This window comes from Mixophyes fleayi, chromosome 3 (genome assembly GCF_038048845.1).
Source record: "Mixophyes fleayi isolate aMixFle1 chromosome 3, aMixFle1.hap1, whole genome shotgun sequence".
In the NCBI taxonomy this organism is placed as follows: Eukaryota; Metazoa; Chordata; class Amphibia; order Anura; family Limnodynastidae; genus Mixophyes; species Mixophyes fleayi.
The window spans coordinates 188,983,784-189,055,872 of NC_134404.1; the positions used below are offsets into that span (position 1 = coordinate 188,983,784).

The 72,089-nt window shown below is 41.2% G+C and overlaps 1 protein-coding gene across 1 annotated transcript; it reads right to left on the reverse strand.

The window, feature by feature from the left end:
- Positions 1-1,594: 1,594 nt before the first annotated feature.
- SLC22A16 (solute carrier family 22 member 16) lies at positions 1,595-57,483 on the reverse strand. The gene is made up of 8 exons (XM_075202921.1): positions 57,140-57,483; positions 41,077-41,553; positions 10,547-10,664; positions 6,813-7,350; positions 5,714-5,841; positions 4,026-4,135; positions 3,732-3,831; positions 1,595-2,910 (listed from the first exon to the last, which is right to left on the reverse strand). The coding sequence occupies exons 1-8, from the start codon at positions 57,175-57,177 to the stop codon at positions 2,710-2,712; spliced, it is 1,710 nt and encodes a 569-aa protein (XP_075059022.1). The 5' UTR covers positions 57,178-57,483; the 3' UTR covers positions 1,595-2,709.
- Positions 57,484-72,089: the final 14,606 nt, after the last annotated feature.

Sequence of the window (72,089 nt, forward strand, 5' to 3'; positions counted from 1 at the left end):
TAGGGTTGTTGTCATGTTGGAAAGTGACCCACCTGCCCATTTTCAGCTGTCTAGCAGAGGGCTGAGGGTTTTCCTCAAGAATTCAGGTGTACTTGGTAGAATCCATATTCCCTTAATTCCTGACCAATCGCCTAGTCCTTGCTGAAGAGAAACACCCCCACTACATAATGTTTCCACCATCATGTTTCACAGTAGGTATGGTGTGTTTTGGGTGATGTGCTGTGTTTGGTTTGTGCCAAACATAACACTTGGAGTTCTGTCCATAAAGTTCTATCTTGGTCTCATTTAACCATACAATCTTTTGACACATGGTATCAAAATCTTTCAAGTGTTATTTTTGCAAAGTGCAAACAAGATTGAGTTTGGTACTTTTTCAAAATAGGCTTTTGTCTTGCCATACAGGGCAGTGTTATGTAAAGTTTTTGACATGCACAGACCAACCAATCTCAGCCATAAAGACTTGTAAGTCCTTCAAAGTTGCCATTGGCCTCTTGGTAGCTTCCCTGATTAATATCCTCCTGGCACTGTCACCCAGTTGGGAGGGAAGGCCTGATATATGCAAGGTGTTGTTGGTGCCATACGCTTTTCACTTCTAAATAATGCTTTGTACGGTACTCAAAGAAAGAGTAAACACCTTTGAAATCCTTTTTTATCATTCTCCTAACTTGTACCTTTCCGTAACTGTATCCCAGAACCCTTTTGAAAGCACCTTGCCAACCATGGTGAATTCTTTGCCTTACCATGTGCACCACTAGTAGTGGAATCATCAAGGAAATGCCGGTTTTGGTCTGAAGAAATCAAAACCACTATAACTGATGTCAGGTGGTGGTCAATTAGCCTGTTGAGTGGTCTGGAAGGTCAATTGTTGTACCTGTGCAAGTTTATAATGGTTACTCTAAGGGTATGATCACCTATCAAAACCAGGTCATTTAATAATTACATTATATAATAATTGTTAGGAATTTTTGTAAATGTTATTTTTACTTTGATATTGAGGGTTACAATGTGTAAATACAGCTAGAAAAGTTTGATTCAATTTAATTCAAATGCCATGGTGTAATGTGACAAAAGGTAATGATTTTGACAGGGTATGATGATTTTCTATAGGCACTGTATATTGCTAATTAATACAATACAAACAGGATCTGTTAGAAAATATATTAGCAGTTCATATTAGATGTATTTCAGCATGAACCTAATGCTTTGCCTAGGATAGCTGATTAAGCTATCCCATGTAAGATGCCAGAAAGAAGACCCCCTGTATTGTATAAACAGCGTTTAGCTTTGTACGCTGTTTGTACAGATCACAGAGTCACTGAACTAATAAGTTCCTAGACCCATCAATGTACCAGCCAGCTGTCACTGACAGGCAAGGATGACAGGTGTGCATCTGTGGTGTGCCAGGTGTGATATTTACAAATGTTACATTGCCTAATTCTGTGGCTGCCTCTCACCATTAATATAATGTAACTAATAATATTAGCGTATAAAGGCTGAAGAAATGTCTGCAGAATAGCTGATACGTAGTGGAAGGTGTCGGAGAACTGAATCTGCAATAAATGCAATGTACTGTAGGGACAGACACACTCCAAGATGATTTGCTCATAACAGTTTATTAATGACAGTTTGACAGTAATACAGTATTACAGGCAATGTTTGATAGTTGTACTAAATTACTTGACATTCAACTGATCTACACTGTTGTGCCAACTGTGATATTTTCAGAAAAATGTTATAAAATAAATGTATGAACAGGTATTTAGTTAGTCGGCAGAGTTAATTTTTCCCCAGTATTGATAGGTAATATTAGATGTAGATCAGGGAGATTTTTTAAGAAAGTCTTTGTAGTTATCTTCACTTTATTGTGTTCTATGGAATTTTGTGAAGAGGATTTGACGGGTGGTATGAGAGGAACTAATACTACAGATTTCACTCTGAATTAGTTCACTCTTCAAATAAGTGGACTAAAGATGCAAATATTGTTATTAATTATTCTGCCTTGTGCTTCAAAAAAACCATATAGTTGGCACATAAATTCATCAACTTCTCTGCAACTCTAATGATTAAATGGTTCTAGTGTATATCAATGGTCATTCTGATGGCTGCTTGCCACAATATAATCAATAAATATAATCAAGCTCAAAAATAATATAAAACTAAATATATCCTTCTTTAAAGCAGCAGTTTTCTTTTTGGTGCCAGTTAGGTAAAAAAAAAAAAAGTTTATATGTAAAAAAAACAGGTGGATGTAAATGTATGATCCCAGTATTGAGTGAATGCAGTATTGTGTAGAAACACTAGTTACTCGGTGGCATATGAAGTAAATATGTTTTCTCATGGCAGTGGCTGTGTGTGGGTGACACTGGATGCTGTGAATATTACAGGTGAGAGCAGGTGACCTTTTCTATCTACACAAACAAAGGGAGAGATAAAAGTCCAAAAACGTTAGCTTTTGTTTATTTTGGCAAGTTTTCATGTCATTAATTAGAGTTACCATCAAAATTTGTGATTTTGACTCAATGTCATAAAGAAGCAGGTTTCAATCTAACCTTGAATGTCTTTGAACTCCATATTTGCACACATTAACTGACTGGCTTTGCAGAAATTTGTGACATGCACAAGAGGTTTCTAGATAAATTATGGCTTATGTGATGTTAGTGAAATCGTTCCCTGTGATTATTTATATCACACAGTGAGTAGCTTGGAAGTCTATGCATCAGGGTTGTCTGCACTTAAGGCTTGTAGCTTTTCCATTAGAATACCATTAGCTTTTGTAAGTTTCCTTGTACGTTCCGTCATTTTTTGGTTTTCTGCTGCCTCCTCCATGGTGTTCGCGAGTGGCATTCCTAGTGTTTCAGGGAGCAGGAGGGTTAAAATTCCAGAAATGAAGGCCATGATCCCAACTAGTAGCTAAAAGTTAGAAGACAAAACAAATGTATTACTTTATAAATGCAGATTAATTCCCTTTCTACTGCCGGTTTACATGGTACAGACTAAGGGGTCTATTTACTAATAGAAGAAAAAACCCTAGATTGTGGATTTAGCGATTTTTCCTAATTATCATAGACCTGTGGCCGATGAATACTATCGCTGGCAGTAGCCTTTTCTTGTGGCCTCCAGTGAAGCTTCCCCGTGCAAGCTGGGTGACAGAGCAAGAAAAAAAAGCTTTATCGTTAAAATAAAGAAAATTTTCTTTTTCTTTTTTAAATAACTCTATTGATTTTATTTTTTTTACATGCGGAGATTGGCAAGTGGTACAACTCCTCTTACCTCTGCCGGCCGGTGAGGCCGGGGAGATGAGCATCACTGTTAAAAAGACCCCTTAAAGTGGTGTTAAAATGCAGATATATTATGGATATATTATATATATTTCAATTATGATAAGAAAATATACATTGTGATAAATAAGGTTGGCAATATAAAGTGGGGTGGTAAAAAAGTGATTGCTGTATTACCTATATATGAGAATACTGTCCTACCAACACAAATGCACAGTCATATATATGAAAAGTCATTGTTACAAAAGGGCTGACTTCAAACCATAGAAATATACTGAAATAGATTATAAATAAGTATTACATCTGAATTACATAGGAAAGAAGATTGAGAATATTGTGAATAAAAAATGTTAGAGGGAAAAAGTTCCCACTATGAAATCACCAACATACGGATTTTTATCTGATGCTCAAGAATAAAGAGTTAAGTGGTGTTATGTGATGTGAAAATATTACCTGTGGCATAAATATCCACACATCTGTCAGGTAAACACAGAACGGAGCGACCACACTACCAATCCGACACATCATGCTCCCACTGCCAACAGCCAATGACCTAGAATTACAAGGAAATAGGTTAGTACTAGATTAGAAAACTACTCAAATGTGTCCCCTGGGATATAAGGAAGCAAATTCCAAAACATATTTTTCCCCAACTTAAGCATAATTGATTATTTTAAAATAAATGTATACAGTGTTACATAGTACTTTAGATTTTGCAAATTAGATCAATTTTTCAGATCAGCTTACCGTACAACTGTTGGATATAGTTCAGCTGTGTATAGGTAAATAAGTCCAAATGCAATACCTATTGAAAACTTTCCTGCCATACTCATGACGATGGTTATGGTGCTGAAGTCCTGTAATACACAAGTAGGTAACTTAAGTCTGTTATCCTAGAATATCTTGATGGGGATAATGCTATAAATGTGGATTACGGCATAAACATTCTAAATTATGTCCACAGTAAAGTTGCTCTTCAAATAACACCAGTGTTGCATAATGTTGAACTCCGACAGATCTAGTTTTATCAATTGAGTGCTCACTGTACATAACCTACAGTACATTTTCACCAAGCAAATTTTGGCACTATGCTTATACTTCACCATACACGCAAAACAATGAAGAAGAGTATGAAGAAAATTAAGAGGAGCTGTTAAAGGCAAATTTTGGCAAATGCATAAACTCATTCCAATCCGATTGATCTGAAATGTAGCACATCAAAAATATTTCAGACTGAAAATTGTTGTAGACATAGATGTACAGCCAGTTCCAAGTCCTGTAAATATTTTTGGACAGACAAAGGCTGCTTGGTGCATACACAATCCCTTCCATCCGAACATTTTCAATTTGAACAGAAAAGACTCATCTAGGGTTGCAACTATTAACTGTTATAAAAGAAAAGGGAAGGTTTTCAATGAATAACGGTGTTCATGCATTAAACTTAGTCCATGTTCTATAAGTATTAATAACATTTAACTTGGAGAGAAAAAAAGGACCACTTTATGTGGGTAGAGACCTTTATTATGCCCTGGTAGTTTCTAATTCACCATTTGAGGTAGAACCCAGTGGAGCCATTACTCCATGATGTGATGTAAGAAAATGATTGCCATTGAGGCTGTTCTACTACAAGCATGGCCACCCACTGATCGGAAACAAGAAGCAGAAGATGATAACATTAGTAAGTAATGCTGGCCATATTACCACATACGCTTGCTTGTATATTATATGGCATTGGTGGTATTTTATTGGGTATCACACCTTCTAGTAGCAAATTAATGGCCATTACTGTAACTTCTGGTATATTATTGGGCAATAATACTGCTGGCATTTAAGTGGGCATTACTATTACTAGTGACATTAATAGACATTACTGTTACTACTGGTTCATTATTGCTACTGCTGCCATTTTATTGGCCAATACTATCACTATTGGCAATCAAAGCCATTACTGTTACTACTAAATGAAGATATACCAAGCACTAAGAAATTGGCATGTGAACATATAACAGATAACACTGCTGCCCAAATATCAAGATTTTCCAGCCCTCTTACAAAAACAAACACTAGCATAGGCAGGGGAGGGCTGGCAAATTTTAGCCCAAGGGGCAAGACTCAACTCAGCAGCCTATTTTAAAGGAAAAACAATGCAGGTGGCCCAGTGACCCAGCCCAAGATAGCCCACTATGGGACCGGCCCAGGGGGCAGATGCCCCCCCATCTCCCAGCCCCTGAGCATAGGACAGTATAATTTTGAAGTATTACTTAAGTTCTTATGGATTTTGTTCCCCATTGTGCAGCAGACACAAGCACATGCCATGGGGCTATTGGAGTTATATGTCTGTTACTGTACAGCTATACTGCATATTCTTAACATTGGTAACAAATACAGATACTACAGAATCATTCACATTTGTAAGAGACGGTAATAAGAGATACCTCAGGAATGAGCATAATCACGCCACAAATGACTGTGCTGAGTAAAAGGAATGGAGCCAATGTATTCCTTCTTCCAAGTTTGTCCATACAGAGACAGCAAACAATATAAGATGGAATCTCTACAGCACCTGCAAAATGAGTTTCCAAATGATTTGCTTTCCCATTGGAATGTATCTACATTGAAATGCATTGTACAAAATTAAAATCGGTTTCATTTTCAGTTATGCAAGGTTTAGCAGAGGCATACTAGTCAATACAATTATAAAATAGGTAATAGCATGTTAGTTGCAAATGACAATTATGGGGCCCCCTCCTAAATGTCATGGGGTAAGGACCCCAGCAATAGGAGGAGTTAACAGACACAGGAATAAGGACATGTAACTGCTATCCGGCTTGGAAGGATAGGGTTCTGAGGACACAGAAGCCTCCTGATGAGAGCCTTTAGAATTTGTGTGAAAGTAGTAAAGATATAATTAGTAGGTAACCATTCCGGGCATGGTATTGGGGTGTTGCTCATTGGATTGATGTAACTTTAGTGGTGGAGCAAAGCTAGGATGGACCAGGTAGTGACAATTTTGTTATAGGGCTCAGTAATTTCAAGCTTGATAGTGATTGAAGAGGGTGAGATAAAGAATAAGTACACAATGGGGCCCAGCAATCATTACATATAAAGATTTGTCAATTCACCAGTTGAATGTTTCAGTATAAAAAAATATATAATTCCTGACAGTATAAACTCTTGGTGAAACACATAGTTTTACATTTAAATTAAGTAATCACAGAATAAAATGGAATTAAACATATTGTCAATTCTAAAACAAAAAAAAAATGTTCCAGACAGGGGAGGGCTGGCAAATTTCAGCCCGGGGGGCAACACTCGACTTAGCAGCCTATTTTAAAGGAAAAAAAATGTAGATGGCCCAGTGACCCAGCTCAGGGTAGCCCACTATAGGACTGGCCCGGGGAGCAGATGCCCCCCTGCCCAGCCTGTCCATGGTTCCAGACCACTCCCAATATTTCATAGTATTGTGAATGCACTATGTATTGGTATATCAGTGTGTTTGTCTGAATCAGTGTCATAAGTTTATTATGTTAATACCTGTAAGAAAAAGGTTTACATATTCATTTCCTCCTAAGTTGACAGAATTTAAGGCAAATACGTAGTATCCCAGACTTCCAGTAAACCAGATGAGCCACACAGAAATGGTCCTTCTTGCAAAAGTGCAGTTGTGAAATAGATCAAACACATTGTGCTGTTTGGCGTGCCGAACATCATTTCCACTACCAGTACTGGCTTCGTCCACAGGACACAGTTCTGAGAGTTTGCAAGGAGCGCTCACTCTGTTCCACTTTTCCATTGTACTAATTACATTTTCTACCTCTTTGTATTTCCCCTGGGAGTGCAGCCAGAAAGGAGTCTCAGGAAGCAACCAGCAACACAGAACAAACGGTAGGGTGATGACGGAAAGAATTATTTGGTATATCCACCAGGTGCGCACCAAAAAACCAACCAAAGCCACAACCATAACTCCTACAGCAAAAAACGCATGAATGTGTATAGAGGCCCAGGTACGAGCTTTGATCCCTACATATTCCGTCACGTAAACAAAAACCACCACTAGGTAACCACTGGAAACCTGAAACAAAAGAGAAATGCCTATTATTTTCAAAGTAACTAATTATGAAGCACCAATGTGCCTGTAAACTGTAATAAAACAAAGGACATTGCAAATACTGTTTAGTATATGTTACTTATTAGATTTACATTTATAGGACAAACAGAAACCTTAACATGCAACATCAACATGTTTCTTTCAATTGTTTAGAGAACTGTATTTTGAAGGTTTCCTAGCAAGTATAAAATAAACCTTTGACATATTAATTTTACCATGATCCTCTGAGTTTTTTAATCGTTAACTTGGTATCTAGTATTCTGGTATATCTGTGTAAAAAGGCTTTGTTGAAACTGAGCTGAGCTGATGTATCCACAGAGGTAACACACAATACTATCTATGTAGACCTTGGAGCACTACAATCCATGTCATGTTTACTCAGTGTGAAAATAGTGTCCTTTCTACACTTTAAATACTCCATTACAACAAACAATGGAACATAAAAGCCTACAAGGAAAGAATTTCTTATTGCATACAGAAAAATAGAATTTTTACTGTGCCGTTATAAAAAATAGAAACTTTTTCCAGAGCAGATATTTTAAAAATAAAAGTAATGTCCATGGAAATTAGATTCCTGTCAAAAAGATGGGTGATCATTTTTTTGTCTTTTGGCATATAACAATTACTTATATAATATTATTTTTCTGGATAGTAAAAAGCTAAATTAATATGGATTATGTTAGACAATGTAACAAAATATTTCTGCAGTATCAACAGGTAATGTCTTTTAATAGTAGCCCTGAGCCCACTTCATCCCCTTATTCTCAGACTAGGAAATAAATGTACTGGATCAGTGGCACTGCAGCATCGGTCAGAGCGGTAACAATTTCTACTGGGCTAAAAGAAACAGCACATGTGCCGGAACCTCACTTGTTACTATAAACATTGCCTGGAAGGTGCACAAAAGTGTGGCCATGCATCATATTTTGTGGTCAGCAGCGGTGAAAGGCGCACTTACTGGTATCCCTACTGTAGCTGCTTGGCTGTAGCTGGCTCATTCAGTACTATGAACACTTTGCACTCAGAGCACTGAACAAGATGCTGGTCCTCCCAGCATCTCTGTTACATACTTGCTATATACTATTAGATGAGTCTCCTCTTGACTACAACCACTTCTCTGCATTTGGAGAAGCGTTCTTACTACATTTACCATGAACTTTCTGACAGCCCATGAAGTGGAACTACTTCAAGCAAGGCAGTTGACACAGGGGAGAGCTGGCAAATTTCAGTCCGGGGGGCAAGACTCAGTTCATCAGGCTATTTGAAAGGAAAAATATGCAGGTGGCCCAGTGACCCAGCCCAAGGTAGCCCAATATGGGAGTGGCCTGGGGGGTCCCCCTAACTCCCAGCCCAGCCTGCCCCTGAGTTGACATGATACAGGCAGTGGGGATAGGAGGACAAGCAAAGTGGCATTTCTTTATAACATATGACTGGCACTAGGATGGTATTTCTGTTTGGAGAATGGCTGGCAATCAGTGATGAGGGGGGGAGGTTACTTCTGTGTAGAGTATGGCTGGCAATGGGATGTTATGTCTGCTTAGAGTATGGCTGGCACTGGGGGATATCTCTGTGTACTATATGGCTGGCACTGAGGGTGTCTCTATGGAACATATGGCTGGCACTGGGGGATATATCTGTGTATAATATGGCTGGCACTGGGGGTATCTCTGTGGGAAGTATGGCTGGTACTGGGGGATATATCTGTGTATAATATGGCTGGCACTGGGGGTATCTCTGTGGGAAGTATGGCTGGCACTGGGGGATATATCTGTGTATAATATGGCTGGCACGGGGGGTATCTCTGTGTAAAGTATAACTGGCACTGGGGGGTATCTCTGTGTAAAGTATAACTGGCACTGGGGGGTATCTCTGTGTAAAGTATAACTGGCACTGGGGGTATCTCTGTGTAAAGTATAACTGGCACTGGGGGTATCTCTGTGTAAAGTATAACCGGCACTGGGGGGTATCTCTGTGTAAAGTATAACTGGCACTGGGGGGTATCTCTGTGTAAAGTATAACTGGCACTGGGGGGTATCTCTGTGTAAAGTATAACTGGCAGTGGGGGGTATCTCTGTGTAAAGTATAACTGGCACTGGGGGGTATCTCTGTGTAAAGTATAACTGGCACTGGGGGATATATATGGGTACAAAATGGCTGGCACTGGGGTTATCTCTGTGGAAAGTATGGCTGGCACTGGGGGATATATCTGTGTATAATATGGCTGGCACTGGGGGTATCTCTGTGGGAAGTATGGCTGGCACTGGGGGGATATATATTGGTACAAAATGGCTGACACTGAGAGTATCTCTGTGGGAAGTATGGCTGGCACTGGGGGATATATCTGTGTATAATATGGCTGGCACGGGGGGTATCTCTGTGTAAAGTATAACTGGCACTGGGGGTATCTCTGTGTAAAGTATAACTGGCACTGGGGGTATCTCTGGAAAGTATTTACAATTGGATGGTTCAGCACTTCATCTCATTTTTTGTAATTTAAAACCCCACATTTTAGCAACTATGGTAGTGTGTCTTATCAAATAAGGGGCATGATTTGGGCAGATCTGGGCATAGTTGGTGTAGATGGGTGGCTCCATTTGCACTGCAATACAGAATCTTTTGCAAAGTGTAAAATGTTTGTTCTGGATAACTGGTGACTTAGTGGATTTTGCATGTATGTTGATCTACTCACAATTGACCTCCACAATAAGTGCAAAAATACAATTTCGTTTGATTGACAGAAGAGCTACAACAAGTGATGGACATAGCTCAAACTTAAAAGGTACAGCACTTTGTATGGTGGTCAATGACTTTTTTAGAAGAGGCACTGATTAAAACCCCAGTTTGAAGGTGGCATTAAATTCTAGCTTTAGTCCATTTGCACATTTATCATGTTTTCATGATAAACTGGAGGCAGTGTTCTGTACAAATAATCCAACCAGTACAAAAAGAGCTTTGACCTAACTGCACATCCCTCCCTACAGCATCCACAGGGAAAGCACAACACAAAAGGTGTAATGGTGTGGAAAATCTTCTGAGCAAACAGACAGTTTGTTTATGTTACTGAATCATTTACTAGCAAAACATTTAAAAATGCTCAGGCTCCATTTTGTTTACTAACAGAATTAGGTATACTGTAACATATAGTAAAATATAAACACACCGTAGCCAGGAAAAAACGAACAATGACAAAGCTGTAGTAGTCGAAGGTAAATGCCACAGCAACACCGAATAAAAACTGGCATGAGCTTGTGATCCACATTATTGGTCGTCTTCCCACTCTGGAGATGAGGAGAAAAATAACAAGTAATTTATCATTAAAAAAACCAAAAGATAACAGGCAGTCACACCATCCCATCAAGAGCCAGATATGTGTGTGTGTGTGTGTGTGTGTGTGTGTGTGTGTGTGTGTGTGTGTGTGTGTGTGTGTGTGTGTGTGTGTGTGTGTGTGTGCTGTTCATACAGTCCAGTTTTGTGTTAGAAAACATATATATGATATGCTGCAGTTGTTAAAAAAATGTTTTAAGTGGCTTTCAGTGACTGCTTCAATTTCTTCATAAATAACAATAGCACCACTGGCACCAGCAGTGCATACATCTGTACTAAGAACATAAAGGGTAAGCTGTAGCATAAAAATAGTAAAAAAAAGGGTAAGAATTGTGATTGAAGATTTAGAGCTATATTCCAATTACCCCCACATACTCTTGACAGTTATACTTTATGTAAGCTGTAATCTTTTTTATTTTTTTGCTGTTTGAAAGAGTACATTACGTAAATCCAGCTAGAAGATGCAATTTTGTGTGCTATATGCAAAAGCAGACAATATTTACCCTGCATGCAAAAAAATTAATTTGCTCAGTTTAGTTAATATAAATGAGGCCCACAGTACCCAGTGTAGTATATCATCCTTTGTCACAGTCAAACATCAGAATCAGGATAGACAACGTCATTTGTCAGAATCAATCAAGTGTGTCTGTCTGTATTGTTCAGTACTGTTTAATTACAGTGTTTATTCCCAATTGTAAAGCGCTACGGACTTTGCTATCATTTCTTTAGTACATTCTGCAAAATGATAGCTTGAATCTGATAGGTTGCTATAGGCAACATCTCCACTTTTCAAACTTGCTGGAAAACTCTCAGCTTAATACATTTACCCTGTCTTGTCCTATTTTCACATAGTCTAAGCACTGCCAGCTGCTTCTTAACAAAGCTAGATTGGGAGCTGTAACCTGTGGCATGTGTTTGTGCACATCATAGCAGCACAGGCTAATTTTACACATTATTTGAAATGCAAACTAACACGGACATAACTGTTATATGGGCACTTAATCTGCAATACAAGTTAGTTTATTTAGATAAATATATATTTGTGAATATTATTAGCAGAAGTGTGTCTGGTGTGTACCAGACCAGAAGGTATTTGGAATAGTTGTGATAGTAGGGAAAATGCTATTCATAGACATGTCAAATTTCCTGTCAATAATCTGACTGATGGACTCTGCAGTCATCCTCATTTTCTCTGAAATGACAGATAACAATAGCTTATACCAGTGGTTCCCAAACTTTTGCAGTTCGCGGCACCCTTAGAGTCTCCAAAATTTTTCAAGGCACCCCTCCAAAATAATTACTGAACAGTCCCGTTTTAGAGGTAGTTGGGTCAAAAAGTTGTAATAAGTATTTAGGTCACAACAGAAATACTTATTTAGTTGTATGCAAAACTGCCCCTCTGCATCCAGGCACACTGCCCCCTCTGCATCCAGGCACACTGCCCCCTCTGCAACCAGGCACACTGCCCCCTCTGCATCCAGGCACACTGCCCTCTCACGTTGCCCCCTCTGCCCTCTGTCACGCTGGCCCCCTCTTCTGCCCTCTGTCACGCTGGCCCCCTCCTCTGCCCTCTGTCACGCTGGCCCCCTCCTCTGCCCACTGTCACGCTGGCCCCCTCCTCTGCCCTCTGTCACAATGTCCCCCTCCTCTGCCCTCTGTCCCCCTCCCCCCCTCCACTGTCCTCCTGATCTGCCCTCTGTCCTCCTCCTCTGCCCTCTGTCTTCCTCCTCTGCCCTCTGTCCTCCTGGTCTGCTCTCTGTCCTCCTGGTCTGCCATCTATCTCCCTCCTCCTCTGCCCTCTGTCCCCCTCCTCCTCTACCCTCGGTCTGCAATCTGTCCCCCTCCTCCTCTGCCCTCTGTCCCCCTCCTCCTCTGCCTGCCATCTGTCCCCCTCCTCCTCTGCCCTCTACTCTGCCCTCTGTCCCCCTCCACTGTCCTCCTGATCTGCCCTCCTGGTCTGCCCTCTGTCCTCCTCCTCTGCCCTCTGTCCTCCTGGTCTGCCCTCTTTCCTCCTCCTCTGCTCTCGTCCTCCTGGTCTGCCATCTGTCTCCCTCCTCCTCTGCCTTCTGTCCTCCTCCTCCTCTGCCCTCTGTCCCCCTCCTCCTCTGCCCTCTGTCTGCCATCTGTCCCCCTCCTCCTCTGCCCTCTGTCCCCCTCCTCCTCTGCCCTTGGTCTGCCATCTGTCCCCCTCCTCCTGTGCCCTCGGTCTGCCATCTGTCCCCCTCCTCCACTGCCCACGGTCTGCCATCTGTCCCCCTCCTCCTCTGCCCTTGGTCTGCCATCTGTCCCCCTCCTCCTCTGCCATCTGTCCCCCTCCTCCTCTGCCCTCGGTCTGCCATCTGTCCCCCTCCTCCTCTGCCCTCTGTCCCCCTCTGCCCTCTGTCCCCCTCCTCCTCTGCCACCCTCTGCCCTCGGTCTGCCATCTGTCCCCCTCCTCCTCTGCCACCCTCTGCCCTCGGTCTGCCATCTGTCCCCCTCCTCCTCTGCCACCCTCTGCCCTCGGTCTGCCATCTGTCCCCCTCCTCCTCTGCCACCCTCTGCCCTCGGTCTGCCATCTGTCCCCCTCCTCCTCTGCCACCCTCTGCCCTCGGTCTGCCATCTGTCCCCCTCCTCCTCTGCCACCCTCTGCCCTCGGTCTGCCATCTGTCCCACTCCTCCTCTGCCCCGCGCCAGGCAAAAAAGAAAAAAGAAAGAAAACAGAAACTTACCAATCCGCACGGTGCCGGGACCCAGCAGCCTCCTCTCTCCTGCAGCTGTCACTGAATGACGTCAGTGACAGCTGCGGGAGAGAGGAGTCTCCTGGGTCCCAGCGCCGCGCAGATTGGTAAGTTTTTGTTTTCTTTCTTTTTTTTTGGGCTGGCCCGCGGCACCCCAGTGACAGCGCCGCTGCACCTCTGGGAGCCGCGGCGCACACTTTGGGAACCGCCGGCTTATACTGTGCTGCATAGAAAATGTAAATTCAATGTGAAATATTGCAAGTTCTGTCAAGGTATGATCATTTTACTCATAGATTAGTAGCTCTTTTATATAAAGAACTTGTATTGTTAGAGATTGTGATCTTTTGCAATTAGATTCCTCTTTAAATCCACTACCTGATGTGATTACCTCACTCTGACAGGAGTGGATCACAAGCAGAATTTTATTTTCTAGAGGTCCTCAACTAGTTAACATGGTCTTCACATCTTAAATGTCTAAAGCTTATTTTCAGCAACATATTCTTGCCTGTTTCAAGTGTATACAGAAAACCAAAACATGTGTAAAATAAAATAATGCTTTCAATATACTACAATTTAATATTCCTATTCACAATATTTGAGAGCTTATAGAAGGTGCAATTTAATCACTTTCTGGCTGTTCATTGCATTTCTACATTGTCACTGTGCAGCTACTGCTCTAAGATGATCAGGTCCTGATTATCCAATAGGCTGACTAGGCTACAGCCTAGGGCGCTGGGCTTTAGGGGGTCCAAAACATTTTTGGGTGGAAAATTGTAACAGGGATAGGTATAAACTGAAAATCCTTTTAAAGACCTAATACAAGATTCTGCATCCAGTAAAGTGAGAAGATGGTCAACTAATCTGTTAAAGAATCATTAGAGATTTATTTTACGTGGTAGAAATAGCAGCGAGTAGCTCCCTTTGTTGGCCTGTGTGCTTCTATGTAAAAATACATGAATAGAACATGATGTGGTAAGGTTCCATCACACACATCTCCTTATTCTCACTGATGTCTTGGGATTTCTCATACTCACAACTTCAAAGCACAAAACTACATTACATCATAGTCTTTTATTGTTACATGAGAGATCCTTTTTTGGTTGATGTGTTAGTTGTGTGCAGCTGTTATCATTTGTTAAAGAGAGAGATCATATTAAAATGATGGCTGGCATCCATGTTGGAGAGAAACCAAGACATTCATCAGGCAGCCCCAATGCCGCATTATGGAAAATGTTATCAAGATGAGAGGACATGTTATACAAGTTAGGCTAAAACCATCTGCTCAGTTCCCTCACGCTACCATCATCATCATCATCATCATCAGTTATTTATATAGCGCCAACATATTCCGTAGCGCTTTACAATTGGGGACAAACGTAATAAACTAATAAACAAACTGGGTAAAACAGACAAAGAGGTGAGAAGGCCCTGCTCGCAAGCTTACAATCTATGGGACAATGGGAGATTGACACATGAGGTTAAGTATACATTTTGCATCTTGGCCCAGCCAGACTGCAAAGGTAGGGTGACTCATAAGCTAAATGATCCTGTCACACAATAATGTTGGTCCGGGGGTAGTTGTCTTGTGTGAAATTGTGTAACAGGCTAAAGGTAGTGAGGTTAAGATGGTGGTTGAGGAATATTATACGCTTGTCTGAATAGGTAGGTTTTCAGAGAACGCTTGAAAGTTTGTAGAACAGAGGAGAGTCTTATTGTGCGAGGGAGAGAGTTCCATAGAGTGGGTGCAGCCCGAAAAAAGTCCTGTAACCGGGAATGGGAGGATGTAATGAGGGTGGATGAGAGACGCAGATCTTTTGCAGAACGGAGTTGCCGAGTTGGGAGATATTTTGAGACAAGAGAGGAGATGTATGTTGGTGCAGCTTTGTTGATGGCCTTGTAGGTTAGTAAAAGTATTTTATATTGGATTCGGTAGAAGACAGGCAGCCAGTGTAGAGACATACAGAGTGATTCAACAGAGGAATAGCTATTTGCAAGGAAAATCAGTCTTGCCGAAGCATGCAAAATAGATTTTAGGGGTTTGAGTCTGTTTTTGGGAAGACCAGTAAGGAGGGAATTGCAATAGTCAATGCGGGAGATGATTAGTGCATGAATTAAGGTTTTAGCAGTGTCTTGTGTGAGATATGTGCGGATTCTGGAAATGTTCTTTAGATGTATGTAACATGATTTAGATATAGAGTCAATGTGGGGAACAAAGGATAGGCGTGAATCAAGGATTACACCTAGGCAGCGAGCTTGTGGGGTGGGATTTATGGTCATGTTATCAACAGAGATAGAAATGTCAGGTATGCTCTTGTTGGCGGGTGGGAATATTATTAACTCTGTTTTAGAAAGATTAAGTTTGAGTTGACGAGAGGACATCCAAGATGAAATGGCAGAAAGACAGTCAGTTACACGGGACAACACAGATGTCGAGATATCAGGAGAGGATAGATAGATTTGGGTATCATCCGCATAGAGATGATACTGAAAGCCAAAGGAACTTATTAGATTTCCAAGAGAAGTGGTATAGATAGAGAACAGCAGAGGACCTAGCACCGAGCCTTGTGGTACTCCAACTGATAGGGGAAGCGGAGCAGATGTGGCTCCAGAGAAATTAACAGTGAAAGAGCGATTAGAGAGGTAAGATGAGAACCAGGATAGAACTGTGTCTTGAAGACCTAGGGATTGCAGCGTTTGTATGAGAAGAGAGTGGTCAACTGTGTCAAATGCAGCCGAGAGATCAAGGAGAATTAGGAGAGAGTAATGGCGTTCAGTCTTAGCAGTGATCAGATCATTAACAACCTTGGTCAGCGCAGTCTCTGTGGAGTGTTGAGAACGAAAGCCTGACTGAAGAGGATCCAACAGGTTGTTTGCGGAAAGAAAGCGTGTGAGGCGAGTGTAGGCAAGTCTCTCTAGAAGCTTGGAGGGGCAAGGGAGCTGAGAGATGGGACGGTAATTTGAGAGAGAGTTTGGGTCGGAGTTTTGTTTTTTTAGAATAGGAGTAATCACTGCATGCTTGTATAGTGATGGAAAGATGCCAGTAGAGAGTGAGAGATTACAGATTTGAGTTAGAGGTGAAATGAGCACAGAAGACAGGGATCTACCAATTTGCGAGGGAATAGGATCAAGAGGACAGGAGGTAGAGTAGGAAGATAAGAAGAGCGTAGAAATTTCCTCTTCATTTGTGGGGTCAAATGAAGAGAGGGTGTCAGAGGGTAGTGGGAAGGAAATGAGCTGATGGCTTGTTGAGGAAGAGGATACCATTTCTAGTCTGATCTTATCAATCTTGTCCTTGAAGTAGGTAGCAAGATCCTGAGCACTGATAGTAGATGGAGGGTTCGGGGTGGGAGGATTGAGAAGATGATTAAATGTATTGAAAAGGCGTTTGGGGTTAGAAGCCTGAGCATAGATAAGAGATTGAAAGTATGTTTGTTTTGCAGTGTCCAGAGCATTTCGATAGGAGTGGTAGACAGAAGTATATGTGAAGAAGTCATTAGAGCTTCGAGATTTACGCCAGTGACGTTCTGCTTTACGGGACAGTTTTTGAAGATTTCGTGTTGCTTTGGTGTGCCACGGTTGACATCGAAGTCGACGTGTAGTATGAAGTGTCGCTGGAGCCACTTGATCAAGGGCCGTTGCTAAGGTTAGGTGAAAATGAGGTACTGCCATCTCAGGGGATGAGAATGTAGAGATAGGGGAGAGAAGGTGTTGGAGAGAGGTGGAAAATTGTTGAAGATTAATAGAATTCAGATTTCTACGAGTATGAGGAGGCTTGGTTGAGTTAGACAGTAGAGAGGTTAGAGCAGTGGGGGTGAGAGTGTAGCTGATAAGGTGATGATCCGAGAGGGGGAAGGGTGTATTAATAAAGTTAGAAACTGAGCATAGTCTAGAGAAAACAAGATCAAGGCAGTGGCCATCCTTATGAGTAGATGATTCAATCCACTGGGAGAGGTCAAGTGAGGATGTTAGAGAGAGTAGTTTGGAAGCAGCTTTGGAAGGTGGGTTATCAATGGGGATGTTGAAGTCACCCATGATGATGGTGGGGATGTCTGAAGATAAGAAGTGAGGGAGCCATGCAGAGAAATCCTCAATAAATTGTTGGTGTGCTCCAGGGGGACGATAGATCACCGCAACACGTAGGGAGAATGGATTAAAAATGCGAATAGCATGTACTTCAAAAGATGTGAACGTGAGTGATGGGACATTTGGTAGAACTGTGTATGTGCACTGTGGGGAGAGAAGTAGTCCAAACCCACCTCCTTGTCTGCCTTCAGGTCTGGAGGTGTGGGTGAGATGGAGGCCACCATGTGAAAGTGCTGCAGGTGAGGCAGTGTCTGATTGCATGAGCCATGTTTCTGTTATTGCCAGAAGGTTGAGGTTTTTTGAGAGGAAGAGATCATGAACGGAGGTAAGTTTGTTACAAACAGATCGTGCATTCCAAAGGGCACATTTAAAGGACTTGGGAAGAGAGGGTAGACAGGTGATGTGTTTGAGGTTTGCTATAGAACGGTAGTGTTCTGATGTATGTGTGTGTGAGGAGTGTGGGGGACCTGGATTAGGTGATATATCACCAGCTAATAGAAGCAGAGTGAGAGAAAGATAGGCAAGGGGATTGTAAGATGTGTGGCCTTTTATTTTCTGGCGACAGGTGGAGGCTGTACTTGTTAGAGATAATAAATAGGACAACAGTTCATGGGTGTTAAATAGAGGTGAGTGGAGTAATGCAGGTGCAATATGAACAAATTTGTGTGTTGGTGGAGGGGTGAAAGATGACACAGTCCTAAAGATCATGCCATGAAATGAGACTAAGAAAAGCAATTTGTGAAACATTGTGAAAAAAGGGGTAAAAGCAAAAAGCAAGGATATTTTAAGAATTACCTCTTAGCAGTATTCCATATAAATAGACAAGTAGTGCAGAAATAGGCTGTGGCAGATGTTGCTTATTGCTGGGAGTTAAATCAAGTCAAATGTAGTCCAATGTTTGTCCAACTGTGTTGTCTAACTGCATTTTCGTCCACTACAATAAGCAGGAGTTACATACGGGGCAGAAGGTCAGTTTTCAAATTAAAAATGTTATCTACCTGGAGCGATCTGCATTTTCCTTGTGTAGCACAGCTATTTTATGTAACTTTATGTTTTAACCAGCTGATGTGAGCAGCAGCATTTGCACTGGAGACCAGCTGAGTTTATCCTTCTAGAGGTTCTAGAAATAGTTCACTGTGTATGCTCTTCTTCCCCTTCACAAGACCTTTACATACTTAACTATCTTACCTAAAAATAAAGACACAGAGACATATATAAAGTGGCTAAAGAAGGTCACAGTTTTATTAATTCAATTTGGTGGCGGAGAAAGTGCACTGCAGGACAGCTACCAGACTGAATACCAAAACCAAGCGTGGACATGGCGAACCACCGTGCATCCACGTAAAACAGAAATAGGCTTTAAATACCTTGCTGGTGCTAACCTGGAGTCAGGGTGACTGCACGACCTCTAAACTCACATGCCCTCCCTCACTGAGCCGGACAAGGACACTCTATCCCCTTGCTTCAAAGGGGATAGAGACCTGCGGCCAATCACGATAGTGCCGTATGTATCAGCCACTGGTCGCAGTGCCTTCCTATCAACTGTGCCTGCTCTGTGGCGAGGGGAAAATAGGTTAAAACAGGCACTAACTATAAAACCACCACCAGGCGTGGGTGGGTGAGATCTTTCAAAGCAGAATAAGGCAACCAGAAATTGAGAGGACCTATAAAGAAACCCAAGACCCTCCCATGAGACATTTATTGGTTGGGCCTGAAACCCCAGTTAACCCCTTCAAGGTAAGTGTAAGCTCGAAGGCAAACACTGTCACGATTTAATTGCGTTTGTCTATAGGGACTCTTGTAATACTTACTGGGAGGGATTCTATAAAACTAGAGCAGTAAATAGAGAAAATCATACTTAAAATGTTGTTGAACAAATTACATGTGGTGGATGTAGTTTTGAATAAACACACTAACCATGTAGTTATATTAACAACAGCAGTCACTAAGCTATTTTCTTCTGAGCTCATGCATATAATACAAAAGCTGAGCGGACACATTCAATAAATAAAATAATGTTGTTTCAAAGTACAGAAAAATGATGCAACTTATTAAAATTGTCTTAAAAAATTGCATAATAACATGAACATTTTAAAACAAAAGCAAAATGGAAAAATGATTGTAAATCTTTAATAGAATTAATGTTACACTTACATTACAGACAGAAGATTGCTCTGTTCCTTCACTTACTAAACTGTAGCGTTATCAAGAGAACTGTTAACAAAATAAATCTCTTACATGAACACAGTACCTGTACAAGAGTTACTTACACCGCACTGAGTAATCCAATAAACCCTCCTTATTATAATTAGGGATGTGCACCGGCGACTTTTGAGGTCTCGTGTTTTGTGTTTTGGATCCGGATTTTCATTATTTTTGGGGTTCGGATTTGTCTCGCAAAACACTTGACGAAAGATCTCGGTTCGGATTTAAGGTTTTGGATTCGGATTTTATTTTTAAAAAAACATAAAAAGTTTAAAAATCAAGTTTTTGGGCTTATTTTCACTCCTACGCTATTATTAACCTCAATAACATTCAATAACAAGCATTTCCACTAATTTACAGTGTATTCTGAACACCTCAAAATATAGTTATTAGTCCAAAACGTTGCAACGAGGTATCTTTCTGGACTGCGTAGAAGAGTGGGTCACCACAATATATATAATAAGAAAACCACCAACTTGTATGATTCGCAGCAATAAATGTACCTGGACTGCGTAGAGGAGTGGGTCACCACAATATATATTAAAAACCCTGAACTTGTATGATTCGCACCAATAAATGTACTTGGACTGCGTAGAGGAGTGGGTCACCACAATATATATTAAAAACCCTGAACTTGTATGATTCGCACCAATAAATGTACCTGGACTGCGTAGAGGAGTGGGTCACCACAATATATATAACAAGAAAACCATCAACTTGTATGATTCGCACCAATAAATGTACCTGGACTGCGTAGAGGAGTGGGTCACCACAATATATATTAAAAACCCTGAACTTGTATGATTCGCACCAATAAATGTACCTGGACTGCGTAGAGGAGTGGGTCACCACAATATATATTAAAAACCCTGAACTTGTATGATTCGCACCAATAAATGTACTTGGACTGCGTAGAGGAGTGGGTCACCACAATATATATTAAAAACCCTGAACTTGTATGATTCGCACCAATAAATGTACCTGGACTGCGTAGAGGAGTGGGTCACCACAATATTATTAAAAAACCCTACACAGGTCTGAATTCCACCCAAAAAGTTTATGGACTGCGTAGTGTAGTGTTCCCCACAATATTATTTAAAATTTTTGCAGCAACAGTCAACGTTGTTTAATATCTGATACACCTCTATCTGGACTGCATAGTGGAGTGGCCCCGGTACCCAATTTGGTACTGGGGCCACAATACCTCCTCCAAACATGGTACAGACCATTCGTCATTGAGATCCCATCAAGTATGTTAAAGACAGACAGGGTCAAAGTGTTATTGGTTGACTTTGTAAACCAAAAAACTGTCCCTGTTGCACATAGTCGTGCAATGAAGACTGACTTTTTCATTTAAAGGCACCATCTTTCAAGTGTAGTGTTTGTAAGTCTAAGTCATATTATACTTTTGGTAAAATTGGTTTATTTTGTTCCTCTTTATGGTAACTACTAATAGAATTAAAGTATTAAATAGAAGCGGCAGTTCCTCTTTATGGGAATTAGTAATAGAATTAAAGTATTAAATAGAATTAAAGTATTAAATAGAGTGGTATAGAGTTGTAGTGTGGTATAGATAGAGTGGTCCCCACAATATAATAATAAAACCCTCAACTGGTCTGAATTCCACCAAACAAGTATCTGGACTGCGTAGTGGGGTGGCCCCGGTACCCAATTTGATACCGGGGCCACAATAAAATAAATACACCCTCAACTGGTCTGAATTCCACCAAACAAGTATCTGGACTGCGTAGTGGGGTGGCCCCGGTACCCAATTTGATACCGGGGCCACAATAAAATAAATACACCCTCAACTGGTCTGAATTCCACCAAACAAGTATCTGGACTGCGTAGTGGGGTGGCCCCGGTACCCAATTTGATACCGGGGCCACAATACCTCCTCCAATTTCCAAGTGTAGTGTTTATAACATCTTAACACTACACTAATTCTAGCACGTCAAAACCTATTGTTTTAAATAATGACAGGGCATTTAACTTTTGATTTAATTTATTGAATTTGTTGGCATTTTTTTTTACTTTTTGAACATGGCAAACGACTGTTGAATGGTCACATAATGCCAAAAAAAAAGTTGCAAGATGGAATTGTCATTGGGCCCTCCCACCCGGGCCCTCCCACCCACCCTTATGTTGTTGAAATAGGACATGCACACTTTAACAAACCAATCATTTCAGCGACAGGGCCTACCAAACAACTGTGGCTGAAATGATTGGTTTGTTTGGGCCCCCACACCAATAAAACAATTCATCTCTCCCTGTACAAACTAAACAGGCTCTACTGAGGAAAGATGTCGTCCTCATCCTCAACCTCTGATTCCTCTCTCCCTACAGTGTGTACTTCCTCCTCCTCACACATTATCAATTCGTCCCCGCTGGACTCCACAACCACAGTCCCTCTGTACTGTCTGGAGGGCAGTGCTGTACTTCATTGAGGAATTGATTATTCATTTTTATAAACATCATTTTTTCAACGTTGTGAGGAAGCAACCTCCTTCGCCGCTCACTGACCAGGTTCCCCGCTGCACTAAAAACTCTTTCCGAGTACACACTGGAGGGGGGACAACTCAGTTAAAAAATAGAGCCAGTTTGTACAGGGGCTTCCAAACTGCCTTTTGGAGTTCTACCACGTCACTACCTCTAGTTAATTTAGATTGCAAAGCTTGTAAATATAAATACTTTGAAGATAAAAAAAGCAGGCTGCACAGACTGTTGAGCTAGAAAGTGAAATTAAATGGACCACGTTACTTTGGTGGCTATCTATGCCCCCCCCCCCCCCCCTACACTTGTAGTTGAATATAAATAAAGCAGCCTGCATAGACTGTAGAACTAGAAATTCAAATATACAAAGAAATGGACAAAGGCAGTTTGGTATCTGTCTGCATCAGATCCCCTCTCCACTAGGAGTAAAGCAGGAAACTTTTCAGCCGTTATATAATCTAGAATATAAATAGAAATTGAGAAAGGCAATTTGGTATCTGTCTGCATCATAATCATCAACATCCTCCTCAGCGCCAGCTACATCAATATCCTCCTCCCAGTGTACAACGTTCGGGTGGGCTCGGATTTCAGAAATCCGAGTGCGCTCATCTCTAATTATAATTATAAATTAATATGTACTTGGAGGGGGTGCACTCACAGATTGGACAGTCAAATATTCATTGGAGAAAGGAAAAAGAGGAAAATGTGTGGCATTGAGGCACTCTTTGCATAACTACAATTTAAATTAAAAGGTCAATCTTGGATTGACTTTTTAATTTAAAATGTAGTTATCCAAGGAGTGCCTCAGTGACACACATTTCCTTTTTTTCCATTCTCCAATGAATATAGGAACACTGTACTTGTCAGTTCCCCTTACTTCTCATCTTCCACTGTATCTCGGACAACAGTCTCTAAGTGTTCCATCCGCTCAGGAGTTTCTGAAGTAGCCACAATCGGCCAATACATGCTCAGCATGAGATTCAGTGGATCATTAGGAACCTCGGGTTGCATGAAGGTTGAACTCTTCACTTGGGGTTCATGTGCTTCTGGGTTACAAGTAGGTTGCATTGGACACAACTTAAGTTGATCCCTGTGGACCAAGTTATTAGCTGGATTATTAATGTGTTATTAGCTGGATTATTGGATAGTACTGCTGATTTAAATATATATAAATTATTTTGCTGTTGTGCTCCCAACCAATGTGCTTTAAAGTAAAGCTAGAATTGTAATCATGTGAGAAAATTTAATAAAGGTGAAACTATGTTAACAATTCTTTGGCAGACGTGAATGTAATTGCGTGAAGTTCAGAAAAAAAAACGGACTGCTGAGCCACATCTAAGTCCAAATTAATACAAAAACATGTTTATATATAAATATACATGACATTTCACCCTTGGTGTGTATGTCAGAGGAACTAACGAGGCCTGTTATTTCCTGGAGATCTGGTACGATAGCAACAATAGACTAAGCCTGCATCCATTGGTTCAAACAAGGGCCAAAGTTGCAAAAATGTAATGATCTGCCGATCTCTAGATATATGACAGATCTAATAAATTACTTACAAGATTAATGCATTTAGTTCCTGTAATAAAAATTGTCTCTCCAAGCATCTCTCTAAAACTCTGTGGAAAATAACTTCTGTACATAAAAGACATTGAGCCTGATTCATTAAGGAATGTAAATGCAGATATGTGCCGTATTTTGCAAAAAATCGCTCTGCGCTTGCCCAGAGCTGAACTATATGTGAATGACTGGATGTATGCCCGTAGTCAATGTACAGTAAGGGCATGCCAACCTCAAGCGTACACAGTAGCGTCTAATTCAAGCTTTGGGGATCTCAAATATATCTGCTTTTTTGTCTTATCTCTAGCAGCAGCTAAAGGGCAGGTGTAAGTGGTGATTGCTAGTGATAAAGGTCGTATATGCAAGCTAAAATATGCCCCCTTTCCCTCTATTCTCAATGCAGCTGCGAGACTCATCTTTCTTTCACAACACTCTTCCTCTGCCTCCCCTCTCTGCACTGGCTGCCTTTCCCCTACACAATCCTCTTCAAATTCCTTACCATAACCTACAAGACCCTCTCCCATTCCACAACCCCTTATATCTCTAACCTTCTCTCCATTCACACTCCCGCCTGTTCCCTGCATCCGGCCAATAACCGTTGCCTCTCATCCACACTGATCACCTCATCCCACATCAGAATTCAACACTTCTCCAGTGCTGCCGCCTCCACTGGAACAACCTCCCTCGCTCCATCTGTCTGTCCCCTAATCTAAGCACTTTCAAACGGACTCTCAAAACCCATCTCTTCCTCAAACAGCTATCCACCTAACCTTATCCAGCTTTGTGCTCTTAACCTCCCTCTTCCCTGCCTCCTGTTGCACCTGATCCCCTCCACTGTCTCCTCTCGTGCCTGTTGTCTGTGTCCTCTCCCTTTAATATGTAAGCTTCTATGAGCAGGGTCCTCTTCCCTTCTGTCTCAATTCCATTTCTTCTTCTTCCACGTCACTGTACTTGTTCTGCCTGAAGCTTTTGGAGTTTGGTTCTACTTGTTTTCCTCTGTTTTACCCTGTACTGTCTTGGTCTACTGTTTCTTTTTGTATTTGTACGGCGCTGTGTAAATCTTGTGGCGCCATATAAATAAAGATTAATAATAAATAGTGTTTGCAGTCAACTGTAAAAATGCATTTTTTTCTACAGTCATGAACAAAAGTTTTGAGAATGACACAAATATTATTTTTCACAAAGTCTGCTGCCATAGTTTTTATGATGCCAATTTGCATATACTCCAGAATGTCTTGATGAGTGTTTAGATGAATTGCAATTCATTTCAAAGTCCCTCTTTGCCATGACAATTAACTTTATTCCAAAAGCATTTCCACTGCATTTCAGCCCTGCAACAAAAGGACCAGCTGTCATCAGGTCAGTGATTCTCTCGTTAACACAGGTGAGAGTGTTGATGAGGACAAGGCTGGAGATCACTCTGACATGCTGATTGAGTTAGAATAACAGGCTGGAAGCTTTAAAAGGAGGGTGGTTTTTGAAATCATTGTTCTTCCTCTATTATCCTCTATTATCCACAAGGAAACATGTGCAGTCATCATTGCTTTGCACAAAAAGGGCTTCACAGGCAAAGATATTGCTGCTAGTAAGATTGCACCTAAATCAACCATTTATTGGATCATCAAGAACTTCAAGGAGAGATGTTCAATAGTTGTGAAGAAGGCTTCAGGGTGCCCAAGTATATCCAGCAAGTGCCAGGACCATCTCCTAAAGTTGATTCAGCTGCGTGATCAGGGCACCACCAGTGCAGAACTTGCTCAGGAATGGCAGCAGGCAGATGTGAGTGCATCTGCACGCACAGTGAGGTGAGGACTTTTGGAGGATGGCCTGGTGTCAAGAAGGCCAGCAAAGAAGCCACTTCTATTCAGCAAAAACATCAGTGATTGGATCTTTCAGATTGTTTGGGGCATCTGGAAAAACGCTTGTCCGGAGAAGGAAAAGTGAGCACTACCATCAGTCCTGTGTCATGCCAACAGTAAGTATCTTGAAACTATTCATGTGAGGCATTGCTTCTCAGCCAAGGAAGTGGGCTTACAATTTTGTCTAAAAACACAGTCATGAATAAAGAATGGTACCAAAACATCCTCCAAGAGCAACTTCTCCCAACGATCCAAGAACGGTTTGGTGACGAACAATTCCTTTTCCAGCATGATGGAGCACCCTGCATTAAGGCAAAAGTGGTAACTAAGTGGCTTGTGGATCAAAACATTGAAATTTTGGGTCCATGGCCAGGAAACTCCCTAGACCTTAATCCCACTGTGAACTTGTGGTCAATCCTCAAGAGGCGAGTGGACAAACAAAAACCCACAAATTTTGACAAAATTCAAGCATTGATTAGACAAGAATGGGTGGCCATCAGTCAGTATGTGGCTCAGAAGTTGATTGACATCATGTCAGGGCGAATCGCAGAGGTCTTGAAAAGAAGGGTCAACACTGGAAATATTGACTCTTTGCATCAACTTAATGTAATTGTCAATAAAAGCCTTTGACACTTAAGAACTGCTTGTAATTTTACTTCAGTATACCATAACAATCTCTGACAAAAAGGTCTAAAAACACTGAAGCAGCAAACTTTGTGAAAACCAATACTTGTGTCATTCTCAAAACTTTTTCAATTCGGCCGTGTTATTCTAAAAGTAACACGTTCTGCGCACTATTACCATAACTACTGTAAAAGTGTGCAGTATTACTGTTAGTACGGTAATTTTAACGCTAACATTTGTTCACAGCCCACGAAGCCGCGAGCAAAAAAACGGGTTAAAATTACTGTATTAACTGTAATACAATTAGGGCCGCGTTATAACTTATTCCTTCAGTAAAGTGGTCGAATTGAATTGGTTCCTATGACTTCTAATGTTTACAGGGGTGACAAATATTTGTCCCATAGTATATCTACTGTTTATAATTTGTTCATTTGTGTGTTTTTCAACCTTATATTTATTTTAAATATTTTGTATTGGTTTCAAGTAGGAGGAATCAACAACAGGACTAGATTGGTCAAGTAGGAGGAGTCAATAACAGAACTAGGTTGGTCTGCATTACAGTATAGCACATTGCAACAGTAAAATATCGGTTTGGTACATTGTGCAAGCCTGGCATATTCCTGGACCTAACTCTGTACAAAAGTAAAAAGAAAACAAAGTGGGTGGGAGGGAACATAGTGTAAGAGGGAGTGGGCAGCCCTGGGATAGCTCCACAGTCATAATCCAAAGGTACAACTATACTATCAATTTTAGAGTAAAGAGAAGCTCACAAAGGGTATTGGTCACTAATCCATAGTGACCAAATATGCACAAATTTATTACTTGAATTATGTAATGTTGCTGAAAATATTGTTTACAATTTAGAAGGGAGCCTTGTCTATCTTTGGCTATGTAGTTGCAGAAGTAAGGCTATGAGCTTATATTTAAAACTATTTATGGATTTTATTTTTCATTCACACCTTTCCCTTATATTTTAGAATGCTTTCTGCATAGTTTAGGAGGTTTAAGAGGTTTAGGAATAGTGAATTTCTGCTATTAGCTGTTTTTTTTAATACTAGACTTATCTCACTGCAGTAATAAAAAAACAGATGAATCATATAGGAATATATATTGACAAATATAGATCTAAACAATGTCCCATGGGTAAAACCTCAGTTTTAAAAATCCCACTTGTACTAAGTTTTTTAAAAAGTCCACTTCTCTTTTTGATGATCATGACATCTAAGTTATGGGACCAGATCAATTCCGAGATGAAGTGGTACTCCTTACATTTCCTGTTCACCCCACTTACAGGCTTTCTGCTTTTTACACCTGATTTGGATACAAAAGCATTTTGAATGTGGAAACCTTCCGACCCTTTGACTCAGGGTAATCCCATAAACTGCCCTTCCATAAAGAAGAATTCAGAAGACACCAAATGGAATCCTGCAAGTATGTTCAGATGTTGCATTTTGTCCAGTCCGTTATCTTTTCCAATCTGCCTAACAGACGACTTTACTACATTAAAGAGTTTATGTACTCTTTGTTTTGCTCTCTCTCACTGGATCTGTATTTCACATAAAATAAAACAAGTCACCACCAAAATATGTGCAAGAATGGGAAGCTAAAAGTGGGAAACCAATGTGAAAAAATCTTGAAACTCTCTCATGTTTCTTCTATTAGTTCCAGAAATATAGGAAAATAATTTCAAATAGTCAGCAATGTTGTGCCAGACTCCAGTTAAATTGCATGGGCCTGCTTCATTAAAGAAAGTAAAGCAAAAAAGGAGTAAGTTTTCTCCTGGACAAACTATGTTACAATGTAAGGGGTGCAAATTAGTTTATTATTTTGCACATAAGTTAAATACTGGAAGTTTTTTTCATCTAGCACACAAATACTTGACCTCTTTATTTTTACACTGAAATGTAAAGTTGATCTAGGACATGCCCTACCCCAACTATAAATCTGTCCCCACATTTTAAATTTACCTCCCCTCCAATGCAACATGGTTTTGCCAAGGTGCAAAGATACACATTGTTTTGGCTTTCCTTTCCTTAATGAATTAGGCTCCATGTGTTTTATCCCAGCTTCGAGGATGTCATACAAGAAACACTTTTTTCAGTTTATTCAGATATATCTGAATACATTTTGTATTTGTAAACTTATCTCTGGTATACACATTCCTTACGACCCGAGGGTAGTCCTCTTTCATTGCATAAATAGCTCCACTAAGGTATACATCAAGTCTCCTGCCCAGTGCAAACTAAAGTTTAATCAAGGAATGTTAGAGAAATGTATTAAAAGTGGACAAGGGCAGTAGATGTATGTAGGATTACAGCCAAAATCACCTTAAGGGGCACATTTATCAATGTTCACATTAAGTGAAAAATAGTTTTCAATCCTTATGGCATTGATAAGGATTGAACTATTTCTCAAATTTATGTAGAACCTAACGCAGAAACAGCAGTTCCGATAAACTGCTGTTTCTGTGATAAAAAAACATACTTACCCTGCTTCTTCGGAATGCACTGTCTCCGGATCTCCTCCTCGTCCTCTTTGCTTCTCTTCTTACTGCAATAACGCATGTGCAGTTCGAAGAACTGGAAAGGATGTAGTAAGGGTTCATTGCATTTAAAGATGAATTGGATGTTCTTGTATTCACTGGCGGATAGTGCGCTACTGGGCATGCGTAGTGCAATTTAAGGCAAATTATGGCACGTATTGGCATTTACGTTCCTTAATGAATAAGGCCCATTATCTACTGCACCATAAGGCTTAAACACTTCTACTTTTTTACAACCATACATATACATTTTATTGTACTAAGCAGCTTTTGCAATTGTATTTATGCTCTGACATTCCTGCTGCAAGACACCCCATCTGTCACTCTCTCCCTTCATGTTGCCACACTGGTTGCCTCTGTCAATCACCTCATGCTGTTTATGCCAACACATTTCTCCTCCATGCTGTCAGACATCCCCTGCTGCAGTACCTGACCTGCCACCATTCTCTACTACCAGAAGAGATTACATTCACTTTGATATAGGCCAGTGCATGTATAGTATAATTATATATTACCATTATTATAAATATATTGCTACATTCTTTGTAGGATTAAAAATAGCCTTTCAGGTATGTATATATATATATATATATATATATATATATATATATCTTTCCGGTCTTCCGCTGCCAGGCTGACGTAATGATTTTTTCACTGACTTGAGGCTGACAGAGGGGTATTTGAAAAAAGAGGCGCAAATGGAAGAAGCAATTCTCCACTAAGAAGCTACAGAGACATCCGAATAATTATCTGGTACCAAAAGAAAAGAATAAACTTTATTCAGTGTGCTGACCATACCCCCTCTAGTGGCTGGCTCAGGGTCTCTTGAGACTGGGCCTGCCACCCTACAGCAGCATGCTGCCGCACACACTTTTTCATGGGCCTTACCATTGCATTCTCTGGTTGGCCATTAACACCACAGTCCGACACTGTCTATGATTGTGATTTGAGGGAAAACACAGAACCGTAGACACATCAGAAATTTGGTGGCCAGGGTAAATGCCCCCTCTGGTCCCCCCTAAAACTAGCTCATACATGCCAACTCTCCCGGAAAGTCCGGGAGACTCCCGAAATTCGGTTCAGTCTCCCGGGCTCCCGGGCAAGCTGGCATTTCTCCCGCATCCCAATCGCACACCGAGAATTGCGTCATTTGACACACGATTCTCGGTGAATCACGCCATTTTGGAGGGCGGGAGGGGGCGGGACGAGGCCAATCGCGTCATTTTGGCCCCGCCCCCGCGACACAAATTACTGTTTCGCGGGGGGGCCAAAATTACGCGATTGGCCTCGTCCCGCCCCCTCCTGCCCCCTCCAGGGAGTTGGTAAGTATGAACTAGCTCCCAATTTTGTTTATTTATCTTTTTCAAAAATATTTTTATTTCAGCTTGAACAGTACATTGAAGTATAGAAATGCATTAAATCATATTATATTGTTAAATAAAGCTTTACTGGGATCAACACTTCTTTTTACCATTTAATTTAGAATAAAGGAGTTCAGATTGCCTTCTTTTAATCCCAACAATTAAAAAATCTAATATCATAATTAACTTTCCCAATGTCAGGAATTACTAATTTTGTGGGTTATGCTGGGAATTGTTTGCCTGGAGGATTGTATTTCTTTACTTCTTAGGTTTAATAAATAGGTTGACATAGAGGAAAAAATTACTGTATTCCAGTTTCAACGAGTAAAGTAGAAAAATGTTGATATATTATTTTGTAGTTCTGCAATGCAAAAGGGCAGAAAAGCCAGTTTCTATCTTGTCACTGGTATCAGGAACTTGCTGTTAGGCAAGAACAATAATAGCAGGAATAGCAGTTGTACGATCACAGAGCCAAGACACAAATTCCCTCACTGACTTATGGAAGCAGGAATTGTTTCCTGCAAACACTACATTATGCAACAAGAACTTAACAATATGCTGTGTACATGAAATGATTTTCAATTTTAAGTGCACTTTTGTAAATTAATGATATCAATCCTTTTATAAATTAGGTTACCTAAATATAATTGTAGATAAATAATTGTATTCTAATGAGGCCTTTGGTTGAAGCTCATTAGATTGTAAGCGCTCATAAGCAGCTCTCTGTATAGTTTGGATCAGTCTGAATTTGGCACCAAATACAATCAAAACTGTACAGTGCCATGGAGTATACAAAATCTTATTATTAAAATGTATTATTAAACTTAATTAAAAACAATAATTACAAAAAGCTACACTCACCGCTAGTCGTACCTATGTATCAGCGTACACTGACATTTCTTACATATATATTAAATGTATGTACATATTTATTTGAGCACATCTGGTCACTCCTTAGCCATTCCCTTGTTATTAAAGCCTTGTATTCTGATTTAGGTATTATTTTAGTTTTTTGATGATTTTAGAGATCAGTGCAACTTAATCCTCCATTGAAAGAGTACTTTAAATTTTGGTAAAAACTGAAGATAATGATGCCATACATAGGGAAATGTAAAGGTCAACATACATTCTTGGACATAAAAATCGTGGAGAAAGTAGAACAAGATAAAATTTGGACTAAAATAGAATTCTCAAATAACACCATTTGTTTCTTAAGTCTTTCTTTACTCCTGTAGCACAACCTCAAAGTATACCTAGAATATGTCTATGATTGTAATGATTGTAGAGGTATGTCTATGATTAAGGTAGAGATGTGCGCTGACCCCCGTGTTTTGGTTTTGGATGTGGTTTTGGTGCTAAGATGTCTTTGTGTTTTGGTTTTGCTACTGCTTTTGCTCAGAAATCCTAAAAGGATTTTTGTTTTTTTATCTAGATTTAATTCAAAATTTGGAAAAATAGGTAAAATTATGGGACTTTGAGCTGCTTTTGCTCCACTATTGCTATTTATAGCATTAATTAATTTCCAGTCATTTACAGTCTATTTTCTAATGATCGCTTCACAAGTGTCCAAATTTTCACCAATTTTGGCCAAAGTCTGCAATGAGCTGGCAGCTAAATCAGTGACAAAGTAGCGTCAAAATTACATGGCAGATTAATAATTATTTCTTATGCTGCTCAGAGTCAAAGAAAAGAACACCCTGCTGCTCATACTCAAGCACAGCACCCTGTTGATGTTGTATGATGTTAAACATTGTCCGGGATTGGGAGCAGCTGACAGCTCCCTAACCCCCTGCTGGTGTGCTCTCACACATCACCTGCTGGATAAAAAAAAAAGTAATTAAAAAATAAATGTCAATAAAAAAAACCCCTGGCTCCCAGCAAATGGATGATCAGGCCCCGGTAATCTGTAACCGACCCCCCTCCCTCTCGGCGCCCCTGTGTGTTACTACAGAGATGATGGGGGGGGGAATGTGTTACTACTGAGGTAAAGAGGGAACGTGTTACTTAGGGGGATCCATACACTACTTTTTTTTTCTGGAATCTTTAATTCTTGAGAGGTAATACAAAACTACAAAGAGGTTCGTCTTTTCCTCTAGTAAATTATTGGCATTTTACATGGTTCAGCAAGTTAAATTTTATTGTAGCCCCTTCAAATGAGTTCTTTTTCCCAATGCCATATTCAAACCAAAAATGGTTGTGTCCTAGATAATATAAAGGCATTCATGATTACCAAAGAAGCAATCCAAAAAATGAAAACAATGAATTTATTAAAATGTACAATAGGGTACATCAGACGCGGGCTGGGAGATGTCAGCCCGGTGGCGCACAGGCGGTCGCATCACATGACACGGGATGCGGCCTCACCTGTCAAGTGATGCGGCCGCCTGTGCGCTGACGCGGCCGCATCCCATGTCATCAGATGCGCCGCCGGTGAAAATGTGGTATATTGCATCCGGGGGGCGGCCGGCCGGCCTACCCCCCGGCGCTAATAGCGGTCTGACTGAGCGGCCCCCCGGGCTGTAAGTACCCCCTAGGCCAGCTCGCCCCTGGGGCACATAGAAGCCAGTGAATTAAAACAAATCTAATCTAAAATTGAAAAAACGCTTCAACAACAAAACAAAAATATGCTAAAGTATGTAGAGCAAAGTGTCCCTTGTATTTTGATTATTTTGACTTTAGTGGTTGTAAATAAGTCTGTTCAGTGATTGAGGCATGGATACATATATTTAGAATGAAATGTTAGTATTTTTCTTTTTTTTAACTTTCACTATATACTTGTTGTATTCCCTACTGATCCTTGATTACAAGTAAAACTAGAAAAGCTGTTTCTTGCCATGGAGAGTTTAATACATGTTGCTGTCAGATTTCCAGCGTTGTGGAGTTTTCTGTAGCATCCTCTCTGCACAAACAAGCTCTGTTGATCTAGCGGAAGGCTGGGATTATGTGTTCTTAGGGCTTGTTTGCTTTGTGGTGCAATCAGAAACATGTATTTGGCAGGATCGCCAGGACCAGCAGTGCTTTGCAATTTGTATGGCATATCAAGGAAGGGATAAATTGAGTTGCAAAAGTATTCTTTATGCCAACTGTTATTACATAATAGTTCATCTAGGGCAATGATCGCCCTGAACCATGAACAGGGTTACCAGGGGGCCCAGCTTTAACTCATATGTGCTGCCTGGGCTCAGGTCTGCTTGTTTCCCTTATCTCATTGCACTAAAATATGTTTTTGGCATTATTCCTTCTTGCAGAGAATGCTAAGCTGGACTCGGATTCGGGGATTCATGGATCTGAGTATAAACTCTCATGAGTTTTGTATCAATATCTTCTCTCTATATATATTTATATATATATATATATATATATATATATATATATATATATATATATATATAGCCCCCCCCCCCCTCAGGGGAGGGCTGACAAATCTTAGGCCTGGGGTGAAGACTCTCAGCTACACATTTTAACCATGCCAGGGGGAAGATGCCCCCCTGCCCCCCAGCCCAGCCTGCCCTGCCCCCTCTCCTGTTCTCATCTGGCAGTTTAGAACAGAGAGCATGTAGAGAGGAATGTGGATTGCTCCTAAAATAGCGTATAGAAAGTGACTAAAGTGTTAGGGTGAAATAGGAAATTTTACATAGGAAATAATAGCTGGGATTATTTTTAATACAGTTTATTTCTGTAGCGATCAGTCAGCTAGAATAGTTTGCTGATTGAATGGGTGTCTGTCAGAGCGTTTAGACAGAGTACTGGCTACTCAGTATGGTATACTATAGATAGATAGATACATATATATATATACATACACACACATATATACATATATACACACACACATATACATATATACACACACACATACATATATACACACACACACATTTTATATATATATATATATATATATATATATAGAGAGAGAGAGAGAGAGAGAGAGAGAGAGAGAAAGACTCACATATATACACATATACATATTAGAGATGCTCAGGCTCGTTTCAACGAGAACTGGACACACCCAAACTTAGAGGATCTTTCGTGCTTTTTCGGAATCGAAAAAGAGCCAAAACGTCATTGTTACGTTGTCGGATATCGGATCTCGCAAGTTTTGAAATCTAGAAATACGCCCTCCATGGCGATCTAGCGCCATTTGAAAGGGAGACACAGAAGGGGTAGCACACTGTGTAGAGTAGTTGGTCAGCCAAATAGATAGAATTGAAAGAGGAGGGGGTAGCAGTGTTCAACCAAGTCTACAGTGACATTCAGGAGAGCTCCATTGCTAATTCTCATTGCAGGAAAATACAAATACTAGTGCTATCAGGTTTGGTGTAATTCTGCAGTCAAATTCTACTGTGTTATATAGGTAACACACAAAGAGGGGAGCCTCATTGGTAATTTTCATTGCAGAAAAATACAAATACTAGTGCTGGCAGGGTTGGTGTATATCTGCAGTCAAATTCTACTGTGTTATATAGGTAACACACAAAGAGAAGAGCTTCATTGCTCCATTGCTAATTGTCATTGCTGAAATACAATTACTAGGCCTTGCAGGCTTTTCTTCTGAATTTGCAGTCAATGTGTACAATGATATCAAAATTGATTCACAGCAGTACACAGAAGAGCAGTAGCACCAAGCAGCTGCTGGCACCAGTCATGATGATAGTAAATCCTCTACGTCATCTGGTAAAGCCTATGTTAAAGTGCATAGCGTTTGTAAGTCAGGGAAACCAAAAAGTAAAAAAACACCTTTCACCTTGGTCAAGAAAAAAATACCTGTAATCCAGGCAAAGCTATCTACAGAAAAAAAATTGCTAACATGCCATTATGCACACGCAGTGGCAAGGAAAGAATGAGACCGAGGAATGCCTTTCCTGCCAATTACATAAAAATACTGAAACTTCTGTAATGGTGGATTCCAGCGGTGATTAATTAATAATGTGTGAGGATGATGTACAAACTGATGAGGGTGAAGATGAGGCTGAGGATAATGACAACAATATCTTGCCACAGTAGAGTTCATTAACAGCACTGTTATCTTAGGTGCCTTAAGCCCATTGTTGCCTTGTTTTGTGGGGGCCCAAACAAACCAAGCACATCAGCCACAAGGAGTGGCACTTTTGTGGCTGAAGTGTGCATGTCCTTTTTAAGATCCAACATAAGGGTGGGTGGGAGGGCCCAAGGACAATTCCATCTTGCACCACTTTAAATTTCAGCTACCGCTGTGTCCCAATGTTACCTACATGTGCTATATACTGTTGTATGCTTAGCAAAAATCTTAGACACCCATTGATGATGCAGATGACTCAGCACAACATTTTAACATCTGGTTTTGTCTACTGTAAAAGAATTGACAAGAATTAGTGACACCTCTGCTGTAACTCCACCTGATCCTAATATCAACTGTTAGCATCCAAAGAATGGTGGAGGATTATTTTACATTTTTTTGAACAATATAAAGACAACACTTTTATTTACAAAGTACAACTTTGCTTGTAGAAGTAATGTAAGCATGGATGTCTAAATAGATGTGTATATGTATTACCTCCCACTTTGCTGCTGTTTCATCAAGTGTTTGTAATCTGCACTTTATATCAAAGGTACCTAACTATATTATAATTTTGTGGGAATTGGGGCTGATTCGAAGCTCAGTGATAAACTTGCTATTTGTTGAGAATTACAGTGACTCTTTTTAGTGCATTGTCTAGCACCCTGGATTGGTCTGGGTCTGATAAAAGCACGCATTCCAGCGGGGGCAGCGCTTGTTGCCATGTATTAGCTGTGGAATTACCCTAGTTATCCAAGAAACGGGTGGAGCGATCAAATGAACCATAACTGGTTTCATGATCCAAGGACAATTCCATCTTGCACCACTTTTCAATTCTGCCACTGCTGTGTGCCAATGTTTCCTAGATGAGCTAGGTCATTGCTCTGTCGCTTAGCATCCAGCCAGGTCGCTGCAGTATTTGTGCATGAAAATTATATTGTGACATGTGAGGTGGTCAAAATTAACTGCAAATGACTTGAGTGTTATTGAGGTTAATAATAATGTAGGAACAAAAAATGGGCAAAATTAGGTGATTTTAGCATATTTTAGATATTTTTCTAAAAAACACAGATTCAAAACCAAAACACACGAGGGCCGGTTTTGCCAAATCCAAAACCAATACACGAAGTTAATCCAGATCCAAAACCAAAACACGGGGGTCAGTGAACATCTCTAGTAGTGACACATTCCTCCCATCAACTCTGTAGTAACACATTCCCTCCATCACCTCTGTAGAAATATATCCTCCCCGATCACCTCTGTAGTAACACATTCCCTTCATCACCACTGCAATAACACATTTCTCCCATCACCACTGTAGACATATATTATCCCCCATCACCTCTGTAGTGACACATTCCTCCCATCACCCCTGTAGTGACACAAGCCCCCCATCACCTTTGTAGTAGCACATTCCCTCCATCACCTCTGTAGTAGCACATTCCCTCCATCACCACTCTAGTGACACATTCCCTCCTCACCTCTGTAGGAGAATATCCCTCCATCACCTCAGCAGTAACTCCTTCCTAAATCACCTCTATAGTAAGGTGGGAATGTGTTACTACAGAGGCGTTGGGGAAGAATATATTTCTACAGAGGTGATAGGAGAGTGTGTTATTACAGAGGTGACAGAGGGGATATGTTACTACAGAGGTAATGGGGGAGAATAAGTTTTCAGCATGATCTGGCACCCAGAGCCCAGTGACCTGGGTCTGCCACAGTGAGACCTAGTACAATGTAGGAGAAATAGAGGGGGAGAGAATTAGTGCAGATGTGTAATTCTGTCCCAGCGTGCCGGGTTCTACTGCATTTTTCCTTCTTCCCGCAGGCTGCAAAAAAATAGCCTTGCAGGACACATCCATCCCATGGGCCAAGTGTTGTGTACAAGTGATCTAGGTCAAATTATTTATGATTGTTGCCTTTATACAGCAATATACTGTTCTGTGGATATAATTGTATCCAATGCAAACAGCAAAGTTGACCTTTTTCAGTTATGAGGTGATGAAAAGAAACAACTGTGTCTGGATGATATCAATGTTTCAGTATCTGGCCCTGATTGCCTGGTGGGTGGTGGTGGTGAATTTCTCCATTAGCCCTGCCCTTACAGTGCCTTTGGGCCAGCCACATGGCTGTAGCTTAGTCTCTGTCACCTCAGGTATATGTGGGTGAACAGCAAACAGTTGTCTCTGCAGATGCAGGTTTAATAACAGCATGTGCAAGTATGTAAAGTACAAATATAGCGGGTGTAGCTGTAGTATACAGTTACCAATGTTGAAATGTTGAAATGAATGGGTGCCTGGCCAGCTCATTTGATCTTTACTTACATCAACCAACTCTGGAACTCTCCAGCACAGTACATTCAGTAACATAGTTTGACTTGCCATAAAAGCTGACAATCTTGAGTTGTTGATTATCACTCTTTCCCTGGGCTAGATTTACTAAACTGCGGGTTTGAAAAAGTGGGGATGTTGCCTATAGCAACCAATCAGATTCTAGCTGTCATTTATTTAGTGCATTCTACAAAATGACAGCTAGAATCTGATTGGTTGCTATAGGCAACATCCCCACTTTTTCAAACCCGCAGTTTAGTAAATATACACCCCTGTCTCTACAAAGTTGTAGTCACATCAGCGTGCTAATATGCCCGATGGTAGTGATGCACTGCACTATATTCATGGCTACTCTTAAGGTAGTATCCATTGCAGGTTGAACCCTCCTGGGTGCTTCTAGGAGCCTCCCTACCAGAACTCAGGCACACTTGAGCATCGGCAACATATCAATAATGTGACAATGTTTTGTATTCCAAATTAGAATTCCAGGACCATACTTGGGCAGAACACTGCTAAAGGCACAGATGTATGAATCTCAGATGTACAGACATTATGAAGCAATATCATGTTTACAGGGAGATCCGAGTTCTGTATTGAGTGGTTAACTTATGTATACTTATTTACAGGGTTTATTTTCAGAGGGGTTTAGGATGGTGTCCCAAGCCAGCACCAGCTTACAATAAACCATTGCAGGATTGGTCACAATTATTTGCTGAAACCCTAAAAATCTCACTGAAATAAGATTAATGTGTTTTTTTTTTTTACATGTTTGTTACCAGCCGTGTGTTCTAAAATGTTTATACCACATTTAAAATCTTAGAACACAGCATTACATATTTTTAATTCGTTAATGAGTGCTACCAGTAAAATCTATTGTACAAAAAAACACATTAATAATGCATTAATAAAAAAAAGTGCAAGTCTGCAAGTTAGTTTTCATTTTTCCAGTGCATATGTGTGAACGAGCCCTCTAAATCAAGTGTCATAGGTAATTATTTGTGACGTGGCCCCATACATTTGATATTAGATATTCAACCCAGTGTACTTGTTAGTCACCTTTTCCACCAAACATTTTGGGCCTGAGTCATTAAGGAGAGCAAAGCTTAAAAAAGGAGTAACATTAGCACCTGGGCAAAACCATGTTGCACTGGAGGGGGAGGTAAATTTAAAATGTGGGCACAGATTTATAGTTGGGGTAGGGCATGTCCTAGATCAGGGGTTGGCAGGTTCAGCTCTTCTCCGGCTGTCATTCCTTCCCTGACACTGAACTGCTGCGCTTGCGCAGCAGTTCAGTGTCGGCTACGCAGTTCCTCCCAAGCACCTTTGCGGACCGTTTCACGCCTGGAAGAGGTAATTATAAAATTATATCATTTTTTATTCATTTATTAGTGTCCTAAAATTTTTTTTGATGCAATTCTGAGGCCATAACAGTCATTGGGGGCATTACTGTGGCATAAAAGATATTGGGGACATTACTGTGGCATAAAATGTATGGGGGGCAACTGTGGCATACTATGTGTTTCTGGGGGCAACTGTGGCATACTATGTGTTTCTGGGGCAACTGTGGAATACTATGTGTTTCTGTGGGCAACTGTGGCATACTATGTGTTTCTGGGGCAACTGTGGCATACTATGTGTTTCTGGGGCAACTGTGGCATACTATGTGTTTCTGTGGGCAACTGTGGCATACTATGTGTTTCTGTGGGCAACTGTGGCATACTATGTGTATCTGGGGGCAACTGTGGCATAATATGTATTTCTGGGGGCAACTGTGACATAGTATGTATTTCTGTGGGCAACTGTGACATATTATGTGTTTCTGGGGCAACTGTGGCATACTATGTGTTTCTGTGGGCAACTGTGGCATACTATGTGTTTCTGGGGGCAACTGTGGCATACTATGTATTTCTGTGGGCAACTGTGACATATTATGTGTTTCTGGGGCAACTGTGGCATACTATGTGTTTCTGGGGGCAACTGTGGCACACTATGTGTTTCTGGAGCAACTGTGGCATACTATGTGTTTCTGGGGCAACTGTGGCATACTATGTGTTTCTGTGGGCAACTGTGGCATACTATGTGTATCTGGGGGCAACTGTGTCATACTTTGTATTTCTGGGGGCAACTGTGAAATACTATGAATTTCTGGGGGCAACTGTGACATATTATGTATTTCTGGGGGCAACTGTGGCATACTATGTATTTCTGGGGGCAACTGTGGCATACTATGTGTTTCTGCGGGCAACTGTGGCATACTATGTGTTTCTGCGGGCAACTGTGGCAAAGTATGAATTGGGGGCACAACTATGTGGCTTAAGATGAATTGGGGGCACAATTATGAGGTATGATGTGAACTGGGGCACTACTGTGCGGCATAACTTTTTTTTTTGCTGGTCACTTACTGTTAATATGATATTAGCCTCATAAAATGACAAATAATTATATATATATATATATATATATATATATATATATATAGCCTCCGAGAGGGGAGGGGGCGGCTACAAATTGCCTGGGCCTGCTTGGTGGCTCGAGTCCCCTCTGGAGACCTAATTTTGAAAAAAAAAAATATTTTAAAAGTACTTATTGAGTGCGGGGGGATTGGTAGAGGCTAAATCCCCTTCAGCTCAGGTACCTTCAGATGCCAGATCATGTGACTGCAGAGGTCACATGGTACTCGGCGGGCTGCTGGATATCTTCCAATGCTGTGCAGTGGAGAATAAGTAAGAAGAAGGTGTGCTGGAGAGGGGGCATTCGTGACGAAAGGTGATGGAGAGGGGCATGTGTCACTAAAGGTGCTGGGCAGAGGGGGGGCAAGTGTGATTAAAGCATGTGGGCAGAGGGGACGTATGTGAGCAAAGCTGCTGAGCAAGTGGGCATGTGTGAGTAATGCATTTTTCTGTAAGAGGGTGGCCTGGTGCTTTTCACCTGCTAGACATGCCCCCAATGATGTACTGCCACATCCCCAATTGTACGACCACTTGCATGGTAAAAAAATGTTTTGCGGCGACACAACATTTTTTTAACCATGCTTAACTATAAGGGAGGACCCATGGAGTTGCTGTACTGGGGCCATGAATTTCTCTAGGCAGCTCTGTATGTGTGTATGTATGTACGTACGTACGTACGTACGTACGTACGTACGTACGTGTATGTGTGTGTGTGTGCGTGTGCGTGTGTGCGTGTGTGTGTATATATATATATATATATATATATATATATATACACACACACACACACAACTGGCACACATGGGCTTAACTAGATTTTAGCCAACACTCCGATAGAAAAAGGTTGCCAACCCCTGTCCTAGATCAACTTTAAATTTCAGTGTAATAATAAGGCTATTAAGTATTTGTGTGCTAGATGAAAAAGCAACCAGTATTTAACTTATGTGCAAAATAACAAACTAATTTGCACTCCTTGCATTGTAATATGGTTTGTCCCAGAGAACATTTACTCCTTTTTTTGCCTTAATAACTCAGGCCCTTTAATATTTTTTTCATTCATTATATTTTTTATCAAAGGTATGATTAATATTAATAGCGTACCTGTCTGCGATATCACCGAAAAACACTGCACCGATAAGTACTCCAAGCATAAAGGTGGGTTGAACTAATTTAGCAAGCCATTCACGATCACAGACCAGGTCCCAGTCGGTAACTATGCTACTATCTAAATGAGTGTGATCATACCAGTATCCTTCAGAACAAGGAGATAATGTCTTATTTCCTTCATATCTATATGTTGTATTTACAGTGTCTTCGCGTCTAAAACGACTGCAACGGTTTAGTTCCCAAATGTCACCATTTTCCTGTTGGACAACAAGGTGATCATTTGGTGATGTCCATAGTTGCCACATTTCATTGATCCTAGATATAGATACATTATTGAGCAATATCAGGCTTGTATTTCCTGGAGGTCTGCATATATATTTTGGTGTAACAGCAATGAACACAGACGACAAGTAGTGGATACCACAAGATATTGCTTGAAAGGCCGATGCAAAGTATACATATGCCTGGAATCTGCAAAAAGCACAAAACATAAAATTAGCGTACACAGCAAAATACAGGGCTACAGTAAATATAGAATGCACAGTGGCAAAAGAAGGGTTTATTTAACCCACCAAGATTAGAACCACAATAGTTTGTTCATTTATTGCACAAGACAATGAAGCAAAACAAGAAATTTTGTCGAATTGTGGTTATTTAGCTAAACAGACATCATTTCCAATGTTACCCTCTGATTTCCCAGCAATCTATTTGAAACCTGTATCAAACTGTAAAAAATATATACACTCAATGGGCGCACAATGAATGCAGCCCGCACTCATCCTAAAACAGTCACACCAGGCTGTAGTGAAATATACTATACAAATGTACTTGTGGATCTGTAATAAACCACAGATAACGGGCCAAGCTGGAGAAAGGATCCATTCAGCACAGGAAATGAGTATTAACTGATTGGAACTATGACTGAATGAGAATGAATAAAATATACTTCCTTCCATGAGTATAACTAGAAATGGGGAGATTATTGGCTATCGGATATATCCTTGATTTGTGATTGTGATTATACTTTTATATCGCGACACTCCCTGTGTTCTGCAGGAACAGCAGTCATTGTAAACAACTGTCCCAGTGAACACTATCTCCTATCTCCTCTATGGCCAATATCGCAAAAGCCACCTTTGATGGTGGGAAGCACCCAGAAGAAACCCATCCAAACACCTGGAGAACAAATAAACTCAACGCAGACAGTAATTTGGTTAGATTTGAACTGAAGGCCTTAGAGCTACAAGGCACAATGCTTACCATTGTACCACCATATGGGTTTAAGGCTGGGTACACATTACAGGTTTTTCACCCGATTATCATACCAATCACACGATAAACAACCGTTAGGTCCGATATTGCATTAGCGTGTACACTCCTACGATCATGTTTTATCGCTCCAAAGCACATCGTATCATTTGATTTTATAAGTGGACTAAAAATCTCTAAAAATGATGGAACGATGTCAGGCAAAATCTGAAGTGTGTATGCACTCACAATCAGCAGTGTAGGCAGATCTCCATAGAGTTTACAGACTAACAATCTTTTCAGCTGATAGTTATGACAGATGAAGAGCACAGATCTGAAGAAAAAACGTGTTAAAAAAAAAAAGCGAGACAGCTGCCGCGCATGTGCAGCAGCTCTGTTTCGCAGCACTGTACTATACAGCAGAGGCGGCGCTGTCAAAGAAGCATCCACAGTGGTGCTGTATACAATACAGCACCACCGCGGACACTTCTTTGACAGCGCCCCAGCTGCTATATAGTACAGTGCCGCTATGTAGGGCACTTCTTTAGCGGGGGGGGGAGGGGTTTCTGGAGACCCAGAAACTACCCCTGCGTGCACCCCTGCTATTAAACAATAGAATATATATATATATATATATATATATATATATATATATATATATTCATCAAATAGCTACCATAAGCAGTATGTTACAATTGTGTTACTTTCAGAAAACAAATTACAGAGAAGTAGAACATAAATCCTACTATTTTTTTGTTTTGTCTATTTTTCTTTGCAGGTTTCATAAATTTAGCCAAATTTACCCAGATTGACAATATGGAGCAACTCTCAAGATATAGTTATTTGTACTCTACTCAACAAAATGAGGTGCACCAGTGTGCCCACTCCATGTTTTACAAGGACTGCCTTCACAATACCCCTACTCCTACCCTATGCAAACTGCTGTTCCTCTGCAAATACAACCATCTTTTTCTGCCAATCTATATGGCATGGCAGAAACTCAAGGTGCATCTGTATGAGCGCTGCAGTGCAGTTGATTTGCTTTTCATAAATGTCCCCCTGTATGTTTATGAAGGTCACTCTAGGATTCTATACTCTATCCTGTGTAACTACCATCAGCACATGGATAGTGACTGCTTACAAGCAGAAACAAAAGCCTTTTCTCTCTGTTAATTCTTATGAATCATTTTGCCGCATTGACTTTTACTTCCAGTAGTTTTGGCTCTGTTAAAGTGGTCTATTTTGCTTTGCTTAATATCCCTGATTCATATTTCTTTTTTTGCAAAGCTAACTTGCTCTGTAGTCTATCACATCACATAATGCTCTTCTCGTCAAACCCATAAACCCCCTTGAATTATACTATCCTCTATATGGTGATGTTGTTCAAAATGATCTGTCTTCTTGTTACATGCCCTTTCAGAGTTTAAGGGCTAGATTTACTAAGCTGCGGGTTTGAAAAAGTGGGGATGTTGCCTATAGCAACCAATCAGATTCGAGGTTTCATTTATTTAGAACCTTCTTCAAAATGACAGCTAGAATCTGATTGGTTGCTATAGGCAACATCCCCAATTTTTCAAATCCGCAGCTTAGTAAATCTAGCCCCAAGTCTTATATGTTCCAAATGAAACGACTTATTAACTAAATTATGACGTAGGTTAATTTGTCTTCCTTAGTCATATATTCACCACATACTACTATGAAGAAAATGCAGAGAATTACGTCTTATTCAAAGATATGCAGTTTTCTTATTTCCTGCTGTTTAACTTGGATCCCATCCATAACCATTGGAGCACAGAGTTGAAGCAAAATTTTGGGAAAAGAAACAAAATGTGTTACTGATTAATTTATTCAGTAACTTCTTTATTCAAGTTTTATTAATCTATTCTTACAAGTACCCATAAAACAAAATTATAGTAAAATAAGAAATACAATATATATATATATATATATATATATATATATATCTTTTACGTTTATGAGTCTAGTTTTTAATGTACAGTTTTTAGGCCTCACGCTCATATGATTTCTTGTGTGTGAGCGTGTTAAAGCTGCCATAACGAATGTGCATAGACAAAAGTCAGCAACTTTATCCACAGACATTTTGTAATATCCTTGTTAGAATTTGTTGTCTCAATATGCAATAACACTTTGTAGCATTCACATGTAGAAACATAGTTACAGTATGTGCTTGTATACCAAAACATGGGGGTAAATGTATTAAACAGCACTTTTTGCAACCCGCTGATATTCAGTGACTTTGGCAGTTATATTTAAAACAGCAATATGTTTAAAGGCAAGATTTGCCTTTAAACGCATTGCCGTTTTAAATTTAGCTGTCAAACTCGCTGAATATCGGTGAGTTGCAAAAAGTGCTGTTTGATACATTTACCCCATGGAATGGAATCGGAAATCTATTTTAAAAGTGCTACTGAATAACATCATGAAATAAAAAAGGAACTTGCAAATATATGAAAAGTATTAACAGAGTTTAGGAGGCTCGCATAATAATAGATAATAGGGGGTCTCCATGATACATCGTTTCCTGCAAGTGGCAGGATTTTTATTGCAGAGGTGTTATGTCCGATTGGGGGTTCATCTGTTATTTTTCACAAAAATGCCAATATTCTCTTACTTACTACTAGGTGTGTTCTGAACTCAAACTATAAAGTGGCATTAATTAACAATATATTTAGTCTATTAATTCAATAATAACAAAACATATTGTGGCTGTAACAAGTTCATTTTGTACCTTTAGTCTTTTATTAGTTGAGTGCACAATATTTGGATTTGAGCCACAAAATCAATTTTGTGATACAAAATACATTTTGCAGATTATTTTTTACAAATCTGTTTTATAAAAACAAATATGATACAATCAGAAGCATCAACTTTGTACCCAAAAAATCTATAGGAGATATCAATAATCATTATTATGTTTCAAATTCTGTGCTGTAGTCACAAAAGTAGCTGTGCCAAGCAAAGATTATAAAACATTATTTGTTTTAAAGGTAAAAGAATCTGTTGAGTCTACAGCATAAGTTCTATCCACAATTTTAAATCAAACAAAAAACTTGAACAGTGCCCTATTACTGTTCACTAACTTAAATTACATAATAGCTATTCAAGGGATATGTCAACTTTACACTTTAGAAAGTGTAAAGTTTTCTACTGGCTCATGCAATCGAATACTCAACTATTCTTCCACTAGTACTCCTGTCTCCCTTTTTGGGTCTATTTGTCATTCTCATCCCTGATCTGGAGAAAATGTATATTTTTGTTATCGCTGCTTATATAGAATAAAATATGTTTTCTCTGCTAAGACCCTTTCTATGATAATGCACAGCTATTAATATAGTATCTTACAGCAAGGTCCAGATGTAACATTTTGTGCACATTTATGCTTAACTATGTAGACAGGCATCCTAGGTATCCCCCTCCTCGGCTACCGCTAAAATCAATAATTAAAAAAAAGTTCTTATTCTCCCCCCCATTATATCTAGCTTATTTACCATTTCCATTTAAAACAAGATCTGTTGTTAGATATTGTGGCCTATGGGGGATGCAAAAAAATAATATATATCAAATGGAATAATTGAACTTGAAAAAGAAAATGTCTTTTAACTGTAGTAAATTGCATATTTTTGATACTTAACTAAAAATTGCTAAAAAATGATATGGGTTATATGTATACCAACTGCATGGAAATAATTATGGTTGGTATTAATGGAAAATGTAACTTTTGTACTTTTTTTATCTAATTCTGTGGGCCTAATTCATCAAGACACGAATGTGATGATTTTGAGTGTATCATATGCAAAATCCCTCTGCATGCCTAGAGCCAGGAATATGTCTGAGAACACAGCCCTGTTCGCTGCATCTTGAACGCAAAGGATACTTACTACAGCCTATGAATTCGGGTAGTTAAAATCACCCCTTTTGCCACATATTGATAAATAGACCCGATGTGATATCAATTATTTCTGGAAAGTCTTTGCAAATGTATGTTCTTTTTTAACACTTCTTATGATTTTTGCATGTGATAAGTATAAAATGACAAAACAGCACTTTAAAACAATTGTATTTATGGCATGATAACTAAAAACAAAATTTTAAATTCGGTTTAAGTGAGATGCAATACTAAAAGCAGGATATGTACTAAAATTACAACACATTTGCTATGTGTGTGTATTAGTCAAATTCTTGACAATTAACCTGTCCCTGGTAAATGAGGCAATTTTCCAAAACCTCTAACACTTATTGCCACGACCTTCTATTACAGCCATGTTTATCCTGAAGTTGCCTGTATGGTCATCTAGTTGTTTGTTTTAGGGTTTCAAAAAATGTTTTGAAAAGGTGCAAAATGAAGCAACATCCCACAAGTACTATGACATTTTCATACTGTCACAATCATGCAATTTGCTTTTGATTCAATAACAATTCTGAATATGTGAAATTTTGGTAAAGTAGAAAAACCACCTGCAAAATGGCACGTGTGCTCATTCTATTATCTGAAATTATTTTTTCCTGGAAACAATCTACATAAAAGTACAAAAAAAATAATTAAAATATGATTGGCTTCAGAAATTAATTTCCTGGAAAAAAACTAGGATTATAAAATTCTCTAATATATAAAAAAGTTTCAGTGCCAAAACAAATCTATTAAATAAATAGACATATAATTCCCTCCTTTTGGTTACAAAATGCAGGTTATCTAAGATATAAGAGCTTTGACTACACTGATCATGTAATTTACATCATAACCTCTGTGATGTCAGCCAGCTTGAGTATAAAATATAGTGCTTGTTACAGAACAGTCAGTTATCAGATGTCAGTGAGAGTGAGTACTGTATACAATTCTGTGACCATGTCTGCTGGAATTGACTTTACATAGTCTAAGGCAGGAGTATGGTACGTTTTTTGTTTCTCTTCGTATGGCAGATGTTTACAGGCCCGGCGCTCCCATTAGGCAAGGTTAGGCAGCTGCCTAGGGCGCCGGGCTCTGGAGGGCGCCTCTGAAATCGTGCACATCTGTAAAGCTGTCCGGCGGCCATGGAAGTTAAACTCACCGGCCGCCGCACAGCTTTATAGATGTGCACAATTTGATCCATGGCGGGGGTAGGGTGATCGCATCTTCCCTTAGTGACTGTCGGGAGTGACGTCATCATCACGCCCCGACAGTCACTGAGGCAGCCGCCAGAGAGGAGCAGAGCATGGAGAAAACTCCATGGTAAGTAGAGACAGAGACAGACAGAGACAGAGAGAGAGACAGAGACAGAGAGAGAGAGAAGAGAGAGATGTATGTGTTGCGATGCGCTGCGGGGGGCATGTTCAAGCAGGGGGGGACAGAGGACATGGTGATTCAGGGGGGAGAGAACAGAGGACATAGTGCTGCAGGGGGTGGTGGGACAGAGGACATGGTGCTGCGGGGGGAGGGCAGAGGACATGGTGCTGCAGGGGGTGGTGGACAGAGGACATGATGCTTCAGGGGGGGGACAGAGGACATGGTGATGCAGGGGGGGACAGAGGATATGGTGCTGCAGGGGGGGGGGGCAGAGAACATGGTGCTGCAAGGGGGGGGGGGACAGAGGACATGGTGCTGCATTTTGAAATTTTGCCTAGGGCGCTGAGAACCCTAGCACCGGCCCTGGATGTTGAACATTACAAGCCAAAGAAATTGCCACCATTAGAAGATATATAAATATTTTACAAAACTAGTAGATGGGTACTAAAAATGTCCTTTCTTTTTTGAAGCAAGTTTGCGCCGGTTAGGTTGATAATTTATAGATAAGATTCAGAATTTTGTAGTTTATTAATTGCGAGTAGGACCAACAGTTTTTTAGCATTGAAAAAACTTGCCCACAATAATAGCTTGTACCAAAAGCAGATGACAGAGAATGCAACTTTGTTCATTGCTGAATTGTTGATAGAATTTCTCCCCAAGTACTTGCTGTAATATCCAAGAATCGATCCCTCATAGCTGCAAACTTCTCAATTCACTCATTACTGCTCTGAAAACCTATTAATTACATTTCCAGAGATTCTTTTTGAAGAAACTTAAAATAGATAAGTTCCAGGTTTCTTTCTGTTGTTTTTGGGGTTCAAGATAGATTGAAACATTGGGCTTGAGTTAACAAATTTATGCCTTCAACTGTTGAATACTTTTGGATGCTTATTCATAAATATTAAACTGTTGGAAAGTATCTCAGAGCAGTTTTATGAATATCATCTGCAAAAATGAAGTTTCTTAGTAAATGAGGCCCAATTCCTACAAATTTAGCACAGTTTGTCTTTTACATTGAAGTTCTACATTCAGGGTATTTAATTGTGTTATGAAATCTATCAGAAACATGAGGTTCAGATGCCATTCTTTGCTTTACAATTCTGGATAAAATTCACCGATTTCTCAAAGAAGCATTTCAATTTTATCCAAACAACTACAAACTGTCAGAGTACGTTCTCTGCTCAACCAATCTACAGTCAGGGGCTGGCTGGGCGGCAATGGGGCACCTATACCCCAGCCCAGTCTCATAGTGGGCTACCTTGGGCTGGGTCACTGGACTAAGTGCATTTTTATTCCTTTAAAATGTTCCAGTGAAGAAAATAGGTGAAGCCGCGCTTCCTCTCATATATTGGTGCAGCCACAAGAAAGAACCTATATGTCAATAAAGGAGAGTCCCCACCCTCCAGGAGTACTGGTAAAACAAAAAGTGTAGGTTCTGGGTGCATGGAATATAAGTGTAGAGGTAAAGGTCAACATATAAAATGATGTTTATTTTAAAAGTAAAACATACATAAATACGTTCTAGCCAGAACAGACAATGTATAATTCACAAAAATAGCAATGATATCTTGCAATTGTATCAAAGATATACTGTAAACAGGAACTGTGCTTCCAAATGAATTTGCAGATCTGACAAAGCATGAAATAGTATAGAATCGCAGCAGCAACCAGTCAGATTCTAGCTGTCATTTTGTAGAATGTACTAAATAAATAACTAGAATCTAATTGGTTGTTATAGGCAACATATCCACTTTTTCAAACCCACAGCTTGATAAATTTACCTCCAGGTATTGAATAAAAAAAAAAAGTTCTCATATATATAATCATATATACACGAGCAATGAATAAAGTACTTATCAGAGGTGTATCTGCAATCAGCTAGTGTCAGAAGTGGTTAGCTAGTGGTGGCCACCGTCATCATTATCAGTACGCATTTTCACCTGCCTTATTAGCAAGCATTTATGTGTAACGTTGCAGGTCTACATCTGTTCTCAAACATACCCATACTGCAGCTAGCTTACGTTAGACTGCCCCCCCCCCAGCCCGGTCCCTCCCTCTCCAGATGAAAGCAGATGCAAGTGATACAATCAAGCCATTTGTGTGTAGCTTGTTTTGGTTTCAAACTAATATATATATATATATATATATAGTGATGTACACATGAACAACTTCTTGCTTTGCAATTTTGTTTATTTGTTAGGGTGACAAAGTTATTCACAAAGTTTCACACACTTTCTTGCGACCCTAATGCTAAATTAACAGACTAGCACCCTAGACACTGGCCAACTTGTTTGGCATCGGTCACCCTGACCAATAAACAACTCAGGCTTAAATACTTTAAACTCCTCTGACAGCCCTAGCTTGATGGACAGCTGACAGCTGATTATATTCTTGATAGGCTCTCTTAGGGCACATTCGGGGGCTCACCGCCTGTCCCTCTCTGATCTCCTTGCGCCAATCATCATCATCATCATCATTTATTTATTTATATAGTGCCAGCACATTCCGTAGCACTTTACAATTGGGGACAAACATAGTAAACTAATAAACAAACTGGGTAAAGCAGACAAAAAGGTGAGAAGGCCCTGCTCGCAAGCTTACAATCTATGGGACAATGGGAGTTTGACACATGAAGGTAAGGCTAAGTCTACATTTTGCATCTCGGCCCAGCCAGGCTGCAAAGCTCAAAGTGACTCATAAGCTAAATGATCCTGTCACAATGTTAGTCAGGGGGTAGTTGTCTTGTGTGAAATTGTGTAACGGGTGGTAATAGGGTAAGGTAGTGAGGTTAAGAGGGTGGTTGAGGAATATAATAAGCTTGTCTGAAGAGGTGGGTTTTCAGAGAACGCTTGAAAGTTTCTAGACTAGAGGAGAGTGTTATTGTGCGAGGGAGAGAATTCCATAGAGTGGGTGCAGCCCGAAAAAAGTCCTCTAACCGGGAATGGGAGGATGTAATGAAGGTGGATGAGAAACGCAGATATTGTGCAGAACGGAGTTGCTGAGTTGGGAGATATTTTGAGACAAGATCAGAGAAATATGTTGGTGCAGCTTTGTTGATGGCCTTCTAGGTTAGTAAAATTATTTTATATTGGATTCGGAAGAAAACAGGCAGCCAGTGTAGAGACATACAGAGTGATTCAACAGAGAAATAACGATTAGCAAGGAAAATCAATCTTGCTACAGCATGCAAAATAGATTGTAGGGGTCTGAGTCTGTTTTGGGGAAGACCAGTAATGAGGGAATTGTAATAATCAATGCGGGAGATAAGTGCATGAATTAAGGTTTTTGCAGTGTCTTGCGTGAGATATGTGCGAATTGTGGAAATCTTCTTTGGATGTATGTAACATGATTTAGATATAGAGTCAATGTGGGGAACAAAGGATAGGTGTGAGTCAAGGATTACACCTAGGCAGCGAGCTTGTGGGGTCATGTTATCAACAGAGATAGAAAGGTCAGGTATGCTCTTGTTGGTGGGTGGGAATATTATTAACTCTGTTTTAGAAAGATTAAGTTTGAGTTGGTGAGAGGTCATCCAAGATGATATGGCAGAAAGACAGTCAGTTACACGGGACAACACAGATTTCGAGAGATCAGGAGAGGATAGATAAATTTGGGTATCATCCGCATAGAGATGATACTGAAATCCAAAGGAACTTATTAGAATTCCAAGAGAAGCGGTATAGATAGAGAACAGCAGAGGACCTAGCACTGATCCTTGCGTTACTCCAACTGATAAAGGAAGCAGAGCAGAGTTGGCCCCAGAGAAATTAACAATGAAAGAGCAATTAGAAAGTTAGGATGAGAACCAGGATAGAACAGTGTCTTGAAGACCTAGGGATTGCAGCGTTTGTATGAGAAGAGAGTGGTCAACGGTGTCAAATGCAGCCGAGAGATCCAGGAGAATTAGAAGAGAGTAATGGTGTTTAGTTTTAGCAGTGATCAGGTCATTGACAACCTTAGTCAACGCAGTCTCTGTGGAGTATTGAGAACGAAAGCCAGACTGAAGAGGATCCAACAGGCTGTTTGCAGAAAGGAAGCGTGTGAGGCGAGTGTAGGCAAGTCTCTCTAGAAGCTTGGAGGGGCACGGGAGCTGAGAGATGGGACTATAATTTGAGAGAGAGTTAGGGTCGGAATCTTGTTTTTTTACAATAGGAGTAATCACTGCGTGCCTGTATAGTGATGGAAAGATGCCAGTAGAGAGTGAGAGATTACAGATTTTAGTTAGAGGTGAAATGAGCACAGAAGACAGGGATCTACCAATTTGCGAGGGAATAGGATCAAGAGGACAGGAGGTAGAGTAGGAAGATAAGAAGAGAGTAGAAATGTCCTCTTCATTTGTGGGGTTTTGAATATTTTGCGTTGCTGTAGTGTGCCACGGTTGACATCGAAGTAGACGTGTAGTAAGTAGTGTCGCTGGAGCCACTTGATCAAGGGCTGTTGCTAAGGTTTGGTGAAAATGAGGTACTGCCATCTCAGGGGAGGAGAATGTAGAAACAGGGGAGAGAAGGTGTTGGAGAGAGGTGGAAAATTGTTGAAGATTAATAGAATTAAGATTTACTCTCACTTTTTCCACTGGCTTGTCTCACAGCATACCAATACACCCCTTTCCTGGTGTTAAATTGCCTTCTTTCTCATGTTAACAGGTGCTGCTGGGAGATATAGTACCCTGCAACGTCTACCAGATCAACCCCTGCAGCGAGATTTACATATATTACATATTTTGCATTTATCTTACATAGATGAGAGGCTTTCATATTAACACCTGGGGGTAAATGTATCAAGCTGAGAGTTTTCCGGCGGGTTTGAAAAGTGGAGATGTTGCCTATAGCAACCAATCAGATTCTAGCTATCATTTTGTAGAATGTACTAAATAAATGATAGCTAGAATCTGATTGGTTTTTCAAACCCGCCAGAAAACTCTCAGCTTGATACATTTACCCCCTGATGTCTACGTAGTCATCTGATATGTGAAGGTTCCAGGGTTTGTAAGAGCTCTGTCATTACCATCATGCTTCCCTGCCTAGCTATTACTGATTTTGAAGAAAGTGTGTACCTTTGAAATAATTAATTGGCGGCATATGCCGGCCACCACCTGCATATACAACAATGGAGAGGTTACTTGAGGTAATGGCTGTTATATATGTTCATGGGGTTAACTCGCAGGCCTCTCTGAAAGCCCTGCCAAACCATGGTACAAGCTTAAACCAGGATTGATTTGCACTTAAATAGCAAGTTCACAAATAGACACTGTTACTATTGAACTACACCCAATATTAGCCTGCTTCTATCTGCACCTTGGTAACTCCATTCACAAACCCTGAGGGAATCTGCTGACTTGAGATGTCCTTATAGATTTCCTGCAAATTCCCAGATCCTTTCACTTGTCTTTTTTCTAAGTAATAATAACACATTTATATATCACCTTTCTCCCAATAGGACTCAAAGCACTGTACATTGTAGCAGACAACCATTTTGTTGCTAATCTATGGTATCATTCATATCAGTCCCTGCCCTATTAGATCTTACAGTCTAAATTCCCTACCACACCATTGCAGAAATTGAACCCCTGACCCCAGCGCTGTGAGCAGGGCCTGATTAAGGGTTCTGGCCGCCCTAGGCTAATACGGCCGCAGCGCCCCCCCCCCCCCCCCCCCCCCTCCTCCGAATATATAGGTGTATAGGAACACTCCTGAATATGAATGTTCAGGTGTATTCTCCAGCATTCAAATTTAGACAGATTGTGCCATTGTCTCTTACCTGTTCTTGCTCTTCTCTCTTGCAACTTTGTTATCCTCTCGCTGGCTTCTGGAAAGTTGGCGTCCTTTTTTGAAAATGCAAAAATATATTATAATGCAAACCCTGAATGATTAGGCCCTTTAGTTAAAACAAAACACTCCATTATGGCCAGCTAAAAGTACCCCATTGGACAGGCATATATAAGCAATATCTGAATATTTGTTGTCAATCAAATACAAACCTCTACCAGCCCCATCTCACTAATATTTAGTATTCTAGTGATTGCTGAGACCACCCATGTGACCACCACACAATCATGAGATTCTGCCCCCCAAAGCTGCTGTATTTTTTAAATACCCCCTGCAGCCATTTTCCTTAACCACAACCCCCCCCCACAGCCATTTTCCTTAACCCCTGCTGCAGCCATTTTCTTTACCTCCCATCCTGCATCCATCCCCCTTGCAGCTATTTTCCTTACCTCCACTCTGCTAGCTAGCTATCCCCCCCCCCGTCACATCAAAACTCCCCCAGTCACATATATCAGCCCCCCTCCTCTGCCCTCCTTCATACATATCAACCTCTCTCCCTCCCTATAGATTTTCATGGCAGCCCCCCCCCTCCCACCCTATAGATTTGTATGACAGTCCCCCTCTCCCTCCCTATACATATGCATGACAGTCCCCCCTCTCCCTCCCTATAGATATGCAGGGTAGTCCCCCCCCTCCCTATAGATATGCAGGGTAGTCCCCCCCCTCCCTATAGATATGCAGGGCAGTTCCCCCCCCTCCCTATAGATATGCAGGGCAGTTCCCCCCCCCCTCCCTATAGATATGCAGGGCAGTTCCCCCCCCCCTATAGATATGCAGGGCAGTTCCCCCCCTCCCTATAGATATGCAGGGCAGTTCCCCCCCCTCCCTATAGATATGCAGGGCAGTTCCCCCCCTCCCTATAGATATGCAGGGCAGTTCCCCCTCTCCCTATAGATATGCAGGGCAGTTTCCCCCCCTCCCTATAGATATGCAGGGCAGTCCCCCCCCCCTATAGATATGCAGGGCAGTTCCCCGCCCCTCCCTATAGATATGCAGGGCAGTCCCCCCCCTCCCTATAGATATGCAGGGCAGTCCCCCCCCTCCCTATAGATATGCAGGGCAGTTCCCCCCTTCAATTACCTGTAGTTGTGCCAGCGTCGCTCCTCTCCTCAGATCAGCAGATAGGAAGTGAAGACGTCCTGCTTCCTGTCTGCTGCACAGCAACAGGCAGCCTGGCGATTGGCTGTGTGTTGCTAACCACTGACCACCATTGCTTTTGATTGTCGAGCCCTCCACCCCCCCCGCGGCGACCCCCCCTCCCCCACCCCGAAAAAAAAAATGAATGAGGAAAAAAAAAAAAAATTAAAAGAAAATTTTTTTTTTTTTAAAAAAAATAAAAAAAAAATACCCACAGGGCAGCGCCCCCCGGGACCCAGCGCCCCAGGCTGCAGCCTGGTCAGCCTAGTGGTTTATCAGGCCCTGGCTGTGAGACAGAAAGGATAACCACAGTGCCACTGTAATCAGATTCTTAGTTATACATGGCTTGTGACAACTAATTCATTATTACTATTATAAATTGTTCTTTACTAAACTGTCATTAGCAGAAAAAAATCTTTGAGATGAAAATAATCATTGACAAGTCACATTTTTTTTACCACTATAATAGAATTGGTATGGTCTCACAAATTTAGCAATTGTCCTGACTCTCCAGCGATATCCACAGGTTTTAAAGGTTTGCCCCTGGAATTATTTAATCCCTAGAAATGTTCCAATATTTCAATATTGACAAACTGTATGACTTCTCTTATCCAGTAAATTTAGAATATTTTTCACGGTCTTGCTGGGCTTTGTTGAATCTTACAGGCAGGGGAGGGCTGGCAAATTTTAGCCTAGGGGGCAAGACTCGACTCAGCAGCCTATTAGGAACATTTTAAAGAAAAAAATGCAAGTGGCCCAGTGACCCAGCCCAAGGTAGCCCACTATGCGGCTGGCCCAGGGGGCAGATGCCCCTCTGCCCCCTAGCCCAGCTTACAGGTATCTTCAGTAAACATGTTATAATGGCAGGGGCGCACGGAGGATTTTTCAGGGGGGGGGGGGGTTTCTCCCCCCCCTGAAAAAAAAACCCCTAGATAGCTGCCGCGCATGCGCCCGCGCATGCTTGGCAGCTCCGTTTCGGCTGCACTGTACTATACAGCAGCCGCAGCGCTGTCAAAGAAGCTTCCGAGGCGGTGCTGTATACAATAAAGCACCGCCGCGGACGCTTCTTAGACAGCACCGCGGCTGCTGTATAGTACAGTGCCGATATGTAGGGCACTTTTTTAGCGGGGGGGGGAGGAGGTTCTGGAGACCCAGAAACCCCCCCTGTGTGCGCCACTGAATGGTGGTTAAAGTCTGTCCTGTGTAGACTGCATTATATATAACATGCTTACATGCACCTTCACAGCTTCAAATTGTCTATGAAAATCATTTTAAAATGTGAGCAACTAAGTGAATTATTCATCAAGGCACGTATCTGCTGATTTTGAGCGTATTGTACAAAAAATCATTTTGCGGAAACTGTCCGTGAACGCAGTGCTCTTCCGTGCTCCTGTGAGCGCAAAGAACACTTACTACAGACTACGATTTCAGGGAGTGAACTAGGCGGGGACGGGGTGTTTTGCTGCACTGAATTTACATTAGCAGTGTGCCAAACTCAAACACATGCAGCCACATCTGAATCAAGCTCTGAGCATCTGAAAGTTACTTGTTTTTCTACCGTATCTCTTGCTCCAGCGAAAGGGCTAGTCTAAGTACTGATTAGTAGTGATGACAGTCTCATATGTATACTATAACATGTGTTTGCAATCACAAGCAACTGTAAAAATTAAATTTATGTTCAGTAGATTTTAACAATATTCTAATAAATGTGTTTTATGGGGAAAAATAACAAAAAACACTTTTTTTACTGTTTTAACATTAATGCCTTTATTATTATCAGGTAACAATAATGCAATATTGTTTTTATTTTCCTGTGTGTTCTTTTGCAAATTTATAATCCACATAGGTATTAGATGCTTCTCGCTGCTTTCAGTGTAGTAGAGTACAGCAGACCTGCCCCGATTTCAAAAGCACTCGCATCTGGAGATCCATGCCTTGCTGAATTTGGGAAGACGCAAAGCCTACATACGTGCGTATAATACTGAAAACGGGTTGCGCTCAGAATAGGCACCTTGATGAATCAGGCCCTACAACTTTAGAATGGTGTTGTCTGCTCATTTGCATACACATCAGAGGCATTCTCAGAGAGTTTCAAGCAAATGGCGGAGAGGGAAATAAAAGAGTTAAATAGCTAACATGCAAACATTTACTGGAAGAAATGGCACTATATAATATATAGATCGATTTTGATACTTGGCAAAAATCAATCAGAAAATGTTTGCTCATTTCCCCTGTACTTTGTATTGTACTTATTCACTGAACAGTGTACACATATAGACTGGGTTAGTAATATAGCCTCATAGAACCTTGTTTTCATATTATTTTCTTACACTACCCACTGTTCATAGCCTACTAATAGCCTTCACTTGCTAATCTAACAATAGCCCTCTCTTCTCATACAGTAATGCCTTCTCTTCCCATAAGCAGGTCATTCTAACAAGGTTTTTACATAGTCGTACTTGCTAAAACTTTACAGTTAATCAAATACAATATATTGCCTTTGCCCTGATCTTCCCAAACTCCAGTGTATGTCACACGTCTTAAGCATAATGTACAAATAGCTTACCTTCCAAAATGCCCCACATAGTCGAACAGACCCTCCATGCCCTGTCAGCAACAGTTGTGGTGTGGTGTGCAGCTTGTAATCTTCTGCTTATTCAGCTGGACATGACTCTTGAGCCAAGTTGTTTAGTAACTTGTGTTTTTTTTATAGTCGATTCTTGTGATCCTCAGCTTGCATTCCATTCAGAGCCTGTGTACATGATATTGAGGGTTTTCGCCATGAACGTATGTTGCCTGTAATCTGTGAGTGGAGGGAGTTAATGTAAGTCAAAGAAAAAGTAGTGTACGGTGTAGTCTTGCAGTGTTTATGAGCTGGTTCAGATGAGAAGTTTACACAGCACAGATGGACATGTGTGTTTGTTATGAGTGCAGACAGCAGCTCCTCCTTTCCTTCCTATTGACTGCACTTGGGACATACTAAAAGAAATGAAAATGCTCAATAAAAAGCAATCAACGTAGCAAAAATGGAAGTTGGAAATTATTGTTGTAAACTAAAAGACTATTACCTAATTTATAAATAACAGAAGCAGAAGTGGGACATTAAATGTAAAAGCGTTGAAAGAAATAATGTAAATAATGTATTCTAGATATCTTATCAGATAAACCATAGTATATCATAAAAAAAAGTTTAAAGTTATTTAGAATTCACAAGTTACATGCTAAACAATGAATAAATGTGACAGGTAATGCATTCAACAATGTGAAAATGTTATAACCATAAATAGTTCACTGTGTATGCCCTTCTTCCCCTTCACAACACCTTTACATACTTAACTATCTTATCTAAAAATAAAGACACTAAATAAATATAAATAAAGTGGCTAAAGAAAATCACAGTTTATTAATTAAATTTGGTGGCGGAGAAAAAGCACTGCGGGGACAGATACCAGACTGATACCCCAAAAAGCGTGGACATGGCGAACTACCGTACATCCTCCTAAAACGGAAATAGTCCTTAAATGCTTGGCCGGCGCTAACCTGGTGTTAGAGTAACTGCACTCCCTCTAAACCCACATGCCCTCCCTCACTGAGCCAGACAAGTACCCTCCCCACTGAAGGGCCAAGAGTTACCGTTGCTTCGAAGGGGACAGTGGCCTGCGGCCAGGGCTGGATTAATGCTGCTGAGCCTGTCACTGTAGTCCTTCCCCGGCGCTGTAATCTCCTTACAGAGGAGATCTCGCGAGTCTCACTCTCACGAGGTCGCCTCAGTAAGGAGCATACAGCGCGCCGGGGAAGGACTACAGTGACAGGAGGAGAACAGAAAAATGTAAGTGCTTGGGTAAGGGCGGCGGGCAGGTCACAGGGGAAGGCCCCCGGCTCACAAGGGGGGGGGGCACAGGGGGGGGCGGGGCCTCACGGGGGAATGGTGGCCCCCTTAGCCCAGGGGTCTCCATTCCCTTAATTTGGCCCTGCTTGCGGCCAATCACGATAGTGACGTATATATCAACTGCTGATCTCAGTGCCTTCCTACCATGCTGCTGCCCTGTGGGCAAAGCAGCCCGCCACCATCCAAACCAATACGATTCCTCAAATCCGACCATATTCTCTCCATAAACATATCTAACCCCTCATCTGATAGGTGCACTCGATCTCTCATATAAAGCTGTTCCCTGTCCGCTGTGGTGATCTATGACAAACCCCCTAGGGACCTAGTGACTTTCGGAATGGTGCTATTGAGCTTTCTCGCCATTCTTAGCATAGTTTTTAATGGGATTGCTGACCTCCAAGTTAGTTGTGGGATCAAACCAGACCAGCCTATTGTAGTGGCCGGCCATCTGGTTCTAATAACCTGTAGGTCCTCTCTAATACGAATAATAAGATCAAGGGATTTTCCTTTGCCTAAGTCATTACCGCCCAAATGAATGATCAAAATGTCAGGGGCACACCATTGTTCTGTTTTGCTGCGTTAACCATGGTAGGTCTGGCCAACAGAGACCCTGACTACCTAGCCAATTAAACTGAACATCCCCCAATCTCTCAAACCTCGTCTTACCCCTAGCCTGCTTAGCTGTCCAGAATGGCCGATGATCCAAATGCTCTCAGCAACTGAAGTAAAACCTGTGGGGAGAGATAATGTGTTATGCATTGGAACATGCACATTAGGCATTAAACATAACATAACCACAGTGCTCCTAGATAGGGTAACGTAAAGCGTCTAGTATGTTAAACATATGTTGCGGGTGTAGGGGAGGGGGGGGGCAATCCAGTTAAGACAGTGGGGAACATATTCAGGGCCATCTTACCAACATTATGGGCCCCCGGGCAAAGCAGTGCACTGGGGCCCCTACCTGCACAACCACAGAATATATTACTTTTTTTTAATGTATCAATGTATCACTTACCTTTCAATTGCCTTGTTCTCTGATTGCACGCCCTTCTTCTCTTCTTTGTTCTTATTTTCTGTTTTCTGCTTTTTCGCATTTCACTTTCTTCTCCGTTGCTTCTCGTGTTGTGGCTCCTCTGTGCTGCGCTCCTCATTGAAAATGTCTGACGCGATAACATCACGCCCGACATTCAGTGCGAGTGCAGCATGGAGGAGAACAACAGGGAGGGAGCCGGATCGCCATCTGTCCTGACCGTGTGACCGTAAAAGGTACTCTTTTTTTTGCAGGATTATTTATTCTAATTAAAAAAGAGCCCTGTCTATAGGACCCCTTGCCCGTGGGGCCCCCGGGTACTTGCTCATCATGCTCAGTGGAAAAGACGGCCCTGGACATATTAGGTCCTGGAACAATGCTTTTCTTAGTAATACAGAGTGGACTACATTATGCAATAAATTTAATTTATATTTTATTTATCCTTATTTAGATATATGGGTATAGGTATGAATGTGAGTGTAATTATTGTATTTCTTTTATTATTGTTTAATTTTATATTTTATTTTTACTTTTTTATTTTGTATTTGGGTGTATTAAACAGAAAAATGAAATAGAGGACACGTTACCTGCAGGGTGACTGGGGAGAGGGGTTTCTCCCCCTGCTTCACTCCCTCTGAAGGGAAAAACTGCATAAGTCTGGCAGGGGAACTACCTTGCTGGAGGGGGAGGGGGGAGTATACTGCGGCCCGCGCCAGACAGATGTTGGTTGCCTAATGCCTAGCAACCGTCCGAATCTGCTCACAGGGCCGCAGCAGAGGGAGACAGTGTCGGCTCACCACCCCAGACAGTTGGATTCATGGCTTAGAGCCAGAGTAGTGAGGTCTGCCAGAGACTGGGGGGCCTTTCTCCAACAGGTTCTTCCCAGGGATCTTGCAAAGCAGGATGAGGCAACCAGGAAATGAGAGGACCTATAAAGAGACCCAAGACCCCCCATGAGACATTCATTGGTCGGGCCGAATACTATATATATATATATATATATATATATATAGATATATATGTATATATAGTATTAGGTAAGTCAGGTAATGCTCTATTATTTTCCGTAATACAGGGCATACTTTCTCTTGGGTCCTTGCGACGCACCATTGCATGCTGCTAGCTGATGACTGGGCTGGCTGCCCAGGGATCACCAGTCTGCTACCTTCTGGAGCAGTTAAAGTGCTGGGAATTCAAGTTAGGCGTCGATTTTTGGAGTCTGTGCAGACGCTCTGTCATAAATCATAGGGCGTCAAGATGGAGACAAGGCTTAAACATGGCTCGGAACTGCTCAGAAGCATTCCCTGCCTTGGGAAATGTTTTGCTATATTCATTTTGGTAGCTATAAATCCTTGATGGAAGTGTACTGGAGCGTAAATCAATCCTCAAACAGCCGAAGGGCACTCGCACTAGGTAAGAGCTAGATTAGGAGTTCTTAATACTTTATACATATTCATTTTAGTTGGTGTAGTAATGTTCTTTCAGTACTCTTGTAGATCCTGTGGAAGGGAAGAACTACTGCAAGCTTCAACAGTATAGAGTTTGTTGAGCCCGTGAGAAGCCTAGAAGACTAGTGAGTCTGAAGGAGTACTTTGTACTACATGTATTTCTGAGCCTGAGGGAAAAACATAGCTCCCTGAGCAGTTTAAAGAACTCATGGTATGGATGAAGGAATCTTTTGTGACTAAGGAAGATTTGGGTGCTATACAGAGATGGAAGAGAGGTTTCAGACAAGCACATATTTAGAGAATGTATATTTGCTGTCAGAATATTATTCTCCAGTGAATGGCTCTGGAGAGATGTAAGAAACATCTAGAATGTCTGATTTAGACAACGTGGCGATTTTACGTAAACATATATACAGGTCTGTGGGGATGGATGAACCAACTGCCATAGAGACTCATAAATCCCAGTTTGAAGACTGCATTAGAAAGTATAGTGTTTTCCCTGTACATCAGGTGATGAAATAACTTATTCATAAGGAATGAGTACGGGTGGACAAGTATCAGACTAACTTAATGAGATTGGAGTATATGTATCCATTTAATGATGAGGAGACTAATAACTGGAGCTTGGGACCAAAAGCAGATGTATTCCAATGATAGCGAGATGAGGAGTAATTGTAAGAAACCTCATATTTCATCTGGCACCACTTTGAAATATGACAAGGCTATTGCCTCATTGGCTAGGGCACTTAGATTATAGGGAAATACTGCATACAGGTGTCCAAGAGAAAGTGAGTAGACAATATATGTTGAAAAGCACTGATGTTATGCAGAGAGGCATTGAGTTTCTGTGTAAAGCATCTTTGGACACCATTTTTGTTTCGGCAAGGACAATGGCATCAGTAACAGTGGCTAGGAGAGCTCTCTAATTGCGCATCAAAAACTCAATCAAAGAATAGCCTTTCCAGTCACCCATTTGAAGGGTCCACGCACTTTGTAGACAAGTTGGACACTAGGATACAGAAATATTCTGGGGGTAAATCTAACTACCTAAGTACTCTTTCTTGGCTCATCAAGTACATCAGTACATCTGACAGAATGTGACTACCACATCCAAACAGTCCTTTTGGGTATTCACACCTGAAGAAGGGAGGTCAAATCAGAAGATTTCACAATGGTTATTGTCGGGATCAGCCCCCATTAACACCAGTAGGGGGGCAAAATCACACTCTATGCTTAATTATGGATTCACTCTATCACAGATCAAGGGTTATTGGACATTGTAATAAATGGGTACTAGTGGAACTTCTTTGTCCTGTCTAGGTCTCCGTTGGTGGTAATAGAATTAATAGCCTTGCAAAACAAATCGGCTCATGGAATTTCTTTTGCTCCTGTAGGTGAAGAAGGCAAAAGTTTCTATTCCAGGCTTTTCTTTCACATGAAATGAAGAGACTCAACAAGTTTGCCTTCAAGATGCTTATTTTTATATATCTCTTGCAGTTCATCACATGAAATTGTTCAGATTCTGGGCCTTAGGTCTGCACTTTCAGTTTACCTGCCTGCCCTTTGCATTGGCAATATCTCAGAAAACATTTACCAAGGTGCTAGTTACTCCGGTGCTGGAATTAAGGAAACAAGGCATGATATGGTCCTTTCTGGATGTCATTCTTATGGTGGAGACTTTACAATGCATTGTCAGCTACAGAACACCTCAGGTGATAGTCTTTCTACTGGATTGTGAACAGTCATCTCATCCCATCAAAATAAATTAATTTTCTGGGGGATCTATATAGACACCATACAAAACAAAGTGTTTTTTTTGGCCTGATCCATTAAGGGAAGTTAAGTTATGTGCAAAATAGAAAACTAATTTGCACCCCTTGCATTGTAACATGGTTTTTTCCAGGAGACTACTTACTCATTTTTTTTACTTAACTTTCCTTAATGAATTAGGCCCTTTGTCAGTAAGAATGTGTATCAAGATCTACTCCCTGGCAAGTCAACTGCAGATTCTTCATTGAATGTCAATAAGAAATAGACTTCAATTGCTGGGAGTGTTTTCCCACACTATAGGGATCATTTCATGGGCAAGATAGCACATGCGGAATCTCCAGTGGGAACTTCTAATGTAATGGGTTCATAAGCAGCACGGTGGCTAAGTGGTTAGCACTTCTGTCTCACAGCGCTGGGGTCATGAGTTCAATTCCCGACCATGGCCTTATCTGTGTGGAGTTTGTATGTTCTCCCCGTGTTTGCGTGGGTTTCCTCCGAGTGCTCCGGTTTCCTCCCACACTCTAAAAACATACTAGTAGGTTAATTGGCTGCTATCAAAATTGTCCCTAGTCTCCCTCTGTCTGTCTGTGTGTGTATGTTAGGGAATTTACACTGTAAGCTCCAATGGGGCAGGGATTGATGTGAATGAGTTCTCTGTACGGCCCTGCGGAATCAGTGGTGCTATATAAATAAATGGTAATGATGATGATGATAAGCAGATTTCTCTGAATCATGCCATCAAAAAACCACCAGGCAGTCTCTTGAGTGGTGGTTAAGCCCAAAGTTAAAGACAAGAGGAGGGTCTCTATTGGAGTGAGAATGGATAAAACTCAATACAGATGACAGGGTCATTGGTTGGGGAGCCAACCTACAGTGACATATGGAACAAGGCACATTAGTTTTTATTTTATTAAGATCAAATACAAGTTTTATAACAGAGACTGTTTAAAGGCGGAGCCTCACAGTGATTAAAGTCTGAGGAGACATTTTGTGAAAAGAGACAGGTTTTTCTGCTATATTGTTGTGAGGAAAAGTGAGAGATAGACTGCTTCAGAGGGCTGAGGTGTGTTGCCAGCCAGGACACTGCATGTAAAAAAAGACTTCAAGACACGGACTGATACCAGAGAGTCAGATTGGAGCTGACAACTATCTACACAACAGGAAACAGGTTTGTGTAATCAAACTAACTGTTTATTTCCACTCTACACAGTATATCCTACAGTTTTAAAGCTGTGAGCTAGATTTACAGAGACATTTGCTTAACAAGTGGAGCTCACCCAACCTTCCAGTAAATACCTGAGAGAGTAACTGCTATTTTTGATTGCTGTACTGAAGTTATTAGACTGCCAGTATAATTGTGTGCCTCCAGTAGATTAAAAATGCCTCCTGTCAGGTTCTAACATGCACTTTTACAAAAGTCAGGCCAGTGAAAACATCTATGCTAATTAACTCTACTGAGGATGGACTTCATTAAAGGGGATTCATAGACTGTGTGACAATTATATAGTATATCTAATGACTGATTGTTATTTTCTGTTGATTTCATGTATGACAATGTATATTGTAAGTAACCTTGTAATGTAATCTCAACTTGTGCTTTGCTAGATGACATGAGTTTGAACCTATGCAAGTCTTTTGAAACTAGCCAGAGCAAAGATAGATAAGGATCTTGGAGGAGTTTGAAGCCCCAAAGTTGTAAACAATCTAGCCACTTAAGCAGAAGGAGCAGAGGTGAGAACTCAAATCTCTGTGAACATCCCGATCTCTGGACATCCCTAGCTCACTCTGAAAGACCTGTGACATTTGAGAGATCAATCTGCCCTTATTGACAGCTAAACTCCAAAGGTGGGGGATGAGAGCTATGTGGAAAAAAGGTTTAAATCTTTTTAGACAATAATGTGTGCATTTTCATGAGGGGGTCCATCAAGACTGAAATGTCCCATATTTCTCAATTGTGTTTCCTCACACACCAGGTCTTAACTACTAAGTAGTGAGTCTGATTTTATTTTCTGAAACTCATTTGTGAAATTTATTGTATATCGTCTTATCAGTTTTTGCAACTAAGCCTTGGAACCATTTTTCAGATTAAATAAATTTAATCTAGCGTGTTCTCTGTGATTTTTTGTGAATTTACGAATCCCAGGGAGGCTCATGCTACATGTGAATGTGATTTAAGTGTGAAACATTAATAAGTGGCTCTGGTGAATGTAAGGACACCATAATAAATCCTTTATGGTGGCAGAAAAGGTGTATTCATTGCTAAGTGACTACGGTGACGCCAGTCATGGCCAGCTGTTCAGATTGCTGTATGTGAGACAGGCTGGGCGTTCGTGATAAACTGATTGGCAGCTTCGTGGGATTGATAATATTTTTCTTTTTATCATATGGACTTAAGTAAATTAGAGAGTCAGCATCCTAATTCACCGGAGATCACGCTCAAGGCTTACACAATTTTAAAAGACATACTGCGCAAATAGTTTCTTGTTTTCTTTCTTTTTTCTATTTGGTGGAAGTGTGAGGTCCAGGATGGTCCCTGACTATAAGCAGATGAAAAAGGATGAGCTTTTGGCTTTGTGTGTCCCCCAGCAGGCACCCAGAGCAACTGTTTCAAGCACCTGTGGAGGCTGATCAGAAACCAAGAGTCGGAGGAGGCAGTGGGGAAAACCTCTCTGATTCAGGAGAGCAGTCACCACTGGACATTACCAGAAATACCTCTGTTGATCTAAGTGAGGAGTCTACCCTGGACAGTTGCCTGCTCTCAAACAGCTAAAGGATGCCGATCCTGCAACTTCACTGCGGCTGATCCAGCAACTCCAAGAGGTTGGAGAATGCCGAGCAGAGAGGGAGACTGCCGAACAATGCGCAGACCGGGAAGCTGCAGAGCGACAAGCTGAATGCGAACAGCTGGAACTAGCAAGGCTCAAAGCCAGTCGGTGGACCGAGATCCGTGTAGGAAAAAACCCAGACACGACCAATTCCCTGTGTTGGAAAAAGACAGCGACCTTGATATGTTCCTGAGGGAATTTTAAAGGACTTGCCGACAGTTTGAGCTGGACCCCAGTGAATGGGCCAGCTTTTTAACCTCTGGACTGAGAGGGAAAGCTTTGGAAGCGTTTGCAGATCTTTCCCAGGTACTGGACAGCGATTATTTCGCAATTAAGAAAGCTTTGTTACTTCCCTTCAACATCTCCGGAGGCTTACCGGCGGAAATACTGAGACTCAAGGCGCAGTCCCTCTGATAATTATTCCAGACTGTTAGTGCAATTATCATCCATGATGCATCAATGGATTGAGGGATTGCAGGTACTGGACTATGATAAGCTAAAGGATCTTATTGTCCAGGAGCAGTTTCTTACACTGTTCCCAGCTGAGGTGAGGGAATGGGTTGTGGATTGTGACTCTAAGACAGCACAAGCGGCTGCTAGCCTGGCCGACAAGTACACAGTTACCAGGGCTCCTGTAATGAAGAAGAGATGGGGAGCGTCAGGGCAAATTACGTGGAAAGAGAGATCACCCCTGAGTTCCCCGTCAACCAAACCAGCTGTTGCTGCACCTTTTGGGGAGGTGGGGTGGAAACCTGTGTTGTCAACTGGCCTCAGCTGTTTTACATGTGATGAAGTAGGGCACATCAGTGTCAATTGCCTCAGAAAGAAGAAAACAACTCCTTCTGCTGTTGTGGGCCCAGCAGGAAAGCCAGTGCCGGCCGTCCTGTGTGCAGGAGGACCCTAAGAATGCCCCAGAGACATACTGCAAGCGGATAAGGTAGGACACCAAGTCGCACTTGGGTTGTTAGACTTTGGCGCAGACCTGACTCTTGTACATCCAGCACTAGTGAGCCCAGAGAACATTATTCCCGGGAAGACTATTGCTGTGCGAGGAGTGAGGCGCCTACATTCTGCAGTACCCCTAGCCAGAGTATACCTAGATTGGCAATCTGGCAGAGGAATACAAGACGTTGGGGTACTAGATAATCTGCCTGCCACGGTACTGTTGGTTACTGATTTGGGAAGGATGCACGCTGCTTATATAAATGAAAGTGAAGTTATTTCTGATACACTGGTGCAAACTAACCTTAATCTTTCCCAGGTGAACTCTGCTGACCAGCATAAAATAAGTGCAAAAATATATAATGAAATTTCATGTGCTGCTGAGAATACTCATGCAGATTTGCAGGTACCTGTGATGCAGAGGGAGGGCTTATGTGCCAATGTGTTTGATGATAATGCTCTTGTTGGAGATACTAACACATTAAATCCCCTGGGTTGTCAATTTGATCAGGGCAAAATGAGTGAGATTGTGCCTAAATGTGATACCATGTCTGCTAATATTTTAGGTAGTCAGATCGATCTACATGTGCCCAGTTCTGAAGGTGTCCCAAAGTGTGAAAACATATCCAATGTTTTAGCAGTAGTGACCCGGAGAGCAGCACAAAGGAGCTGTGCATTAACCCATAAAAGAGTGGAGGGATGTTCACTAGAAACTACTCTCCCTCCACCCGCCTCCCTCACTGTAGAAGCTGCAAATTCAGGCAGTGATTTGAATGAACAACCTCATGCTGTGTGCAACACTAACAAGCTCAGAAGTGACACTTTTAAAACAAAACAAAACACTGATCCCAGTTTATCGACAGTGAGGGGGAGGGTCAGTCAGTCCCATCTTGAAAGTTAGGAAGATAGAATTTGTTGGGAAAATGGCCTTTTATATCGAGAGATAAATGTCACTCTGTGTGAAGAACCTGAAATGCTCTGTGATAATTCCGCATCCTTTATTGTGATAGAGATATGTGAGGGTGAGAAACGGATAGGTGCCAGTGTTAACTCTTGTAATTATGTGGATTTATTCGAAGATCTAGATGTAACAGGATAATTTGGAAACCCCTAATAGTGAAATGTGTAATGGTGTGAATGTCACACATGGTACTGTGGTAGAATCTAAACCTGTTTTTCCACTGACCTCTTCTCATGAGGTAGGGATAGGTGAAAATGTTCCTGCAACTGTGATAGAATCTGCTAAGAGTACCCCTTTTTGTACCCAGGTACCAAGATATGACAGGGAAAATGTAGATTCCATTGTACATGAAATGTGTAAGCGAGGATGTGACAGGAAAAAATGTAGGTCTTACGATACCTGAAATGTGTAAATTAGGATATGACAGGGAAAATGTAGGTCTGAGTGTACCTGAAATGTGTAAACTGTCTGAAGTGTCAGTGTTCACATGCCAGCAAGCAGTGCAGGCCAAGTTAACACTGACCCCGAATCAGTCTCTCTAAACCCCCTTCCTCCAGCTCCTGCACTGATAGAGGTGTCTGATGACAATATGGTAAATTGTGTTGTTTTGCAATCTAACCCTGTCCCTTTACAGACCCCTGTCTTGAGATAAGGGAAGCTTGTGTATTAGCTGTGTGTAGTTTGCCTGAGAGTGATCAGGAGTCTGATTCCTTGGTAAATTTAGCAACTGCGGCTAAAGATGCAGGGTCCCTAGCACTCTAGAGATGTTCACTGACCCCTGTGTTCTGGTTTTGGCTTTGGATCTGGATTAACTTTGTGTTTTGGTTTTGGTTTTGGTTTTGGATGCCTATTTTTTTCTAAAATCCCTATTTTTTTCTAAAATCACATAATTTTGCTCTCTTTTTCTTCCATTATTATTAACCTCAATAACACTAATTTCAAGTCATTTGCAGTAAATTTTGACTACCTCACAGGTCACAATATTATTTTCATACACTTTCAAACAAAGACTGCAGCGACTTGGCTGGATGCTAAGTGACAGAGCAATGACACAAACACACGGCAGTTCTTAGCACATCTAGGAAACATTGCTACAAAGCACTGGCAGAAAATAAAAATCGTGCAAGATGGAATAGTCCTTGGGCCCTTCCATCCACCCTTATGTAAGATATTGAAAAGGACATGTACAGTTTAACAAAGCAAGCACTCCAGTGACAAGAAGTGCCACTTATGTGGCTGACGTGCTTGGTTTGTTTGGGCCCCACAAAACAAGCTACCAATAGCTTAGCTACCTTAAGCCTAACAGTGCTGTCAATGAGCTCTACATTATTAAACATGTCTGCTCGTGCTGCATCTTTAATCTCCTTCTCCTCTGTGGATACCTCCCTCTCATCTCTGAAGAGCTGTAAAACTTATGTAGACACAGGAATGGATATTACAATTGGAGTGGCATTAGATCTGCTTCAGACACACTGTGACACAGAACATGTGGGCAGCATAGAATCTGTCATGTTGGAATACGCTGCATTAAACAGAGATTTAAACCAATATATAGACGCAGTTGAGGAGGCCGTGCTTAAGTTAAAATGTGACCCACCGGATGAGATCCCGGATTAAAGAGAGTTTGTACACAAGAGATACACTGCGCTTTAGAAGAATAATACAGATAAATATGTCCAGTTTAAAGAACAGCTAAGAGACCTCAGAAAACAAATGGGTGTGTCACTGGCCCCTGCAGACTAAGCTTTGGAAGATGAAGATGAGGAGATCGCCGTCATCTTGAGCACATGGCCGGTTCAGTCAAACTGAGAATGATTCATGAAATCAGTTATGGTTCATTTGATCGCTCCACCCATTCTTTGGATAACTGTGGTAATTCTACAGTTAATACATGGCGATGAGAGCACTCCAGCGACAAGCAGTGCCACTTTTGTAGCTGAAGTGCTGGGTTTGTTTGGGTCCCCAAAATACAAGCTACCAATGAGCTTAAAGCACCTAAGGTAACAGTGCTGTTAATGAACTCTACTGTGGCAAGATGTTGTTGTCATCATCCTCAGCCTCATCCTCACCCTCATGAGTTTGTACATCATCCTCACACATTATTTATTCATCACCGCTGGAATCCACCATTACAAAAGTGTCAGTATTTTGATGTAATTGGCGGGAAAAGCCTTCCTCGTGGAAATTGAAGTTAATTTTTATGAACATCATCTTTTCCAGATTTTGAGGAAATCAGCTGACAAGGTTCCCGACTGTGCTGACAACTCTTTCTGAGTACACACTGGAGGGTGGGCAGCTTAGGCAGTGCAAACAAGAGTTGGTACATACAGGGGCGCATGCAGGGGGGGTTTCTGGGTCTCCAGAAACCCCTCCCCTCCGCTAACGAAGTGCCCCATATAGCGGCACTGTACTATACAGCAGCCGTGGCACTGTCAAAGAAGTGTCCGCAGCGGTGCTGTATTGGAAACTAAAGGAGGAGACGTAGTCCTGTCACGTAACACTTGAGCTGTCATCTTGCTCACCAGGAGCTCCCTGCATCTCTTTAGATCTGGGTCAGTTGGAAACAAAGAGAAGACATAGCTCTTAAACCTAGGATCAAGCACAATCGCCAAAATGTAGTGATCCGATTTCAAGATTTTGATAACTCTTGGATCCTGGCAAAGCGAATAAAGTACTTGATCTACATGTCTGACATACTTTGCGCAATTGCTTTGTTTCATCTCCTCCTTCAGTTTCTCAAGCTGCTTTTCCAAAAGTTTAATTTTAGAAAACAGGGAATCGCTTGGCTCAAGCTAGCAGTGTCTGCACCCACTTCACAGGTGGCTACTTCGAATGGCTTCGGTCCCTTGCACAACACGGAAAGCATTCTCCACTGCGCTTGAGTAAAATACATCCACTCTCCTTTCCCAATGTCATGGCTTGTGGGGCAAGCGTGGATGGCTTTTCGCTGTTCCTCCATCCTCAGAAGCATATACAGGGTGGAATTCCACCTTGTTACCACCTCTTGCTTCAGTTGGTGGCAGGGCAAATTAAATTGCTCTTGTAGCTGCTGCAATCTCCTACATGCTGTTGCCAAATGCCGGAAATGTCCAGATATTTTACGGGCCACAGACAGCATCTCCTGCACATCCCTGTCATTTTTTAAAAAGCTCTGCACCACCAAGTATATTGTGTGAGCAAAACAGGGAATGTGAAGGAATTCACTCAGTTGTAATGCTTTCACAATATTGGTGGTGTTATCAGAAATGACATATCCTTTGGAGAGTCCAAGCGGGATAAGCCATGTTGCAATGACATCCCTTAGTTTTTGTAACAGATTGTCAGCTGTATGCCTCTTAGTCAAGCCGATGATACAAAGAGTAGCCTGCCCCTGAAAAATGTGACATGCTTGGATACATGCTGTTGTTGTTCCTGCTGGTCAAGGCGAATCACCAACCCAGTGGGCTGTCACAGTCATATAATCTTTAGTTTGCCCAGTTCCACTTGTCAACATATCTGTGGTTAAGTGTACAGTGGGTAGAATGGCATTTTGTAGCCCAATAATTACATTTTCACAAACTGTCTGGTAGAGGTGAGGTATAGCTTTTCTAGTAAAATTGTGTTGTGATGGAATTTAGTAAGTGGGACACAAGACCTCAAGTAAATGTCTAAAACCAGCTGCATTAATAGTGGATATTGAATGCAGATCTAATACTAGCATAGTCGCCATGGCGTCTGTGATCCGTTTTGCGACTGGGTGACAGCTTTCATACTTGCTTCCTCTTGCAAAGGATTGTTTAACAGTCAATAGTTGTAAAGTACTAGTAGTCTTCTTCTTGGTCTGCTTCTGGGATGAAGATCCACCCCCAGCAGCAACAGCGGCAATAACGCTCAAGAATTCTTCTGAGGAATTCAGGATAGTGGAGGATTCATCTAGTCTTAGTAACTTGGATGCAGGACTAACTCCGATCACTTGTGAGGATATTGATGAGGACGGTGTTGTGGGTGTAGATTGCAGGTGTCGGGATCTAGCTGAGAGAAGGGATGTAGCTAATCCCAAACTGCTTGTTCCTATTTTCACAGCAAAAGTTTCTGATTTTCACAGCAGCTTGCCATGATCTCGCTTCAAATTGTGTCAAAATGTCACTGGAGACTTTTAAGAACACTGCTAGCCCTCCTTTTTATTTTCTACCTATAACGCTGCCCAACTGCACTAGAGGCTGCCAAGAACCGTACTACCCCTTCTGTGTCCCTCTGTGATATGGCGCTGAATCGCCGTGGAGGGCGATACTTATAGAATCTAAAACTCATGAGATCAGACGATGTAACAATGACGTTTTGCCTCATTTTCAATTCCGAGGGCGCTTGAAACTACCGAGCCAACCGGTTCTGCTAAGCTCGGGTGTGTTCGGTTCACGGGGAACCGAGTCTGAGCATCTCTGGTATAGATACAGCACAAGGGAAAGCTTTCCTAACATCGAGAAGAAAAAAAGATTAAAACAGGAGGTGTTGTGTTTCAGAAGACCAAATTAGACCACTGGTCTATTACTCTGAGGCAGAAGACTGCCTCAGATTAATAGACATCAGTCACACAAGTCTTGAACTAAATTTTCTATCCAAATGAAACAGAAATACACAGGATCAAGGTCAGCTGATTTCATTAACAAAGGAG

Excerpts from the sequence above, each read along its gene's own strand:
- SLC22A16 (XM_075202921.1), bottom strand. The coding sequence starts at position 57,177 with ATGGAGGGTCTGTTCGACTATGTGGGGCATTTTGGAAG. Across the intron at positions 41,554-57,139 it reads TATGTGGGGCATTTTGGAAG|ATTCCAGGCATATGTATACT; the intron begins GTAAGCTATTTG and ends TGCTTTTTGCAG. Across the intron at positions 5,842-6,812 it reads TGTAAACCTTTTTCTTACAG|GTGCTGTAGAGATTCCATCT; the intron begins GTATTAACATAA and ends CTCATTTTGCAG.